The sequence below is a fragment of the Rosa chinensis genome, chromosome 4 (genome assembly GCF_002994745.2).
Source record: "Rosa chinensis cultivar Old Blush chromosome 4, RchiOBHm-V2, whole genome shotgun sequence".
NCBI lineage: Eukaryota > Viridiplantae > Streptophyta > Magnoliopsida > Rosales > Rosaceae > Rosa > Rosa chinensis.
The window spans coordinates 41,316,444-41,388,532 of NC_037091.1; the positions used below are offsets into that span (position 1 = coordinate 41,316,444).

The 72,089-nt window shown below is 38.7% G+C and overlaps 4 protein-coding genes, 1 long non-coding RNA gene and 1 pseudogene across 5 annotated transcripts in view; 1 reads left to right on the top strand and 5 right to left on the bottom strand.

The window, feature by feature from the left end:
- Positions 1-301, bottom strand: part of LOC112199320 — a 2,869-nt gene extending 2,568 nt beyond the window's left edge. Inside the window, exon 1 of the mRNA XM_040518755.1 lies at positions 1-301. This exon is cut by the window's left edge and continues 67 nt beyond it. Within this exon, the coding sequence (XP_040374689.1) occupies positions 1-242 (242 nt within the window). The 5' untranslated portion in view covers positions 243-301.
- Positions 302-7,628: 7,327 nt separating this feature from the next.
- On the bottom strand, positions 7,629-10,862 carry LOC112195880 (heat shock 70 kDa protein 8). The gene is made up of 2 exons (XM_024336107.2): positions 10,706-10,862; positions 7,629-9,512 (listed from the first exon to the last, which is right to left on the bottom strand). The coding sequence occupies exon 2, from the start codon at positions 9,508-9,510 to the stop codon at positions 7,795-7,797; it is 1,716 nt and encodes a 571-aa protein (XP_024191875.1). The 5' UTR covers positions 9,511-9,512; positions 10,706-10,862; the 3' UTR covers positions 7,629-7,794.
- A 9,415-nt stretch (positions 10,863-20,277) lies between these two features.
- Positions 20,278-25,071, top strand: LOC112200056 (primary amine oxidase 1). Its single transcript, XM_024341058.2, has 4 exons — positions 20,278-21,709; positions 21,809-21,922; positions 22,653-23,191; positions 24,688-25,071. Exons 1-4 carry the CDS (start codon positions 20,570-20,572, stop codon positions 24,842-24,844), a joined length of 1,950 nt encoding a protein of 649 aa, XP_024196826.1. The 5' UTR covers positions 20,278-20,569; the 3' UTR covers positions 24,845-25,071.
- Positions 25,072-25,479: 408 nt separating this feature from the next.
- Positions 25,480-32,319, bottom strand: LOC112199321 (annotated as a pseudogene).
- Positions 32,320-37,524: 5,205 nt separating this feature from the next.
- On the bottom strand, positions 37,525-38,419 carry LOC121052581. Its single transcript, XR_005809523.1, has 3 exons — positions 38,228-38,419; positions 38,059-38,134; positions 37,525-37,860 (listed from the first exon to the last, which is right to left on the bottom strand). It is a non-coding gene; the product is annotated as an uncharacterized LOC121052581 (long non-coding RNA).
- Positions 38,420-43,298: 4,879 nt separating this feature from the next.
- LOC112200094 (primary amine oxidase) lies at positions 43,299-46,221 on the bottom strand. The gene is made up of 5 exons (XM_024341111.2): positions 45,392-46,221; positions 44,821-45,205; positions 44,619-44,732; positions 43,888-44,426; positions 43,299-43,718 (listed from the first exon to the last, which is right to left on the bottom strand). Exons 1-5 carry the CDS (start codon positions 46,186-46,188, stop codon positions 43,511-43,513), a joined length of 2,043 nt encoding a protein of 680 aa, XP_024196879.2. The 5' UTR covers positions 46,189-46,221; the 3' UTR covers positions 43,299-43,510.
- Positions 46,222-72,089: the final 25,868 nt, after the last annotated feature.

Genomic DNA, 72,089 nt, shown 5'->3' on the forward strand with positions numbered 1-72,089 from the left:
GGGGACAACACTGCTGCAAGATGTACTACGCTATTGTTCTTATCATCTGCAGCATTTGCAATCACTTTTTTGTGATCCGCTGTTAACCCATATATAAGGCTGTAAACTTTTTCCTGACGACATTCAACAGCAACCTGGAATATAGTCTTTTTATTTGAATTCACTCTCCACAACAGCTCTGGATTTGCTTTCCACAGCCTCGGAAAGAGCTCGGAGTTCCCTCTTTCAGCAGCATCAAACATTAATTCATAAATACCGCTTCTGAATAAGTCTATACTGTTTATATTCTTTATCACCTCACACATACGATCTAGAGATTCGACTGAGCGAACATGGAACAATTTCATTTTGAATATGTAATTGATTCCTGGATAATATTAATTAAGAAACTTGTTATATATGCGGCTTCATTCGAAGAAACATAAAGAACATACAATTAAAACAAAAGCAGAAAAAGAAAGTCAAGTTAGAGATTGTCAAATGAAGTATAAAACAAGGAGCACATCGTATACAACAGTAATACACAATAACAGAAAACAGAAGGCAGGCAGCATACCCAAAAGTCGGAGGGGTCCTTGCAAAAGACCTACCACTGCAATCAAATATCAAAATCTTTAATCCTGGCATAAGCTCATTCTATAAATGTAATGTAATGAAATGATCACTGTCCATAAATTTTATTTATTTTTCTATTATTTCATCAGGTGATTGTTTATCATGTTTTTTTTTATTATAACATTTTTTTAATTTATAAAATGAGTGCACATAAACAGCGGTTTTTTTTTTTGATAGTGAAATAACTTCATCGAGGGACAAGCCCAAAGGCCCAGCAAAGCTTAACAGGCCAAGAACATACATTCTACCTTTTCAAGACCAACTCTCAAATTCGCTAATTTTTATTTTTTATTTTATTGAGATCTTGAAATCTCCCCACTTGCCTCTCATAATCTTTGCCCACTATTTACTCACTAAGCCCATCTTAAATTCTAAATTAACCTCGTCCGGTTTGAGAGTCGGGGGCGGTCTCCTCTGTTCTGGCTTTGTCCCAGTTCCTTGTTTTGTCTCTTGTTTTCACTTAATCCATGTCCTTCAATTGACTCTCAAACCATGATACAAAAATTCTTGCTATCTTTCTTCCATAACCCTTTGGTTGTCTTCCCCTTACCTAGTCTCTTGGCTGGATCGTCACTCTTGAAAAAGGGCTGCAAGTTTCACTTTCTTCTCAATTAGCGCAGTTCTCCCCCGTTTTCGAACAGGAAGATTACTTCGTTGCTATCTCAATTTGGATTTCCTTCGTGGAGTCCCCGAACGGGAACCTGGACGAGGAGGACTCACTTTGAATTCGACATCTTGCTGGGAGATCCCCTGTTCGACATTTTGCTAGAACACTCGATTACGCTGTGGCGGGCATTGAGATGGTGTTATGGATCTAGTTGCCGAAAATCTATGAAGTTTCAGTTTTGACTTTTGACTCATCAATGCGGAATTTTGGGTGCTGTTCTTCACTATTGCGTTTGGTGGCTATTGGGTCTCACTACGGATTCGTGCATGGGGTAAGGCTCGATTCTGGGCCTGGGTTTGCTTTGGAGAATGTTGGGGCACGTCGATGATAGCAATAGTCTTTCAGTTTAATGCCACTTTTCTCTTTTTCGAAGGGGTTTCTCTTTTCATCATAGAGTGATATTCAAACTACAGTCCGTTCCCCTGGTCAATATTCGAAATTAGTTTTAGAACCATTGAGTGTCAATATTTATCAATATTTCGGTCTACGCACAAAATTTTATAAATTTAAAGTACAAATTCTTTTTATTGAAATCGAAATTGCGAACCAAATCTACAATATTATAGCTTCGAATAAAAACACCCTAAGCACCTAAGACCCGGCCAGTTTTAACATATCACAACTCAACCACACATCAACGAGAAAAAATTGAGAGAGAGAGAGAGAGAGAGGAAGATCTTGTTATCAGTGAGAAAAGGTCGCAATGCTCTCTAGTAGCCAATGATTAAACACACTTTCTCCCTAAAAGTACCATGATTGATCAGATATCTGCAACCTTGCCACCTCCCTGGCGATCTCTATAAACTGTGTGATGGTTTTGATTTCGTTGGTGATGCCGCAGTTGCTCCCAATTCTCAATTTTTACGACAAGAAGAAAATCGATCCATAAAGCTTTTATGGTGACGATCTCCTCCATTAATTTGGGTTTATCGGGATCACCTTTCAATCTGCTGATTACTATTTTTTTTTTTTTTTATTTATCAGGGGTGAATTAGCAAGCCACTTTGATTACGTTAGCGAGTTGGTAACACACTTGCCTAGTCATTATTTAGACTGAGGTCCACGAGTACTAATCCCCCGTCATAGGTGCACAAACCTGAAAGCCTCCCAAACCTACTGGCCACAAACTGGTGAGAGTTGTGGCTCCCATGCTAAGCTGCTCAACCAATTTTATCACACCAGGTGATTGGTGTTTACTATTTTTACATCATCATCATTATTAGTTTATTACTACTACTATTACTACTCCGCCCACCCCTCTCCATCCTTGATGGCTGACTCAAATATATCGTTTTGTGTAATCTTACTGAACGATTTTTTCAAATACTATTAATTACATTTACTAATGAGAAAAATCTTTTAAACATGCGGTTCATTGCAAAATTTAGTTCCTAAACGAAAGAGTAAATCACAAAGAACACCATGGCGTGTTCATAGTTCTGGGTTCTAAGGTTCAAGTTATCTCTTCTGCAAATAAACATCTCCAAAAGTTTCAAGACTTTCGAAGTCTCAAAATTCTCCCCCTATTATTATCAGTTACCTAAACTATAAGGAAAGAAAAAGTTATACCCAATAAAACATGGTTTTTTTTTGTTGTTGCAGTTTTTAACGATCGTAATATTGTATGATCGTATGAATCAGGTAAAAACGAAAGCTAGTGACAAGGCCCCAAGGGTTGACATTGAGAAAAGCAGGGCATGGTCCGCAGTGGCAGTCTGTTATGTTATACTTGTATATGTATATGGAATATGATTGAAAGTACTAATAAGAGCAACTCTAACAGCTCCCCTATAATTTATGTATAATAGGGAAGTAAAAGTCAAAACTTTAGCATCTTTTTCTTCACCAACTCCAACAGATTCTCTATTTTACAGCAATCTCTAAAATCTCCATATTCTTCCTTAAATTTTAGAGATTGCTGTAAATATAAGGAATTTGGTTTTCTCTTTCCTCACTTTCCCTAAAATATGGATAGTTATAGGGAATCTGTTAGAGCAAAAGATGTTTATTTTTCCCTAAAGTAGAGAAAAATCAAAATATGGGGAAGCTGTTGGAGTTACTCTAAGGAATTCAGAAGAGTTAAAGAGTTCGAGACATTGATTTCTGATGCATGATGGAACATACCTTTTTTTTTTTTTTTTTTTTGACTTTGTCAAGGGGAACCCAAAGGCTTCCTAGGCCCAAGATAAACCCTTTTGGCGCATGTGAAATGCTCCAACTGTGCATTGCAGCACAGTGCCTGGCCACTTTGATAGCTTCAGGATTCGAACCTAGGTTGGGGGGCACACCCAACTTTCACACGAATATCATTAATTGCAGGAGTAGGTTTTATGTGTATACCTATCAAGAAAACATAGAGGCAAGTTGGTCAGGAATTAATTTCTAAGAGTAAGCTTAACCTGGTATTTTAAGTTTTAAAGTAAACTATATATTTCTTGGAATCAAGAAAACTGTATATATTAGACATATATTATTATTTTCAGAGCAATTCTCTTGATATAATAAAACTTTGATAAATGTTCCTCATATAGATAATAAAAGTTTTCGCCCCCTAAAAATAATTTGACAAGTGTTAATATCCACACTCAAACACATTTTAATTAGGAAGCTACTATTTGTACTCAGTAAAATTTCTAATATACTTTATCAGCGAAATTGGGTATACAAAAGTGTATGCTGAGTACAAAGAGTAGCATTGTTTAATTATAGAGGGAGGTTAGAAATAGGGCTGTCACTCGGTCGGTTCGAATCAGTTATAGGTATTACCAACTTCAAAACCAAAGCTTTCGGTTTCAAAACTGAGTTACCAATTACCAACCAAAATTTTCGGTTGTTAATTATATCTACCAAATTCGGTATTTCGGTTTTCGGTATTACCAACTTTAGAACAACTAATTCTTTATAATATAAATTAGAATGAACAAAACTAGGTTTTTGAATTTTATAGTCGTAAACTTTGTATTCATCTACTAATTATAGCTTTCTTTTGTATATATGACATCAAATTTTAGCAATTTTCAATAAAACTAGGTTATTTAATCATCGTTGACTAGGTTACTTAAAATACATATACTATTAATGTAGTATATGTAGTAATGTTCATACTATTATAAAAGTTTTTATGTTTATTTATTTATTGTTCTGGGCCGCAGAGGCCTGCTTTTTTTTTTTTTTGAATTGGGCCGGATCTTTACTTTGGCCCAGGTCACCTTCTTTTTTCTTGATTTTTTCTTTCTGATTCTCTCTCTCTCTCTCTCTCTCTCTCTCTCTCCACATCTTCTTCTTCGCGTTTTCTGGTTCTCTGCTCTGTTCTTCTTCTGGGTTGTCGAAGCAAGATTGGTCCTGGACTTGTGCAGCAAATCTGATCGTCGGAGGTCTGGATTGAAACTGCATGCTGGTCGGAGTGTGAGGAGCAAGTGCAGGTCTGGTCGCTGAAGTCTGGTGCTGCAGGGATCGGTGATGGGTTTGCCGGCTGGGTTGCTGCAGCAACGATGGGTGGAGGACGCACACATATCTGGGTTGGGCGAGAGAGCAGCGCCGTTGCAGGTGGGTTGGTGAGGTGAGGCAGGTGACTGCAAACACAGGACGTGCAAGGTGGAGGCGAAGGTGGGGTTGGTGAGGTGAGGCCGGTCTAACCGGTGAGGTGAGGCCGGTCTAACCGGTGAGGTGAGGCCGGTGAGGTTTTGTGGCAGCGACTGCAGGGCAGGGCTGGGCAGCGATCAGGGCTGGGCTGCGCAGGTGAGGCCCGTGTAGGCTGGGGTATTGCAGGCAGGGAGGGCCGGAGAGGAGGAGGCCGATCTGGAGTTTTTTTCTTCTGGGGTTTTTTTTTTTTGACGGGAGAAAGAAACAAATTTGGAAATTAGGTTTTTTTTCTTGGCTATTTGCTCTGAGCGTGCTGATAACGTGTTAAAGTAAAATGATAATTAGAATTGGTCTACTCATTTAATTTCATAGCACCTTTATATAGGGAGAGAATTACAATGGAAATATCAATTACAATGACGACATTAATTACTGATTGGTCCTTGATCTATGCTGATTGATGGTGATTGCTAATTACTTAATTCCCTCTCCGTCAATCACTTTGACGAAGACACATAATGTGTTTTTCCTTTAACATTAATTACATTAATATGTTTGACACAAAAATAATTTTGGACAGGGAGTACCCTCTTGAAACGGCAATGGATTGGATTTTAATCGGCTATAGAAAAAGAACATGATTTCTTTCGGCCCATTCATTTTTGGGCGCGCTCCATTAGCGTCAGGGTTTAAACTTTCGAAACTAATGTTCAAACTGAGGTAATCCCATTCACATAGGAATCCAACTATAAAAAGGGTCATAAACTGCAAACCAGAACGAACAAAGGTTAATGTCGAAGATCGAGGACCAAAATCCACCAAAGTGAACATAGCAAGGCGATATTCAGAATCAAACCTTGGAGCAGGATTTGAGGATAGGATCAGCCAATTACCACATGACCTTCTTTGTCACATACTCTCGTTCCTTCGAACAATACATTCTGTGCGGACTATCGTTTTGTCTACAAGATGGAAAAACTTAGACTTCGTAAACACCTTTGAAATGTACTACGAAAGAGATTTTGGGCATCTAAATGCGGAAACTTCTATTATCCACATGGGGCTCTTTACCGTTGATCTGTGGTTGAGCATATCTGGAGCAAATATGGCCGTCTCTTTTATGTTAGTGTGAGTTTGTGAACAAAAAATTGGGATCAAGGTTGAGAGGTAGAAATCTCGGCCGGGGGGGGGGGGGGAGCTCATGAAATTCCTTGTTCCTAACAGTCGCCTATGATCGAGGTCCCCTAGATTTGAACTAGTTAACAGAGTTGGGAATTATAGAAGATGGGAAATCCAATGTGAACGATTGAGGGCTGATCGATGGGGGCGAGGTTAGGTAGCTGTAGAGATCAGCACAATCGATGGAAGATTGGAAGGTGGTGGTTCGGTTGAGGATGGTGGGACGACGACGGGAGAATTCTTGCTATTGGTAAGGGCGTCCCTTACAGAGACCTCAAGCCTCTTACTCACCCAAAAAAAAAAAAACGCATTGGTACATGGCCCTAGGCGTTCGCTTTGGAGCCACGCTTGGTTCGCTTATCAGGAAATGAAACTTGTTCCTTTCTTGCGTTTAGGATACAAAAGGAAAGAAAATACTTTCCTGAAGGAAGGGAAAATAAAAGGGAAAGTGGTTCATTCCAAACACCAAATGAATCACTTTTTCCCTTTCTTTCCTTATATTTATTACTCACAACACATTATTTTATTCCATTAATTACAAATTTTTTTACAATTTTCCTAAGGTTACCAAACATCGGAATTGAAAGTTCTTGGGAAATTTCATTTCACTTTCCATGGGAAAGACAAATAATTACTTTCATTTCCATGAACCAAACGAGACCTGGGAGTTTGGGGCTTGGGAATTGGGATTATGCTAATTTGAATTTCATTTATTTTGTTTGTTACTTTAGTTTTTTTTTTTTTAAAGGACTTTAGTTAGTTTAATACAATGTGATTTTTTTTTTGTTTTTTTTTTTTAGAATATGGATTTTTGTTAAGTTACATATGTTTGAGAATTTTTAAAAAAAAGTAACCAATTTTGAGCCTTTAAATTGTTAAAGGAAAAACACATTATGTGCCTTCGTCAGTCGTCAAAGTAACTGACGAAGAGAGAATCAAGGAATTGCAATCACATCAGAATCAGTATTTACTATCATTATTGTAATTGAAGTTAATTGATGTTTCCATTGTAATTTTATCCCTATATAAATGGATTTCTAGCGGTGAAACCAACGGCAACCGACTCAGATCTTCCTCCTCTTCTTCCCTCATCCATTGGCTTGCACCCAGATCCATCGTACATGGCAGATCGAACGGTGGCAGAATGAGGCGGCGCCGACCCGGAGCGATCTCCCTCCTCCGGCCACGGCGGTGCATGAAACCGGTCATGTGTGACACTCCTCCTCCTGATCACAAGCATACAAGTATTGGAGATCGATTTGAAGTGTGGAGTGAGAAATCACGGTTTGAAGTTCAACGCTTTGGATTTTTTAGGATTGATCTAGCTTGATCTAGACTGAATCAATCCAATTACATTAGCAGGTCAGTAAACAACTGGTTATACAAAAATCACTGACCTGCTATTGTTATTCTGGTCCTGAAAGCACAACCCGAATGGTCAAGAGGGCCGGAACCCAGTAGCCCATACACATGGAGATCGATCGGCGGACTAATACAATCGTCTCCTTCACATTTCCGGCGACCGAGACAAATTGGACTGATTCATATTTAAGATTCATTCAAATTGGAGTAAAACTGAGTTTGCTGAGCTCGACGTCTACAATTCTTCCTCATCAGAATTGTAACTTCCAACTTAAAAAGCACAAACACAATTTATTACACCAAAGCCACAAGAAAGTATGCAAACAGAGAACTATCACCCTTTTACAAAACAACCAATTATTCCTACTAATTACTACAATTTGATTCAACTAGATCCTCTTCACTGATACCAAGTCTTGAGTAGCACCATAAGCTCTGTGCAACGCTTCCGCGCACCAGCCATGACCATCGTCAACCGTTGGCATCCTCACGTCCAGGACAGGATTTATGGGAACATGAGAACCTGGCATTAACACAGCAGCCAAAACTCTCAGCACGTTTGAAGCATCAATGTCCATCATTACTCGTACTTGTGGAACTCCTTTGGGTGCTGGAGGAAGTCCCTCAATTTTGAAGTATCCCAGCAAATGATTTTCTTCCAGCTTCTCGCCATCACCTTCATAAACAATTACAAGTGCTTCGGCTTGATTATCATGGGATGTTGTGAAAAGCATCTCTCTTTGGGCTGGTATTGTGGTGTTTCGAGGTATGATAGGCACAAAGTTGTTTCCGTCAGCTCGAATTCCAACTGAGAGAGGTGTGACCTGAATAGATAGCACATCCACGGATTCAAAAGGATCATGAACACCAGAAGCTACGTATCCTTGTAGTGCTGCTCCAGAGACAGCAGCTTCCAATGGGTTCATCCCTTCGTAAAGCTCCTCTTTCTTGCATACGTTCATGACAAGATTTTTTATCTTTGGAATGTATGAACATCCACCTACAAGTACTACATCGTTCAAATCCTCAGGTTTGACCTTTGCATCATGCAAACACTGGATTATGAGGCTAGCACACTCATCAAATACGGCCCGATTAACTTCCTCAAATTCTTCTCGGTCCACAACCTTGCAGATTTTCATCCCATTTCCCAAGTCAACATCAATTTGAACAGAATTTTGGGAGGAGAGGCTGTGGATTGCATTCTGGGTCGCAACTCGAAGCAACCCCTTTGATTTGATTTCATCAACTCCATGACTTGTCAAAAGATTCTCTGCATTTGGCAACAGATGACGCATCATATTCTGAAGCAAGTCTTCTCCTCCAATGGCACTTCCTGTTAAGGCAATTATTTCAGAAATTCCTCGAGGTGCCTCTTCAGCTGTAACACTTACGGCGACATCACAGTATCCAGCACCCATATTGAAGATTAGAACATTCCTATCTGTTGACTGAAATCCACTTTGTTTTGCATATAAGGTATATAACAATGCCACTGCAGTTGGCTCTGGCATCAGTTTCAGGATATGAAGGCCAGCCATGGCACATGCTCTCTCAATCCGAGTCAGCTGGAATCGGCTGAATGAAACTGGCAGAGTCAGAACAACATTTTTTATGGGCCGCTTTAACTGTATTTCTGCCATTTCCCTAAGTTCCACCAAAAATATTGCCAGAACTTCTTCAGGAGTGGTGGATCTCCAGAAATTTCCAACCAAGGCTGCAATAAATGGGCGGACACCAATGTCCAATGTTTGTACTAGAAATGGAAGGCTTTTGCTAGAGTGGACAACTGGATCCGTGTCAACTCGGCCAATTAAGCGTTTCATGTTGAAGATTGCTGCTCCGGATAACATATCATGATCTGCAGAGAGTTGATTGCTTAGTTCCCCAGAAGGAGTTCCATCCTTGAATGTAACATATGAACTCATCATCTTCTGGTTCCTACTGTTTTTAAGGATCTCAACCTGGGAGCCATTCCAGATCGCAACCCTGCATTGTGAAGTGCCAATGTCAATTCCAATTGTTGTTTCAGGAAAGGTGCATGAGGATTTCTCCTCCCGACTGGTTTCACTATCAGATGCCACTGTGTATGCTGCCTCAGCCATTCCTGCATTTTGAAAAGTGGCAGATGATGAAAGATGTATTATGAATTTAAATCCATCCGAACATCAAAAGCAGCTGATACAGCACAAGCTGAATCAGGTTCAGTCTCTATGAAAGCAGAAGTACAAAAGAAGTTGCATTACGCCTGCTCAAGGAGGCCAGACCAAGATAAAAATGAAATTAAATCCAACCCCAAATGAAACTACAACCAAACTAAAATCCCAAAAATGAAGGAACCCCAACAAAATACCTAAAGTAACAGAAAACCTAATCTATAGGCATATACCTATGCACAGAGTGGATTCATCAATCACTATACAATATATTGTACACAGAAAAATAATACCCGAAGATGACACTCAAAGGTAGCTTCTTTTTATGTACTATGTACCAATCAAAAAATATGAGTGAGTTTGGAGCATTCAGTATTCTTCAATCTCTACAGTCAACCACTCTCCAGTGCCCTCAAATATTGCAGTTTCAATAACTAGGATTTCAAAAATTCGATACAAACAAGTGCTATGTTTTTTTTTTTCCTTCCTTTTTTCTTTTTCCAGCTTGATCTGCCAAATCATCCCAAGAGATACAAACAACTTCCATGGTTGATTATTCAAACTCTAAACTATGACAAAACAGAGAAACCGACACCACTATGCACTAGCAGGTTGATTATTCAAACTCCTTACAACAAGTAGTGCCTGATCATCAAAGCCATAATCACACCACACCCACAAACCCAAAACCACTAAAACCTCATCTATGCCGGAAGCATTGGAATATTAGAGTTCAAACAGGCCTTCCCACAAACACCTATAAGGTGTGTTTTAGCAGTAGCATCATTGTTGGTACGAGTGTAGAAGCAAGAAGCCCACATAATCAAGTGTCAAAATTTAATTCCAACAAAGAAAATTCTGCAGCAAAATATAAGCTTTACCACAAACCACGATGAACTTAGTTCCCAGGTGATACAAACTGTGAAAACTCAACAAAATTTCCTGATAACAAAACGAGTAATCTGAACAATAACTCTAAAAAAAAAAGACACAACCCACTACTCTTTTCCACAAATCATAACCAGTTATTGGGTGCTAAAGATTAATTACAGATACCCCAGAATTGATTCAAGCGCTATATATACATAGCCATTAGCGGAAAGAGCAAACTGGTATTAAGGAAATGAGCGAATGTAGAACTTACAGTTGACCGTTGAGTGATATAGCAAGGCTTGAAATGAGTTTAGATCACAGAAGCGAGCAGTGAAGAAAAGGATCGCTTCGGGTTTGGAAGAGTGAGATTACAGAGTACGGGGAGAATTTGGAGTGATGAAATACAAAGGCGCTAAAGTTCTAGAGCTTCCTAGAGGAACAAGGTGCCACTAGACACTCGTAAAGCTTACTAGAATTTTCGATAACTATATGCACACGTGGAATGTGGCGAAATTTCAAATTTGTTAAAGAAAATTAAATGCTAATTTCTTTTGAAATAAAGATTAGGGATGGCAATGGGGAGGGTAGGATAAGATGATTAAATTACCATCTCCACATCTGACTTCATTCTTCATCTCCGTCTCCTCCTCAATTCCCGTAATAAGATACTGAGGATTCCCCGTCTCCGTTCCCATTGGGGATTAGGTCTCCGTACCCGCCCAAATACCCGTTAACAATATTACTAATTTATTATATAAAAATTTATACAAATAATTATGGATGGTAAAATATGAGTTAAAATCAAACATCAAAATAAAATGAATTTCTTATTTCAATCAAGGAAAATTAACATGTTGATAAAGATCTTTATTAAAAGAATATTCCTTTTTTTTAACATATTTATTAATAGAATTTAAATATTGATAAAAAGATGAAGTTTACATAAATATTTATTTATAAATAATATCAAAAATATAAATAATAAATAATATATATATTGTTTTAGAGAAACTGAATTTGAGAGGAATTTGCTGTGTATTCTCATTGATAATAGGGGCCTCTATATATAGAGGATTACAATACATAGAATCTCAATCGTACAAGGAAAGTAATCGTACATTGAATAGGAATCTAGATCCTTCTAATTTAACCCTATTACCACTAGGTCAAGTAACCTAGAGTTTGGGCCAAACACAAATAGAGATATCCTTAAACACTCCCCCTTGTGTTGTCCAAACGTGGTGCTTCTCTCGTTGCCTCATTAAAAACCTTGCCGAGTAACAAAAACCCAGTGGGACAAAAATAACCTCGGTCGAAGGGGAAAAAGAGCACAACACATCCTTCACGTTTCGAGCTGAACATGTAGACATCTCCCCCTGATGTCTGCGCCTCCCCCTGATGACTACGATCATGGGAGTTCAGATAATTTCCGCAAGCCAATTCTTGCCACATGTTTCTCGAACGTGGATTTGGGCAATGACTTAGTAAACAAGTCTGCCTCATTGTCCTCAGATCGAACCTGGTTCACTTTGATCTTGAGGAGCTTCTGTTGTTGTTGATTGTAGAAGAATTTAGGCGATATATGCTTGGTGTTGTCGCCTTTGATGTAGCCTTGCTTCATTTGTTCAATGCAAGCAGCATTATCCTCATAAATGCTCGTTGGCTCATCTGTGGTAGACTTCAAACCACAATTACTTCGAATATGCGTAACTATGGATCGAAGCCATATACATTCACGAACTGCTTCGTGAAGAGCAATAATCTCTGCATGATTCGAAGAGGTGGCGACTAAGGTCTGCTTTGTAGACCTCCAAGATATCACGGTTTTTCCCATGGTGAAAACATAACCAGTTTGGGAGCGACCTTTGTGTGGGTCAGAGAGGTACCCAGCATCAGCAAAACCTTCCAAGACACTTATATCGTTTTGGGATGGGGAGAGGGAACGCAGTCCACCATGTGTGGCGTCCCTGGCACTTGATGGGTCTGAATCCATCTTCTCTCTGAAGGGATAGAACAAGCCCATATCGATCGTACCACTTAGGTATCGAAAGATATCTTTAACACCAGTCCAATGGCGTCGTGTAGGCGCAGAGCTATATCTAGCTAGCAAGTTCACAGCGAATGAGATATCCGGTCTTGTGCATTGTACTAAGTACAATAATGCGCCTATTGCACTTAGGTAGGGCACTTCTGCCTCTAGCACTTCTTCATCGTCATCTTTTGGAAGAAATTGATCTTTCTTTGGATCAAGACTACGGACGACCATTGGGGTGCTTGAAGGCTTAATCTTATCAGTGTTGAAACGCCTAAGCATCTTTTGGGTATAAGCTGATTGATGAATCAGGATACCATCTCTACGGTGCTCAAGTTCTAAATCGAGGCAAAACCGTGTTTTCCCAAGATCTTTCATCTCAAACTCGGATTTCAGAGTGTTCAGCGGTTTCCCTTAACTCTTTAAGGGTGCCAATTATGTTCATGTCATCGACATAAACCGCTACTATTGCAAATCCGGAACTTGTCCCTTTTATGAACACACATAGGCATAGTTCATTGTTGACATATCCCTTTCCAATCAAGTAGTCACTTAGACGGTTATACCACATCCGTCCGGATTGTTTCAATCCATATAGTGAGTGTTTCAATCTAATTGCAAACGCGCTCCGTGGTTTAGAGCCACTTGATTTGGGTAACTGAATTCCGTCTGGAATCTTCATGTATATCTCTGTATCTAGATCCCCATATAGATACACAGTAACCACATCCATAAGCTGCATGTTCAGTTTTTCAGAAACTACCAAACTGACAAGGTAGCGGAACGTTATGACGTCCATTACGGGAGAATAGGACTCCTCGTAGTAGATTCCAGGGCGTTGTGAGAAACCTTGCGCCACAAGGCGAGCTTTGTACCTTACAATCTCGTTTTTCTCATTACGCTTTCTAATGAATACCCATTTGTGACCAACTGGTTTGGTGTTGGGCGGTATTGGCATAACTGGTCCGAATACCTTTCTTTTCGCTAGAGAATCAAGTTCTGCCTAGATCGCATCTTTCCACTTTGGCCAATCGGCTCTACGTTGGCATTCATCAACGGAGCGTGGTTCGATGTCATCGGTCTCAATAATCTCACGCGCCACTGAATACGCGAATACATCATCAATGATGATGGAGTTTCTTTCCCACGTCCCATGTACACTAGTGTAATTAACAGAGATCTCTACGTTCTCAGGGATAGGTTCTGACAATGAGGCGTCCCCCAAAGATGTCTCTTGGACATAACCATAATACTGAACATTGTCATGGGACAGATTTTGAGTATCGATGATCAAAGGATTTGTTTGTGCCTCGTTCGCTCTCTTTCTAGGGCGAGTATCCTTCGAACCAATCGGTCTACCGCATTTTCTTGCGGGACCTGCGGCCATAGATGCCACATCATTTCCATGTTGGGCAATGGCGCCATCTCCTGGTGTCACAGGAGAGGCGTGATGTCCAGTATTTGGGACATCGATCCTTGCAGGCACGTTTGCAGCAGGTATGTGTGATCTCGTCACTTTGGCAACATCAGAAAACGCATCAGGCAGAGTGTCTGCTACGTTCTGGAGCTCGATTATTCTTCGTACTTCAAGTTCGGACTGTGCGGTACGGGGATCGAGATGAGACATAGTGGGGACAGACCACGACAATTCCTGTCGTTCCTGTTGAACATATGTGTTCTTATCTCCCCCTAACGAGGGGAAGACTGTCTCATCAAAGTGACAATCCGCAAATCTAGCGGTAAAGAGATCGCCTGTCAAGGGTTCAAGGTAGCGGACTATCGCTGGAGATTCATATCCAACATAAATGCCCATTCGTCGTTGTGGACCCATCTTAGTACGCTGTGGCGGCGTAATAGGCACATAAATGGCACACCCAAAGATGCGTAAGTGCGAGATATCAGGCTCGTATCCAGTCACTAGCTGTAACGCATAGTAAGATTGGGTGGCAGTGGGTCGTAGACGAATTAGCGTCGTTGCATGCAATATTGCATATCCCCAAGCAGAAACAGGGAGATTGGTGCGCATAACCAATGTCTGTGCTATTATCTGTAGTCGTTTGATAGCGGCTTCTGCGAGACCATTTTGGGTATGAACATGGGGAACTGGATGCTCTACATCAATCCCCAGTGACATGCAATAGTCATCGAATGTTTTCGATGTAAACTCCCCAGCATTATCAAGTCGAATTGACTTAATAGGATGGTCAGGGTAGTGAGCCCGTAGACGGATAATCTGGGCGAGGAGTTTAGCATAAGCAGCATTTCGAGTGGACAGTAGCGCGACATGTGACCAGCGTGTCGATGCATCAACCAATACCATAAAGTATTTGAAAGGTCCGCATGGTGGTTGAATTGGTCCACAGATATCCCCTTGGATCCTCTGTAAGAACGAAATGAGTATTTTGGGATCCTTTGCGTAGGACGGTCTCGGTCCTAATTTCCCGAAGGAACAGGCTTTGCAGAAAGAGCGAGGGCCTTAGAAGCAACCAATGAGGATTTTGGTTGGGCCTGAGCGTCTGTAGCGCTATTAGAAGCAAAGTGTGTGACTACATCTCCCATTATGGCGTTAGAGCCATGGAAATTGGTGTGTGTGGTGTCATGGCCATTAGGAGGAACAACCATGGCATTATGCTCATGGTTGGTGCCATTAATGGCGTCACCACATGGGACTTGGGCGGCCCTATGGCGCCCCAAGACGGCTGCAGCTCCAGATGCTGCAATTGTTGTGGTCTTGCTAAGTCCTGGAATCAATTTTCGATTCTTGCTTCTTCTCACTCTAAAGAATGGATGTTCGTGTGACTTGGGCGACCCTATGGCGCCCCAATAGGGCCATAGGGACTTGGGCGGCCCTATGGCGCCCCAAGACGGCTGCAGCTCCAGATGCTGCAATTGTTGCGGTCTTGCTAAGTCCTGGAATCAATTTTCGATTCTTGCTTCTTCTCACTCTAAAGAATGGATGTCCGTGTGAAGTCTTTAGTATACGGAGCATCATATCACGACCAGGATGTCCTAGTCGGTCATGCCAAAGCCAATATGTGTCTGAATCCAAGAGATCTTCTCTTATGACATTATTGGATTCAATAGGTCGAATTGTAGTGACATAAAGTCCACTAGATTGACACACAAGCTTCTCTAAGATGCGCTTTCTTCCGCAATCATTAGAGGTAATGCAAAGGAATTCTATTCCGTTCTCACTATGCGTTTCCGCATGGAATCCGTTGGCTCTAATATCTTTAAAGCTCAATAAGGTTCGATTCGCCTTAGGAGCGTAGAGAGCTTCAGTGACTTTAATCAAGGTGCCATTGGGCAAAAGGAATTGGGCCATTCCATGTCCTTGAACTAAACTTGATGGCCCAGCCATCGTAGTCACAGATGAATATGTAGGCAACATCTCTAAGAATAATTGCCTATGACGTAGAATTGTGTGCGTAGTCGCACTATCCGCAAGACATTGAAGTTCATCCATTCCTAAAAGAAAAGCTCGTAATTAAAAGGAGTCATAAAGAAAAGAACTCAACTTTTATTAATAAGCCAAACGGAATTACATCATCGTTTCTTTAACCAAAGGAAATCTAATCCAATAAACTAGTTAATGCAAAACAATGGTAGTCGTCTAACTCCTTTCGGTAATTCCAATGTAAATGTGACCAGGTGAGTAGAGAGATGTCGGTGGAGCGAGGCTCACTTAAGTACCACTGATCTCAAAACTTTCCTAGACATCACACTCACATTGCATACGCCTACTTTGAAGAAAGACTAATAGCATTGGCATCTACTACAAAAATAATATGGCAATTGCCTACATCTCTCGAAAATAGAAAGACTTAATCAAAATCGCCAGTTTCTGGGTCTTGATCCTTGTAGTCTTCCACCCTTAGATCGAGATCTCCATCTTGACCTTCTTGTTCCATGTAATGTGCCTCCCTTGCTTCACGATACATCTTGTATGCGTTTGCAACATTCTGGGATGCAGTACACTTCTTTGCCCAATGTCCACTTAATCCACATCTGAGACAAGCATCATTATGGTCAGATTCCCTTGATCGAGGCGCTCTGGGGGCGTTTTGTAGACGGTTATTGCCTTTGGTGGCGTTACCACCATAACCGGAGGCTTGGCCTCTCTCTCTCTTTACACGTTTACCTCCACGGTTCCGTGTACGCCTATGTTGACGATTTCCTTCCTCTTTAGGGCGAGAATATGGACCAGAACGTCCAGAATTATCCCTACTCTTAGGGTTTCGCTCCTTGCGTCCTCCCTTGGGGGCGCGACTATAATTAGACTCCGGAATTGACTTGGTTCCCACGGGTCTAGAGTTATAGTTCTTCACAAGTATGTTGTCGTGCTTTTCAGCTACGTTCATGGCGCCAATTAGCTCATGAAATCTTGTGATGCGTTTAGCATTGACATCAATTCGATAGTTTTTGGCTATCATCAATGCAGAGACGGGGAAGGTGGAGAGAGTATTCTCGATCAACATCGTATCAGTGATGTTCTGCCCACAGAATTCCATCATAGACTTGATACGAAGTGCTTCTGAATTGTAGTCAAGTACAGACTTGAAATCACAGAAGCGGAGGCTATGCCATCTCACTTCTAAGTCTGGAAGCAGGGAATCACGGACGTTGCCAAAACGCTGCTCGAGTTCCACCCATAGTTTTCTTGGGTCTTCCTCATTGAGGTACTCATTTTGGAGCGCGTCATTCATGTGCCTTGTCATGAGAATGATGGCTTTAGCTTCATTCGCCTCTCTCGTAGCTCTATTTGCTTCAAAAGCAGCAGCTTGTTGAGGAGTACGTACGTCCTGACTTGGCTCTTGGATCGTACTTAGGATCCAATTAGCCTTAAGATGCTGGCGCACATCACGGACCCACTTGTGGTATCCTGCGCCTGTTGTCTCTAGTGGAGCGAAGCTCAACTTGTTCAGGTTATTCATCTTGAAAAACAACAAGAAAATAGGGTTAATTTCGGAGCGAAGAAGGCTACCACGAAAAACTATATAATTTCTGAGCGTAGTCGCTTCCAAAAAATTAGGGATTTTTCTGAGCGTAGTCGCTTCCAAGAAAATCCGATTCCAGGAGGGGTTTTGGATTAGATCGAAACGACAATGTATGTGGTCGATCGTTTTCTTCTCAACAAACTCTAAGTTTGGAGGACTCTACAAGCTCCAAGCTTGGAGTGAGCACGAACCCCCACAGTTCGGCTATTGGTCTCCCCTATGAAGAAGAAAGGGGGGTAGAAGAAGGGATGTTGGAAGTCCCCGAGAAAAAGAAGAAGAAATTGAAAAAAAACTTCAAAACGGGAACTTTTATAAAAATTACCTTAAAAGATGGCCGGAAAAGTTGTCGCCGGAAATTTACTGTAGCTGACCGGAAAAGTAGCCGGAAGTCGGCAGGAAAAGTTGCCGGCGGTGGTTGACCGGAGGGTTGACTGGCGTTGACTTGGCACCGATGCTGACGTGGCTTGCTTACTGGAGCTGACGTGGCTTGCTGACGTGGGTGCGGATGACGCAAGGATGACGTCAGCAGGGTCTGGTTTATTGGGCTTCAGGCTGCTGGGCCTCAGGCAACGGCTTGGGCTGCAGCTTGGGCTCGGCTTGGGCTGCGACTCTGCTTCTCCTTTTTTTTTTTTTTTCTTTTCTTTCTGCCGGTTCGGTATCAATCTTTTCTGGTGGCCGGTTCGGATGATTCTAGGCCGGTTCCGGTGGAGGATTTTCCGGTTCCGGGTTTCTGGGGTGGAGGTTCTGCAGGGAGACCAGTATGGCTGCAGGAGGTGGTGAGGAAAGCTTTGAACCAGGCAAGGGAACTTTTGCTTCTTCCGGTGGCCGGTTCGGTGGTTGGCCGGCCGGTTTTGGGGATGGGGCCGCCGGTTTCGGACTCCTGGAGTTGAGATCTTCGAGTTGGGCGGATGAGGTTTCTGGGATTTGAAGGCTACGAATTTAGGATTTCAGGGTTAGGGCTCGTGCTGATAACGTGTTTTAGAGAAACTGAATTTGAGAGGAATTTGCTGTGTATTCTCATTGATAATAGGGGCCTCTATATATAGAGGATTACAATACATAGAATCTCAATCGTACAAGGAAAGTAATCGTACATTGAATAGGAATCTAGATCCTTCTAATTTAACCCTATTACCACTAGGTCAAGTAACCTAGAGTTTGGGCCAAACACAAATAAAGATATCCTTAAACATATATATATATATATATATATATATATATATATCAGATAATTCTTATTGGGTGGGTATGGGGATGGGGATCAAAATATCATCCCCACTCCGTACCCGATTTCAGAATTCGAATATCGGGAATCCCCATCCCCGTTATCCGAATTTCTCCCCGTTAGGGTCGAATACCCTATTGGTACCCTATCCGATTGGGATTTTTGTCATCCCTAGTAGAGATAAGGAATCGTTTTTTTTTTTTTTTTTTTTGAAGAGAGGGTATAAAATTATATTCAAGACATCCAATAGAAACTGCGGCAAATCCACCGGGGGAATTGTTGCCATGGTACCACCTCACGTCACAAAGAAATTCAATTTCTAGCTTCCACTGGATTTTTGTTGTTTGGTTGAGGTCAGGGGAACAGAATACACTCACAAAGACCAAATAGGGGAGGAAGTCTATGGTGCACAAGTAGCAGAAACTAGGTTGGCTGCACATCATAATCACTTTCTTACCTTTCACATTGATCTTGACATTGATGGTGAATCAAAGTATCTAAATTCTTCATCAATTCCAAATGTAACCAACCAGAGTGACTGACCCCAATTCACCTAGGAAGAGTTACCTGTACTGGAAGGTCCCAGTGAGACGGGTGAAACTCTCTGAAGAGAATCCGATGCAAAAATCAAACTTGGCTTCACTGCAGCTAATCATCTTGTTAGGAATGGAATCAGTGGACGGTGCATTATTATTGGCGATGACTATACACAAATCCGAGGGGCCTTCAGTCGGTACAACGTGTGGATCACAGCATAAAACAAGTCAGAAAAATGGGCAGGAGGACTATATTCTGATCAAAGCAGAGGGGATGGCACTTTGGCTAGCTAGCTACATGGAGCAGCAGCTAGGTACAAATTAATTAGCTTAATGCACCACATTAGCAAGCTAGGTACGTAAATTAATTGGTTTAACATACTAGCATTTACCATGATTCATTATTAATTAATAAGTCATTTATGCAGGAATAGGGAGATAGAGAATAAGGACACTGTGTTATGGTACACAATGGGTTTTCATCTTGTTGCTTACCAAGAGGATTTCCCAATCATGCCAACTCTGAAGTCTTACCGGCCGTTTTGAGCTCCAGCCATAATCCTGTATCGAAAAATAAACCAACCGAATATGTCAAGTCGCCGAACTGCTCATCCACCTTGAAGATCGTCTAAGGTAGTGATTCTGCTTGAAGAAAAGAAGAGAGATCAACATTCCTGTTTTCTACTTTTCACTCATTTTCAAACTCCTTGCACCAATTCCTAATTGAGGCCTCAAATGAGCAACATTGATTACATAATCAGCCAAACAATTTTACATGAAGTAGTAGAAAATACTTCGATATATACCCTATAAGTACTTTTAGTTATTTCTGCCGGATGTTCTAGGATTCAAATTCGCAGGGAATGGTGGTTAGGAACTTGGGATATTTCTTTCATTTATTCTTCAACCAGTTGACTTTTTCTTATGCTGCATATGCAACCCTTAACCTTGATTCTCCCTTATTATATAAAACTTGCAATATGTGACTTGTTATAAGAGGAAGTACAGTTGCAAAGAGGAAGTGCAGTTGCAAAGGCACGTGTGCTTAATGATGGTGCCCATCACATTATTTCACTGTCGAAGGCTCAAAGCAAAGCAAAGTCAAATAAATATGTCTTGCTCTCAGCGCAAGGCATGGACTATTGAGATGCAAGAAGCCTTCAGAATTAAAGTCTAAGACAATGTGAGTTGGCCGGCCATTAAAGGCAGGCCACCCCTTGCTATATTATGCAGATGCCAAATGCAGAAACATCAGAGAATAGATTCCAGGCACTGTTGCTTCTTGTGTGTTGTCAAAAAGCACCTAGTCACAAATCTTATTTAGGACTTTGGCAAATCAAAATCCATGCCTGTTTTGTTTATAGCTCTAGTTTTGATCCTGCAATGCTGCTTCACAACTAGTATATACCATCCCCTAGACCCTCTCAGCCCGACTGAGATCAACAAAGTAAGGCTCATCGTTCTGAAGTCTCACCTTGCAACTCTTCCCAACCTCACCTTTCATTATGTCGATATCGAAGAGCCGGAGAAGGAAGATGTCCTTAAGTGGCTATCTTCAAGCTCAAGCAATCCAAAGAGGCACATTTCCGCCCCTCCCCGCCGGGCACACGTGGTGGTTCGAGGTGTTGGTGATGTCCACGAACTCGTGGTGGACTTAGGCACCAACATCATCATATCCAACCACGTCTACACCGGTAACGGTTATCCTCCTTTCACCTTTAATGAGTTGTTCAAAGCTAGTAAGCTTCCTTTGACTTACCCCAAATTCAAGAAATCAATTTCAACTAGGGGATTGAATTTGTCTGAAGTTTCTTGCATTCCCTTTACAATTGGTTGGTATGGGGAACATATCACAAGGAGGGCTTTAAAAGTGGAATGCTACTATAGAGGAGGGTCAGTAAATGTTTTCACAAGGCCAATTGAGGGAATCACCATTCTTGTGGATGTTGATTTGATGAAGATCACAATGTACACTGATAGGTTCGTAGCCCCTTTGCCTAAAGCTAAAGGCACTGATTTCCAAGTCCCCAGAGGGAAGTCAAATTCTGATCATTGCAACAAAACTAGTAGTGGGTTTTCCATTGAAGGCCACAAGGTGAAGTGGGCAAACTGGGTTTTTCATGTTGGGTTCAATGCAAGAGCAGGAATGGTGATTTCAACAGCTTCAGTATTTGATGCCACAAAGAAGAAGTACAGGAGTGTGTTATACAGAGGGCATGTGTCTGAGACCTTTGTGCCTTACATGGATCCTACAAATGAATGGTATTTCAGGACTTTTATGGATATAGGTGAATTTGGGTTTGGGAGATCAGCTGACGCTCTTCAGCCATCAATTGATTGTCCTGGAAATGCTGAATATGTAGATGGGTTTATGGCTGGAGCTGATGGGGAGTTGCAGAAGGTACCAAGGGCTATTTGCATTTTTGAAAGGTACACAGGTGATGCTGCAATGAGACATACTGAAATTAATATCCCTGGCAAATTGGTAAGGTAGTGTATGATTAATTGAGCTTGTGATTAAACATTGAGCTTTGTACTAGAAAAGGAAAGGTGTGATGTTGATGTAAATTGGGTGGTTTTGCAGATAAAAAGTGGGCAGCCGGAGAAGACTCTGGTGGTTAGGATGGTGGCTACTGTGGGTAACTATGATTATGTTCTTGATTGGGAATTCAAGCAAAGTGGCACCATTAAAGTTGGGGTAAGTTTATTTTTCTTTTGGTCCTCTCTGATTTCATTTTGCTGATGATTGAAATTTACTTTTGTTCTTTTTGAAGAGTAACTATAGCACTATATCAAAACCAATTCACTAATACTTGCTGGAACTGTCTACATTTCTCTCCAAGCAGTACTAGATTTAGAACTTCTGATTACTCCAGAGGTTATGAAGAAAATCACCGGTCTTGAATATTACTATTGCAACTTTGCAAGCCATAACTTTCTACTTATTACAAAGTTATCACTTTAAAACATTTTATCATACACCTTCATTTTCATTGCAAAAGAAAAATTCAATAAACAAAGTTTCAATACTGGCCTAATAATTCATTACCTAGATTTGCTCCATCTGTCTCTAAAACCAAAAGAGTAAAGAATGAAATCAATGAATACTATGTGAGAAGTCCAAATTGCATTCCCCAATTTAATTTGAGAGATATTACACTTTAATTCGTATTTATTCATGAGTTTGAGAAAATCTTGTGTTAGGCGGTCGGATCACTAAATTTGTCATATGAAGAGTCACACGATAAATTATTTAAAACACATACTCCAATATCTCATTTCACCCAAAGTATCAAAAAATCTTTACCTTTATTACGTAACTTATGTGTTCTTCTCTTATTAGTCGGTCAGACTAATCCAGTGACCCTAGTACCCGACCACTAATACCAAATGTTCTTCTCTAATAAGTTTGTCCACTTTTTTTCCAGGTAGGCTTGACTGGCGTCTTGGAGGTGAAGGCCACATCATACACCAGCGCTGACCAGATGACGGATAACGTGCACGGAACGTTAGTCTCAGAAAACACCGTCGCCGTTAACCACGACCACTTCCTCACGTACTATCTAGACCTCGACGTTGACGGTAACGACAACTCCTTTGTCAAAGCCAAGATGAAAACAGCAAGAGCCAACGGCGCCGCGTCACCAAGAAAGAGTTATTGGAAGGTAGTTAGAGAAACGGCCAAAACTGAAGCCGAGGCTAGGCTACGGCTCGGCTTAGAGGCGGCTGATTTGTTAGTAGTGAATCCTAATAGGAAGACTAGGCTTGGAAATCACGTAGGTTACCGGCTGGTCACTGGACAACCGGTTACATCTCTTCTGGCCAATGATGATTACCCCCAAATTAGGGCTTCTTATACCAAGTATCAGGTTTGGGTGACTGCCTATAATAAGTCAGAGAGGTGGGCTGGAGGGTTCTATGCTGATAGGAGCCATGGAGATGATGGCTTAGCTGTTTGGAGCAAGAGGTAATTTTCTTCTTCTTTCTTTCTTGAGTTTCTTCTGATTTTTTTTTCTCCGCTTCAAAAGTTCAAATGACTCATAATCAAAATAACGTTTCATCCCATGATGGAGTCAGAAACTTAGGGTTATTAGGGCACAAAAATAAAATAATAATATTATAACATAAAAAATCTTTAAAAAAAACAAGAAATTTGTGATTGAGTTGAGAGTCGATACATGTTGGAACTATGCTTTTTTATTTTAAAGAGTTTTCCAAATCACCAAAGAGTAACAATGAGTGACGGAGGTAGAACTTCATTCTAGTTGAGAACCTTTAGAAATTAAAAGGAAAAAATTTAGAACTCAAATTATATATCAAAATTTTAATGAAATCCGAGAAAAAAAATTTGATAGAAATATTATAATCTAGAAATAAAATTAATTTAAGATAAGAATATTATTAAAATAAAGTCAAGTTTATAATAGCAAGCAACATGAAAAAATAGTAATACTAATAATAATTAGTTCTGCAAAAATACTGAAAATTACGAATCGAACCTTCTATATATGTAGGAAAAAGTGCCAGACTATACCAGTTGTTTGTGATGCATGGTAACTCTAATTACTTATATGGTGAAAAGTTCACTGGGTCACGGGACCCAGTGCGCCCCTATGTGGTTTTGCCACTGGTTTCACCCTAATTTTGGTATGATCATATACTTAAATTTAAATTGACTATAACATCCATCTATCGGTCTTTTCACTCTCTCTCTCTTTCTTCTCTCTAATTGAGTTAGTGACCCTGGAACTGGCACATTAATACCAAATTGTGAATATATGGTCCTTGAGCCTTGAGCACCTTGGATACGACTACCGCCTAATCATAGAATTTGCATTTATATTAGATCAGCATCTAGCACCCTAACAATTCCACTTATTATATCCTTTTTGTTATTTTATTTGTAATTTTAGTCATTGCATTTTATTTTATTTATTATTGGTTAATTAGGATATCATATTACAATTTTCGGTAACAATTTCTATCTCATTGTAATTATTCACCACTAGGCTCGTAACTTTGATTAGGCTTTGATGAGAACCACAGCCAAGCATTGCTAAGGCTTGGTGTTCTAGAGTAACATTTTTATTTGTTTTATTATCCTTTATTTGTTTAGTGACTTTAGTTCTGACTACCCAATGATTGTGGGTTAGCCACTAATTCCCGGGGTACGATAATTTGGACATAATACTTCTCTATCTTGACAATGATATGTGCTTGCATAAATGTGTCTAATATTTAATATGTTTCCAACATATGAGAGCACATTTCTCATGATGATGTCTGTACTTAGCTTTCGGCCAATTTGACAGAATGGCCTATTTCCAAAACTTAAAGATGCAAATTCGCTAAAAAAAAGGAACTTGGGTTATAACCAAATCTGACACTAGGATGAAGTGATGAACCTCGAGGCGTATTTTAACTATTAAGCTTATACTATATGGTTTCATGCCTGTCCTGCAGGAATAGAGCAATTGAAAACAAAGACATAGTATTATGGTATACAGTGGGATTCCATCACATCCCATACCAAGAAGATTTCCCAGCCATGCCCACACTCCATGGTGGATTCGAGCTCAGCCCTGCAAACTTTTTTGAGTCTAACCCATTACTCAAATAAAGTTGCTTTAAGCCCCAGAACATGTTAGAATTGCATCAGAACGGTACACAAATATTCATTCCCATAAACTTTCTTTAACAATGTTCTAATTCCAAAGTGTAATTCCTCCTGTATATTTAATAGTTAAGAATATGATTGTTTAAGATACAGGGTGTTGTATATAAATTGGATTGATTGGGAATGCGGGACAAGATGATACATGACATCAATATTCAATGAAAGTTTGATTTAATATATGGTCTAAGTCTATATTAATTTTTTTAATTTTTTTATTGAAATGTGACAAACTTTATTCAATCCAAGCAATCTGTGCGGGAATGAGTCTCTTTACATCAGTTATGGTTGTTCCAACACAACATGTTGAATAAACATGAGATACGTAATTGGCTTCACAAAAAACATGAGAAAAATGAAAAGTTGGAAGTTTGAAAAGACAAGAAGTACCGTTTTATCCATTATGTATCTTTTATCCTTAAAAAAAAAAAATTTGATGTTTATAATTAGTTTTTCCTTTCTTTTTAAAGGAAAATATGCAAATATTAATTAAAAGGAAAAAGAAACATACATATCTTATTCAGCTCTGTGGCTTATTACTTGCAAATGATAAAAACAAAGTCCAACTATAGGCTAACTAGCTAGGTTTGCTTGGTGCAATTAGGAGATGGTACATGCTTAGGAGGAGGTGTTGTTCTAACTTTAAGAACTGGACTGCTCTCAAAGAAATTAGCTGGCCGGAGCTCAAATCCACCGCTCAATGTTGGCATCATCGGAAAGTCCTCTTGGCAAGGATTGTGGTGAAACCCAACGGTGTACCACAACACTATGTCCTTATTCTCAATCTTCCTATTCCTGCATAGACAAAAGAATGAACACAAATGTTAAACAAGACAATGCTAGCTTTTCTGGTGTTTTTTGATATGTCATAATTATTTGTGCAAATTTTATAATAATCGTACAATAACTTTTGCTCCAGACTGTTAAGGTATCATCTCCTCGGCTTTGATCAACATAGGGTCCTCCCGCCCATTTTCCAGACTTGTTGTACGGTGTAACCAAACATTATAGTTGGTGAAAGCACCACGAATTTGTGGGTAGTCATCCTCCACCAGAAGGGGATTTACAAATGACCCTGGAATCAAACGGTAACCAATAGGGTTCCCGGGTTTGGTCTTCTTATTAGGATTTACCACAACCAGGTCGGCTGGCTTCAAGCCTAGGTGAATCCGTGCATCCGCTTCCGTCCTAGCGGTTTCGCTTACAACATTCCAGTAACTCTTCCTTGGTATGTTTGGGTCTGTAACTCGTTTTGTCACGAAATTGTTCTTCACAAAGGAGTTGGCTTCACCATCCACATCAAGGTCAATATGGTAGGTCAAGAAGTGATCATGGTTTACTGCAATGGAGTTATCTGCCACCAACGTACCATAAACTTCCTCCTTTATTTGGTTTATGTGGGTAATATTTAGCCGCTGCAATTTCCAGCACCCCTGTTAATCCAACCTGTATGTTAAAGCATCATTGTCAATTTTATTTTGTTTGTGTTTTAAATATTTAAAGGTACTTTTGCCAATTGCCCTATAAAATCACTAAGTAATTGGGTTTAGGTAAATGTCGGACTTCTGATTTGGACTACAATATAAAGTTAGCAAACATATGTATTTGGGTTAACCTAATGTAATATTGTACACAATACTGAAATGATTGACTTGAGACTCTGTGTGTGTGTAAATGTATATGTGAGAATTAGCTAGGAATCTAGGATGATGGAAACTAAAGTAAGGTTTAGATTTGTTGGTCCATATATAGATTGTAAAATTAAGTTAGTATAGATTAGAATGTTGTAAAAAAGTTAGAAATACAAAAAGTTAAATTTTTTATTCTATTTTTATTGGAATAATTTTATTTCGTGCTGAGAATGTTTAAAAAAAAAAAAGGTTAGAAATAGGATCCATATAATTTTGCAAAAAACATATACCTCTATTTTAATGGAACCACTTGGTTTGAATTCCCAATCAATAATATAGTCATAGTTGCCTATGGTGGAAACACTACAAAAAAGAATTCATTTGGCTTCACCAATTAGCGTCGACGTTAGAATGCCGTCGCCATTGATCAAAAATTCGCTACGGCAAATACGGCGTCTCAAAGAGAAAAATTATTTGCGACTGCAATGCCATGCCGTCGCATAAATATGCCTTCAATTGCTACGGCAATATCTTTCCGTCGCCAGAATTTACTTCTTTTTCGATAAGATAAAAACTCGGGCCAAACCCAGATCTCTCCAGACTCTCCATCTTATCTCGTTTTCTCTTCTTCTCTTCATCCTCGCTCGACGCCATCCCATTGATGTAAAGGCCAAAGCCAATAATTCGGTCATTAGGTGAGTGAATATGTCTCTCCCAAATTCAATTGGGGTTTCTCTCTCTTCTCCAAATCCCTCTCTCCTGCTCTGGGCGGCCTTTCGAGGCTTCCACCGCCAGATGTGTATGCATCCATTGCCTCTCTCTCCATCTTCTCTCAGGTACTTCGGCCGCTCTTTCTTTGTCTCTCTTTCTCTGTATCTATCGCTGTTTGTATTTAGCTGATCTAATTTTTCAATCAAAAGCTTCAAACTTGGGTAGTTTTTAGAGATTTCGAGGTTTTATCTCATCGCTCCTTCCCTATCTTTATGATATGACTACTTAAGATCAAGCTTGCCGTCTAAGATTTAGCAACTTCAGTTCGCCAAAGGTGCTCTCGGGCTGTCTATCAAACTCGACTCCAAGCCGATGAGTTCCTTCCCTTTCGCTTTCGGTTTGGTATGATTTTTACATGGTGGAGTTGTATTGTGTATAACTTGTGAGCATTTTCTACTATTTTTTGTTTAAGTGTTTTAGAGATTAGGATTTCATAGGTTAGGGTTTCTGAATGGTCCATCTGTTTAGTTCTTTGGAGGTAGTCAAGCGTTTGGGGTCCTTAAGATATGTGATTGTACATCTGATTGATTTGTTACCATATTTTTGTGGCAGGATTATCACATAGATGCTGATTATCAAGTGGGTGATGGCTTCTCTTTCAGTGGAGGTGCCTATTCTCTTTTCCACTACCTCTTTTATTTCCTAAATGGCCTTTCTAAGTTTTTCAGTAGTAGTAACTAAGGAAGTGGGTACGTTTTTGATATTGAAGGTGGAATGGGACCTTTTAGTGGAAAACACCTTTCTCTGTATTCCATTAGTAACTAAGAAAATTCGAACTATTGCTTTCTGTATGTTTGCAGGTGCAATGGGAAGAGAACATCGATCATGATAACATGACATATGAGGTATGTTATAGATATCTTGTCCTTTTGTGGCTTGTCTCTTTTAGATAGTAGAGCTAAACCACCTTTTGTTTTTCATGGGAGGGACATTAAGCAATAACACAAACCTGAGTGGTTGCACATTCATGACCACATGAAACTTTGTTCGGCTGCTTGTTTGAATTTATCAATGCATGATGGTCTTTTGATGAATCTATAGGTTTCAAAATAAATTGAACAATGATTTTCAATTTGATAATCAAATTGCAAATGTGTTGCATTAACAAGATTAGAGTTTGCTTTGGAGTATACAAAAAGCTTAAGATGAATATGTAAAAGCCAAGGAGTGAATGAATTGTGATCTCTTATGTCCAGGGACCAAGACTGGTGGCCATTATAATATAATAGAGACTTATTTGCCAGGTCATAGGTGGGTGTGTGTGTCATATTCATAGTACAGTTACCTATTTCTTCTATGCAGAAGCTTAATAGGATTTGCAGTGTTGTCAATGTCATCCTTTTATGACACTCTGGTTTAAGCATATATTGTATGAAACATAGACGGACTTTGAAAGATTATCACATGACTTTGAAAGATTATTATAAATTTGACTTTGAAAGATTATCACATTTCTTTCTAAAGTGTTTTGGATATGTTTAGTTTACTAGATGAGGCCTAACTACCATCCAGAGGGCTCATTTTAAGAAAACAAAGTAGCTGGAAAGAGTCAATAACCTAATGAGTTCAACTTCTCTTAGCTTTGGATATTAGGAGGATCTTTTGGTGAAGATCTGAACAACATTGAAGCTGGTTGGCAAGTATTATTTTTTATTCACTTTAATCCTTAAGGCCAGAAATGATTGAATCCTTATTTTTTCTTTTTGAAGGTTGAATTATAAATCTTGATACTTGTTGGTGCATAACAATAGGTTAGCCCAGACCTCTATAGTGACAGCAACACGACTGTTTTTATCAATCTCAAAGGTCTCTGTTTTCCCCTCTTTTAAGTTTTTCACTTAAAGTTGATTCTTTTTTTAGCAATGTTAGTAAACTTATCTTCAATGTCTATGGGGGATTCCTTCTTGTTATAGGAATTGGTGATCAATTTCATATTAGTACTTGTGAAGTTATGTTGCGAATTTCCCTTCATTGATACTTGAAGCTTGATGATACATTTGTGATTTGCATAGCTTAGTAGTTGACTAGGATTTGTATAGCTCAGTAGTTTGGATGATTTTTATATCAAGGAAGGTTATCTAAACTAGTAGCTTTTTATGTATCAAGGATGTTCTCTTGTTAAGATGACTTGCATGTTAATGTGAATACCGGTACCGCATTGAATGTTGATTCTGTGTTGCAGGTAATCACAAAAGGTTGTAAAGCAACTCAAATAAGAAGCTCAGACACAAGAAGATGGTTCATATAAGTCTGTCTTGGCTCTATCTTGTGCCCCATTTGGATGGTAAGATGGGGAGAGTTTCTAATTCTGTGTCCTCTGAAAAAAAAAATGAAAAAAACAGGCACTGCCTAATTGAGTTTTGTGGTCAGCTCAGTTTACAATTTTTTTTTTAATTTGATTGCAGAATGATTTGTTGGTCCTGTGTTTTGGTATATGCATGAATTTGCCTGTATTTCTAGGATTGGATCCTTCAGAATTGATATTTTTGTTGTCAGGGTTATTTGAGTGATTTTAAGTATTGCTAATAGGACTAGTACTGCATTTAGACTTGAATCGTATATATTTGTTAATCATTTGCATGGTTCTGTATTATATTGAAATAAGTGATAGCCACATATTTCAGGTTTGTAATCTTTCTCCAGTCTTCAAACTAGAACGAAGTTGCTAATATCTGTTCAGTTTCTGTTTTGCTATACGTTTTTAAAAGTTTTTATACGGTTGTAAATATGATCATATGCAAAGACTAATACAACTGAAATCAGATTGCTTTATTTAGTTCTTTGTCAGGTATTGAAAATGAGATTCAATGGTTGTTTTGGTTTTTCGTTTCTCATTATCAAATGAGCTTCGGATCTTTTGGCCTTCAAAATGTAAACTACTTACACAATGGTTCACATCTTCTTTAGATTGGATCATGCAATAGTATTGCCAGTAAGACAAAGTAGCTAGTGTACTCAAACATGAGTTATTAATTTCTTTGTAGTTTTTGGTTTGTAAATTACTAATTATTTTCTTTTTGAAAACCAGTGAGGTAGACAATGGGATTAAGAAACCAGAATTTTCAAGGAATCCTTGATATCATGACATCCTTATGGATGAAGTATATCTTGCAAAAGAATCTTGGTCTAGAATGCTATTTGGAAAGGAAAATGTCAAGGTACATATTCTTACGTACGTTATCTTGGTCTATAGGACCAACAATGTGTTAATTTCCACACTTCACATTAGTTCTTTGTCCTTTGTACCTTTGTATGAAGAATCATTGTATGAGTTACAAGTGTTCTAAAATTGTATGAGTTACAAGTGTTCTAAAATTTAAACATGGACATAGAAGACCAGCAGTGTCTATTTTAAAGTTTAAGGATAAGGATGTCACTGGGAAGAGGATTCAAGGGGTATGCTGTGTTTCATAGTTTCATGGATTGTCTCAATTTCATATCCATGCATGGTTTTTCTGTTCAATTTCACATCAAACCTACTTGCTTAGGACTGTGCCACCTTGCGACCGTTGCATGCTCTTCTGATCTGCTACTTACCTTTTTTATTGTGTAGTGAATGTTCAAGTTTATGGTTTGGAATGAAAAGACCTGAAACCATGATTCCTTTTTTTGTTACTATTGTATGCAGTTCCAATCAAAATAAACGACCACATTCTCACAGAGCCTGTTTTTTTATTTGCTAATTGGGTTTGATGTGATACTTAGTCTGCATTGTTTGTTTGGCTGGTGTTAGCAACTGAAACAATTAGAAAACATCATTTGATTACTATTAGGCAGCTAAGGCTGCTGTGATCATTTGCTTCACATCTGGTATGAACTCTCCACTTTTTCTATCTGTTTGCGAGTGAATGTGTGATCTTGCTTTATCTAGAAAGTTGTTATTGTAGCTCAGCTGAGTTCTAATTTACAATTAATATTTCCTTTCTGATGCTGGTTCAGAGGCTAAAGAGTTTTCTATAATATGGTTGAATTCGTTATCTGATTTACATTTTTCAACTTTCTCAGGGAAAGGATATCTTGGAAATCCACTATCCCAAACGTCCTTTCGGCACAAAGACCAGAGTGATATGAAATTTTAGTAAATTTAGATTCTGTATAAAATTTACGAAAATCAAACAGAAACTGGCAACATCGCATGGGTGAGCTACCTAGTTTTAGCTAAGGTTTAAATATTAGTGCATTTTTGTATCTATATATTCATACCTCAAATAGTATCTATCCAAGGATTCCAAGCTTTGTATTTCAAATTTGTTGGCTCTGAACTTATAGATTATCTTGTTTGCATAATTAAGTAATTGAACAGAATGTCAATTGTATGCGTTTTGTTAAAAAAGAAAAGATTTTTTTTTTTTTAATTAACAATTCATATTTTGCGACGGCATTGTTTCCGTCGCAAAAATTCCGTTTCGGTAGGTGGCGTCGCTATTGACCTTTGCTATGCCGTAGTTGCCGTAGTCAAACTGCAAGCTACGGCGTAATTGCCGTAGCAAATAGCAATGGCGACGCCCTCAACGACAACGGCAAAATTGCCGTCGCCATTGGTCTTTTGCGACGGCAATTTGACTTTCCGCGACGGCGTTGCGCCGTGGCCAAGTGAATTCTTTTTTGTAGTGAATTACCATCCTCACAACCAGAGTCACATCGGCCCTGGCCTCCGTTATCTGCAGATATTCCATTGAATACTCTTTTATCAGTACCCCAACTACCTCATATTAAATCCATACAACAATTTAAACCCTACAAAAATATTTAAGAAATTAAAGTTGAATAATTACCACTTCATCTGGGATAGTAACTTCTGTGTGACGCCACAAGATGTTGCCTGCATGTCGTTCAAAGATGCAAATGGCATTCGATATCTGCACTGGCGTGCCATCTCCGGCAGCATAGTAACCATCTATGAACTTGGCATTGCTTGGGAAATCGGTCAGTGGCTCGAGTGAGACTGTTGAGAGGCCGAACCCGAATTCTCCACAATCGAAGAAGGAATTTGTAGTACCAGTCCTCGGTTGGCTCCATGAATGGTACAAGGAGCTCTGACACAAAACCTCTGAACAAAACCCTTCTGTATTTGTGCTTGTCAAGGTCGTAGATTGATGCTAGGGATATAACCACACCAGTTCGAACACCAAATCCCAGATGGAAGACCCAGTTGGCCCATCTGATCATAATGAATTAGTATAGAAAATTGTTAGAAATGATACAAAACAAGAAACAAATTAAGAAAGAGGAGAAGGGACTTACAGCACTGCAAGGGTGACCCGATTAGACTAGGTCAATGATGAGTTTAATTAATTATATTCAAGCAATAAAAAGCATTTTACTGTTCAACCATACTTTTAAAATTAACATAGTAAACTAGAAGCACTCTAGATAACCATTGCTTCCGATCGATCCCAGACATGGACACTGTATGTACAATCCAAATAGTGTTTATATACTCATTTTAATGATATTGGTAAAAGATCAGCAAATCTATAATCGGTTTTTTTTTTTTTGAATGCAAGCACTTGCAAACTGCTCTATACGAAATTAACCAAATGATCAACTACTAGTTAACAACGTTTTGGGGAAGTCGAAAAGGTGTAAGAGAATTGGACTTCAGCACTCCACCAATTTCACTGCATCTATATTTCATCCTTTTTTTTTTTTTTTTTAGAAGTTGATTGATATTCAATAACCAACAACCAATAGGCCATAACTTACAAAGCTTACATATGAGTTCCAGCAAGAAAAACCGGAAAAACCTATCCAAGCTAAAGCAAACTAATTAAAATCATTGGGAAGCTCACAATTAAGCAAGCCTATCCAAGAATGACAAAGTTTCGCCTCCTACGGAAAGAAATCATTCAACTAGCCCTCCCTTACCAATCACGTAATTGTGGTACAAAAGAGAAACTAGAAACGTCATAGAAGACTCATAGAAACTTACTCACCCTCGCACAGGCTTAAACCCCGAAACAGAACAACTAAGCAATAATCAGCTCCTTCCCATTCGAGTTGGAGCTTAAATCCACACCTGCAGTTTTACCGTCCACTTTCGTAACCCGACGACCAGATGGATGACCCCTCTTCTTTGGAGCTGGCTCCATTGAAATTGGAACCTCCACCAATTCCCCAAGTTGGAATTCCGGCGGTATAAATGCCAACCTAGGCTTGTAGATCTTCTTTCTCACACCCAAATCCACCATTGGGCCTCTTTTATCCCCAAGCCCAGAAGAAGACCCAGCAGAGCCCACACCCACACTAGAGATGTCGCCCGGCCCAACACTGTGCAGCCCAGTCAAACCTGCGGTCAACCCTAATTCAAAATTAGGGTTTCCTGTCGGTTTTTCCGGAGCGGTCACAGCAACAGCTACTGCAGCATCCGGCGCTGGTCTATCCACCGCCACCCTACCTCCAGCCACCTCCGGCATCAAGCTTGACAATGTTCCCGTCCAGCTTGAACCCTTCTCCGCCGGACTACAGTACTGTCGCACCATTTAGCCGCGGACCAAACGGGGGTTGGCATTGGAACCACAAAATTATCACTATATTTAACTATCTTCACCTCCTCAAGATCAACCACCACTGTAATTCCCTCCACTGGCGTCACATACAAGTTCACTGTCCCATCTGTATAAAAACAATTCAGCTTCGACAGTCTACTCTTGTTCTCTCCAAACCAACCAACCGAAAAAGTGGTACAAACAACTTGCGATATGTTAAGCCCTCTATTTTTCATGGATTTGAGAAAGGGTTTGTATGTAAACGGCAATTCGCTAACGGCTGTTCGCTCTGTTTGGCTCCAAAACCAGCTGGTGTGCAAACAGTCTCTTTTGGGCGAGTGGTTGCGCAGGCGTGCCAGCACCGCGGGGTGCAGTCGTTGGGGTAGTCCCGTGACCTGACTTCTTCTTCAAGCGCTGTGGACGAGGAGAGCACCAACTCGTCACAGGGTTCTTTTCTTGCCTTTAGGAAAAGGACTTCTTGCCTTACGCGGGTAAGGGCTTTGGTTGTGGTCTCTTTGTGTTCACCGAATCGATACTCAACGTTGAGAGGCTGAGCAGAGCAATCACTGGGAAATTTGAGAGGAACACGGGTTTGCTAAAGCGTGACTTTAGCTTCGCTGGGTTGCGAGGGCGTTACCCTTGCTTCGCTGGAAGTGACAGTGGCGGTTGTGCTCACAGTCGGCTCCTAGGGAGACTGGGACTGGAAGTACGGTCGCCGGGTTGATCTGGTGAGGCTGACAGTCGGCTCGCGAGGAGACTGGGACTGGCGGGCGGTCACCGGGTTTCAACGAGGTTGAGGGTTTGCTCCGGGGAGGCTTTGTAATCGCTGGGATTGATTGATTAGAGAGAGGTCCTTTCTGTATCGTCTTTAGCCTCTATATATAGGTTACTGCAGATTCATTTTCCAAATAGGAATGGAATACTATATTTTAGGCCACAGTCATTGGCCTTAAATCAAATCAAAACTCATAGTAGTTTTGATATTATCGTAGGCAATAATTAATGTTATCCGCCTCTGTCGTCGCTAGAATATAGGCAAAGATTAATTGCCTCTTAGAGTCCTGGATGTAATCTTCCTCTTAGCAACGTAATTGCCTCAAGGACTGACTCTTGGATATTGCCTTCGCGAACACTACGTAGCTCGCGACATGCAATTATATATACATATATAATAAGATCATGTATAGGGGATATGTTTATTCAAGGATAATTATATCCTTCCTTCCATATGTTCCACGTCCACCTTAATTGCATGGAAGACATGTCCTTAATTGCACCATGCATGAGCCACTGCATATATTTCATGAATACCTTGTTGACCACAATCAAGTTTCCTATCTCTCCCACGTCCAACCATCCCAATTGCATGAGAAAGCTTAGCTGGGCCCACCTTGATACTTCCTTAATTGAACAACCAAAGACCTTAATTGCATGGACCATATATATGGCCAACTTGATATTCATGAGTCAACCAACTCGTCCGCGTTCTCGTCCTTGATCGCAATATCTGGGGAATCTTGATAATTACCTTACATGGCTCGCGTAATCTCGGCCATATGTACAGCCTGTATATTTTATCCTCCCGTTTTACACAGTCTTGACAATCAAGCAAATCACCATTAATCATCAAATCTCTTGATAATTACTAGTAAATCAAGAAATATCCAGATTTGCTTCAAAATTGCTTGATCTCCAAGCAGGCTTTGATTAGCCTCAAAACAATATATTCCGAGCTTGTCGTAAATAAATAGCTTGGGCCACCGATATTGGCCCGGTCTTCTTCAAGTCCCCCATGTCAGAAAAAATGTTATTTTGGGTTCAAACACGCTCTTAATTGTTTAGCGAAGGGTAGCCATGTTTGTCGTCTATTTTAACGTCAGAGACCACAGAACTGGTTGACAAATCGACTATGGACTTGTGAGTCTGTCTGTTAATGCGTGTAACGACCAAGGCACGGCGAGAAGGTAGGGATTTGGTGTTGGATTTCGAATTCCATAAGAGGACGGTGGATTTTTTGGGTTCGTCTAGGCCAACGTATTGGAAGCTTATGTTGTGTGCTGGGTATGTTTTTGCAAGTATGGTTTTGATCTGGGTGAACTCGGATGGGGTTAGAGAGTCTAGGGGATGTTGCTTCAAGCATAAGGATGGTGAGAAGACGATGATGAAGGCGGAGAAGAGTAGTAAGAGACTTGGTGCCATTTCTTACTCTCTGCGGGAAATGAAGGCATTGGTTGTCCCCTTAAATAAGGAATTGGATGCAGTACAACTGCTAGCTAGCTAACTGCAAGTAAGTATTCAATTTAGGTTAGAAAGTAAATTTGCTCGGCCACTAGCTTGCTCAAACTTTAACCTCTACGGTGGGACTACAACTACAAATTATGTCTTCCCAATTATACGATTATACTAAGAATCTAAGATGACACAAAACACGTGGTCGAAATATATATATATATATACACACACACACACGGAGCCGTTCCAAAGAGGACGTCCGCACTTTCGCTAAAGTGCGGACGGCGACGTTGCAGCTCGGCTCGGGGCCCGACGGAGCTGCGGGGGCTGCCGGAAGGATACCAGGGGTCGCGCAGAGAGGTCTGCAGTCGGGGAAGTCGCTGGTGACGTCGTTGCAGCGCCGCCCAGAAAACCTGCAGTTGCAGGTCAGGTTGCTGCCCAGAACCTGCAACCCTGACCTCCTCTGACCTTGAACGCTGCCCAGAACCGTCCGAGATGCCTCCGGCCTCCCTCCTGCAAGCCGCGCGCCGCCGTCGCCGCCTAGATAGCCTCCGCTGCGTCGCTGTCCGCACTTTAGCGAAGTGCGGACGTCCGCTTTAGAACGGGCCTCTATATATATATGTATATGTACACTTTCTTTCTTGGACATGGAAATTCAAAGTGAGGATTTTGTAGTGTTTTTTCTTTTGGGTAGGGTTTCTTTATCATACTAATTTTGGATTTGTGTTGCTTGGATTGCACAAGCGCGGTTTATTAATTTTTCACAGGAAATGGATCGTCAAAATTTTCAATATATATGTTGGAGACTTGGAGCGTTGTATGGCCTTAGCTTCTAGGCCGGCCAATGAATTGTGTGCTGAACAATATATAAACCTTTAATCGTTGATCTTGACTGGGTGAAAAATGACAACCTTTCCAGTAATATATGCAAGAAAGAAAGGTACATTTTGTATTAACACCAACAATAGTAAAAAATATTTAATTTAATTGAATTGCAACAGGATTAATTTTGAGAATGTGCAACCCGTGACATCGCACTAGGCCTTTCAAATTTGAGGACTCATTTCCAATAAAAAGGGTTAGCAAAACCAACTCAGCTAGCTGGTCAAGCTGCCAAGTTTGAGAATAATTAAGGTGGGATCCTTAATGTAGCGACCAGCGAATCATTGATCAAAGGGCGATAGCCATCAAGCACTACTAGTGCCATCACCTGAAATCATAGTATTCTACACGGAAATTCATGTAAATACGTTAATACACGCGATACAGCGACAGATTATATATGTATACGTATTATTGGCGTTGCAAATACTACTTACACACAGAATTGTTTGTCCGTGTGAATGTATCAGGTGGGTCCCACTTCAATCCCAACTATACTATTTATGTCCAATCACGGAAAAATCTGTGTGGACTGTGGACACATAATTATATTTATTGAATTTTATTAAATTATTTAAATATTTACATTAGTTATTTTTTAGTTTTTTGGTTCCTCAATTATTGTCCTTTAATTCCCAATACCACCCATTTAGCTTTCCAAATCTGCTCTGTTTTGGAGATAGATTGAGGTAGATGGAGTCTTCCGTGCCATGTTGAAAGATTAAACCTTTGATGGAAGAAACGACGTCATCCAAAGCTCCAGCATTTAGATCTCCCCGAGCTCTTATTTGACTTGCCTAGTAATCTAGAATCACAAATCTGCTCTGTTCTGAGGACTTTGGCCATGGTATGAGGAGATTAGGCTTGATCTCAATTCCTCGAACAGTTGCTGGTGACCAATCTCACCGGGTGGTTTTTGATTTTTCACATGGCCACATCGTTCTTCTATGGAAAATACCTATTATGACAAACCATTCATAGAAATTAATCACAGTACGTTTATAACAATCTAACTATAGAGAAATTTGACAAAAAAACCAAATTTTGTCTACATATGTGAAAAATGAATGGTAAGTTTTGATTTTTTTATCATTTGGGATCTAAGAAAAATAACCCTTCAGTGAGTTTGATTTGCTTTAAGAGAAGAGAGACTTACAGTGAGTTTGAATCGTTTGAGTTGTTGACAAAGATCGAAAGTTTTTGGCTCAATTTCTTGCTTGGTTTATATAAGCCTTCCATGATGATAAAAGATCTTATTAGAACCAGCATGATTAGGCATATCTACAAGAAATAGTAAAGAGAGAAAATTGAAACTCATGCCTTACCTGGGAATTTGGCATCTTAAATTTCATATATGAGGTTGTGAGAAAGAGGGAAATCAAAACGAATCAGACCTGACCGCTATCAGACTGAGGAGTAGATTTCTTTCATCGATCACCCATTCCCGACAAATTCATACCGCAGATTATGATTAGTTAACAGGCACCTAATTCCTTCATAAGCAAAGAAAAAGAGGATTTAGAGCACCTCCAACAGCTTCCCTATAATTTATGTATTATAGGAAAGCAAATGTCAAACCTTTAGCCTCTTTTTTTTTCTCCAACTCCAATATATTCCCTATTTTACAGCAATCCTCAAAATCTCCATAGTTCTTCTTTAAAATTTTAGAGATTACTGTAAATTTAGAGAATTCAGTTTTCTCTTTCCTCACTATCCATAAAATGGGGATAGTTATAGGGAATCTATTGAAGAAAAAGATGCTCATTTTTTCCAAAAATAGAGAAAAATTAAAATATGGGGAATCTGTTAGAGTTGCTCTTAATGTTTTGATTTTGATGTGTTTGTGAGGATTGTGAATGTTGCTGCAATTTTGATTAAATGGGTTCCAACGAATGGAGGTGAGCAGGCTTGCAGGCAGAATAAGGAACAAAAAAGTCAATGGGTTTGATTTGTGGATGTGTGAGAGAGAGAAAAGTACTAATAATGAAGAGAATATTGGAATTTGTAGAAAGTTATTGAAAAATATTCACATGCTTATTTGTGTGAAACCAAATATTTTTTGGAAATAATATGCCAAATATAAATATACTTATAAAATTTTATGTAATTAATATATTTTTCTATATTTTGAAATAAAATTCATACAGATTTTTGTGTGTCAATACTGACAACTTTAGTTCATACGGACATCCGTGTGAATTTCTGACACATGTATGAGATTCTCTGTACCGGAATTAAATTTATGCACGAAGACCTATGTATCACCTTAATTCATAGGAAAATCCGTATGAGTTTCATATGGAAATCCGTATGAATTTTTGCGGCCTCACTTTTAGAATATGTTTCACATGGTATACTGTGTGAATATAGTTTTCACACAAATATCTGTGTGTATTGCAATATTTTTCACACAGATATCTATCCGTGTGAATATATGTGTGGACCTCATCGATCTATGTACAGTGGGAGTTTTTTTCTAGTAGTGAAGTTCAATGATTTGGTGAGATCCACAGATGCATTGGTTAGTAGGGGTGGACTCGGTTCAATATGTTTAATTTTTCAATACTAACCGAAACTGCATCAAAAATTCAATTAACCAATCGTACTAGTTAATTGGTATATTGATTTAGTTCAGTTTGGCTCGATTTCAATTAATTTCAACCGTGTTGACTTTAACGATGTATTTAATCCTAATTTTTTAATAAAAATTTTAACTTTTCGAATTGTAATTTTATATAATTAGTAATTAACATATATCAAAAGACGAACAAGACAATAAAATTGAATATATATTATACCTTATTCTATAATTAAACCTATAAGATAAATGAAAACAAATAGGTAGATACAATTAAAATTAAGTTACAACTCAAAGAAAGTAAAAATAGAACAAAAAAATTAAACACATATAGAAATTAAAGTCTAGCTAGAGTAACAATGATTACTACTTGAGAGCCTAAAATAGAAATTATTTTTTGATAGGAATTAATCTCCTATAATAAAAATTTTAACAAATTATTTATCATCAGTTCGGTTCGATTCATGTTGGTTTATCATAAGTACTAACTGAAAACCGCACTGCAAGCCTTGGTTCGGTTAGGTTTCGATTAATTTTTATCGGTTCGGTTTAATTCGGTATGGTTTTTCTGTTTTCAGTTCCAAAAAGGCCGCCCCTAGTGATTGTTGAACCGTTTCTTCTTATTCAATGAAGATTCAGACAAACACACGTTTGGATGGAACTGAACAAAATTTGCCAAATAAATGCAAAGGTAAATGGCTTTATTCTTCATTAAATTAAAATAGATTTAGTAGTAACCACTTCTTATTCGACAAAGTGGTGTTAACTCAGTGGTTAGAGCACCCACTACCTAAGATCTAGGTCCTGGGTTCGAGTCACCATGGGGGTAGCAGTGAAATCCTTTGATCCTCTTTAAATTTAATAAATAAATAAAAAGAGATTTAGTAGTAACCACGTGGGGGAACTTCCCCTAAAAAAAAGGTATATCAAATGGTCAATTCACCATTAATTGAGAGCATTAACCTCAAAACGCCGATATTTCAAGGATCACTGAAAAATGTTGTGGATAGATAATAGATATATTTTTAATTATCTATCTTGACAACTATAAAGAGAAGCTAAAATTTAGTGTCTAATGTTTCACCATATTTTGAAATACCACAATACCCTTTAGAATAAAATAAAATCTCATAATGAAATGATCTAAAACAGATATTATGGCACAATAAAAAAATGAGGAGAAAAAGTGGTATATAGGATAGCACCACTCATTAAGACATTCAATGCTCACTTATTGAAAGCGAGCCTACAAACTATGTAAACATGGCATAGTAAACAGGCAAAGTCTAAAAAAGAAAAAAAAAACTTAAATTTTCTCCTTACACTTCAAGATAGGGCTAGGAGGCTTGGTGTAGGCAAGGCATAGTTCTTGTGCTTCAGTAACTTTCTTCGATTTGGGAGGATTTTTATTTTTGGATCTAAGAGGTCGTCCCCTCTTTTTTAGATGTTCAGGCTTCTCCTCATGCAAGTACTCTTTTGGCACCAAAATGCTACCTAGGGTTTCAACCATACCAAGCGATTTTGTAGTAAATTTGGTTGTGAATTCTGACAGCTTCATCTTCTTGGTTGTAACTCTCTCCCTCCCTCCCTCCCTCCCTCCCCCCACCCATCCTTGTTCATGACGAAGCCGGCGATGCCGGAGCTCATATGGCATTCTAGGTGTGAATTGCGATGTGATATTTGGAAAGTTTGTAGAGAATTGAAAAACGAGCAAACCCTAGTCGGTCTCCCCTCTCAATATGGCAGTAGTTGGCCGGAATTTGAAAAAGATGCCAGAAAAAGGCCGAAGTTTCTTTTCTTTGATTCGTTGTATATGGTGAATAACATGGTGCAAGACATATATGGTTAGAAAGAGGGTTCGAAGATGAATAGAATGAGACAAATTTCATGGCTGGAGGTGACCGGACTAGATGAAGGCGACGCCATAAAGTTCCAGCGTCGAAAAATAAATTTTCTCAGTTTGGAGTCGATTTTTCTGAGTTGTCAAAATTACAAAAAATGTCACTAAATTAAATCTTTTATAATTTCTTCGTTACAACTCCTATTTTAGCTATCACATATCCACGGACTCAGATTAACGTCCTCTACAACTTCCGTGAAGAAAATTTTTTCAAAAAGTGAAAAAAAAAATCAACTTTTATTTTATTGTCCCCCAATAAATTTTTATTTTCCCCCAATAAAAGTTTGCAATTGATGTAATCTCCTCATATTCTTCCTCAATCAAAGTTTTATTTATCTAATTTTAGGGAGAGTAGTCCCCTTTCCCACAAATAAACTTTTATTGCTCCCAATAAAATGTATTGAACTGATATAATCTCCCCATATTCATCCTCAATCAAAGTTTTATTTGTCAAGTTTAAAGAGATAAGTCTACCTTACTTCAATAAACTTTCATTGCTCCCCCAATAAAACCCAATAAACTTTTATTACCCCCCATTGAAGGGTTTTCAATTGATGTAATCTCCTCATCTCTTTCCTCAATCAAAGTTTTATTTGTCTAATGTTAGAGAGATTAATCTCCTTTAATTCCTCCAATAAACTTTTATTGCCCCTTAATAAAAGTTTATTGGGGTCAATAAAAGTCTCCGGCGACCTCTCCAACGACCTCTTTGGAGACATTCGGAGAAGTCTGGCAGCCAGTGACCGGATTCCGACAATTAATGACAAGAGTCCGGTGAAGTCTCTAATGACTTCCATCTCTTTTTAACTCTCACTATCTCTCTGACAAAGAGAGAGGGCAAAATATTCTCAAAAATAAACAAAACAATAAACTTAATTGGGTATTAGGGGAAAAATGAGTAATCTTATGGGTAAGAAAGTAAGCTTATAATTTGTTTGGGTAAGTGAGGTTAGTGCAGCTCAAATTTGAGTAAATAGATATTTAAAACAAAATGTGAAAGAAAATGATTTTTCTTGTGAGAGATTATTCAGAGCACCACCGTGCACTTGCACCAACATAAATGAATGGTTAGATTGCATTAAATACACTTTTGGTTTATTAAAAATAAAGTTGATAATAAATATCAAGGGTTGAGATTATTTTATAAGTGTTGGGTCACTTACACCGTCGGTGCATAGAATAATTTCCATTTTCTTGTATGTCCAAACTATTCATTTTGAATTATTTTTTTTACTGCATTAATTACTATGAACCACATGAGAATTATAACCTCACATGCTCGTGAGAAAGAACAAGAAATTGATTTCATTTATTTTCCTTCACTAGAATGTGAAATAATAATTTTCTTTAATTATATACATAAATCAACTAAGTACATTAATTCATATGCATGTTTTAATTTTAGTTCGAGGAAGGACAGAACATATGTTTGGAATGCAAGTCGTGAATATCAAGTTCAGGTCATTAAAGTTGTTTTATTATCATCGATCAATCTGCCTTGCAGTACTACTGTCTACCCAAAATCAATTTATCCACTAGCTAGCTTATGGATGGTTTTCAAAAACGCCCGGTACATGAGTCTGACCATTTGTTGTCGTGGTGTCGCTTCATTATAAACATCCTCAAGAGTGATATCATTTGTTAATCCAAACTATCATGTGTATTGGCTATTTAAGATGCTGAGTTCATTCGAAAAGTCGAGCATATGTAAATCTTTTAATGGATTTAGAGTCTCCGCATAAGTCTATGACCTTCTTTTTAGTCTGAAAGTTTATCAGAGATGTAATAGCTCATTAATTATTATTTTTTAAGACTTAAGATGATTTGTTCAAACTGGATAATTTGAAATTTTTTACAAGTATGCTTATTTGTGACTTTGTTTGTATGGTTCATATTACTTGTCACGATTTCTTTCATATTAATAAAACTTATTTGATAAAATAAAATAAATGTACTCTGATACATTGTACGTACATATTGATTGTAAAGAAGAAAGTCAATCAAATCATCCAATCGATTAAATAAAACGACCAAGAGAAAAAACAGAAGAAAGAGAGAAGACATATCTCACTGCGCTCTCCGGCTTATTTCTGACATATTATTAGAGTCCAATAAGATATAGAGGTAGATTTACTTGGTGCAATTAGGGGAGTCCGCATGCTTAGGAGGTGGTGTTATTCTAACTTTCAGCACCGGACTGCGCTCAAAGAAATTGGTTGGCCGGAGCTCAAATCCACCACTTAATGTTGGCATCATTGGAAAGTCTTCCTGGCAAGGAGCATGGTGAAAGCCAATTGTGTACCACAGCACTATGTCTTTGTTCTCAATTTCCCTATCCCTGCACACACAAAAAATTGATCAAGACAATCAACAAAAATTAATCACAACTTCACAAGAACCACAGTTTTATCATTATTTGATAGATTGTCGGTTATCTATGAAGTCCCACTGTTACGTAGTCCGAAAATATGATTTATAACATTACTTTTTAATTAATTAGACGATACCTGAGACTCCAAACTGCTAAGGTATCACCTCCTCGGCTTTGGTCAACATATTTCCCTCCTGCCCATTTTTCAGATTTGTTATACGGTGTAACCCACACATTGTACTTAGTAAAAGCACCCCGAATTTGAGGGTAATCATCCTCTAACAGAAGGGGTGCTGCAACTGATCCTGGAATCAAGCGATAACCGACAGAATTCCCAGGTTTGGTCCTTTTATTAGGGTTCACCACGACTAGTTCAGACTGCTTCAAACCCAAATGAATTTTTGCATCTGATTCCGTCTTAGCAGTCTCGCTTACCACTGTCCAATAACTCTTTCTTGGGATACTCCGGTCTGTCACACGTTTGGTCACCAAATTGTTCTTAACAAAAGAGTTGGCTTCACCGTCCACATCAAGGTCAAGATAGTAAGTCAAGAAGTGGTCATGGTTCACAGCAATTGTGTTATCTGTAACTAGTGTACCATAAACTTCCTCTTTTATTTGGTCTTTGTGGGTGTATGTGACCCCTTCAGTTTCTAGCACACCAGTGAGCCCAACCTGCATGTGAAAGGAATCAAAAGGCAGGAAGCATAAACTCTCATGAGATTTGTGTGGTACCAAGTATCCAGCCGTTTCATTTCCACAAAAGAAAAAGAAAAAGAAAAAAAGTATCTAGCCGTTTTAAAATTTCGTAAACAAAAACCTGTGTAGGATCACTTGGTATTGAAACTCAAAATTATTATATCAGACCTCAAGTTTTATGGATCCACTTGGTTTGAATTCCCAATCGATTATGTAGTCATAGTTGCCCACAACTGCAATCATCCTCACCACTAGGGTCACCTCCGACCTCACCTCCGTTATCTGCAATTTATTCTCATTCATGAAAATCCATCAAATGATCGAACAAATAGTTATTGTAGAAATGGGAATAGTAAACTTAACAAATTACCACTTCATCTGGGATGGTAACTTCTGTGTGACGCCACAAGATGTTTCCTGCATGCCGTTCAAAGATACATATAGCATTCGATATCTTCACAGGTGTGCCTTCTTGTGAAGCATAGTAGGCATCTATGAGCTTTGCATTGTTAGGACAATCAGTCAATGGTTCAAGTGAGACAGTAGTTTGGCCGAACCCAAACTCTCCATTGTCAAAGAAGGTTTTGTAGTACCAGTCAGCAGTTGGGTTCATGTAAGGCACAAACAGCTCTGAGACAAACCCTCTATACAAAACTCTCCTGTATTTCTTCTTGTCCAGATCGTAAATTGATGCTTGAGATATAATCGTTCCCGTTCGAACATCAAATCCGAGATGAAAAACCCAGTTGGCCCATCTGATGATCATAAAGAATACTAATTAGAAAATTATTGCATGGTACAAAGAAACAAAAATCAGAAAATCATTTTACCGAAGTTTGTGATATATATATATATATATATATATATATATATATATATGTCCATAAACATCATTTGGTGACCCTATTGTTATTGCTTAGTGCAGTGTTAACTGAACTAACCTGATAATGTTCCCGTCAAGGACGAACCCTTCTCCCCCAGACAAAACTGAAGCACCATTTAGTCGTGGACCAAAAGGCCGCTTCTGCTTTGAGGCCCGGTACTCGGTTCCCTCTCCCTTTGGCACCGGAACTACAGCCCTGTCACTGTATTGAACTATCTTCATTATATCAAGATCAACAACCAACGTTATTCCCTCCACTGGCCTCACAAACAAGTTCACTGTCCCATTTGTGTAAAAGGAATTAATCTTTATTATTCTTCTAGTCTTTCCCTCTCCGAACCAACCAACTGTAAAACCGCTACACACAACTTGGGATATATTAAGCCCTCTCCTTTTAATGGATTGAATGAATGGTTGATAATTAAAAGGCAACTCATTTGCAAGTGTTTGTTCGTCTACGGTTAGCAGAGGGTAGCCATTTCCCTTGTGAACTTTACTAGAGAGAATGGAATGGGTTGACAAATCGACTATAATCTCGTGGGTTTGTTTGTTTAGTCTTGTAACAACTGAGGCTCGGCGAGGAGGGTAGGATTTGGCTGTGGATTTGGAATTCCATAAGAGGACAGTGGACTTTTCTGGTTCGTCTAACCCGACATATTGGAACGTGAGGTTTTGAGAAGGGTATGAGCTTTGAATTATGGATTTGATCTGATTGAACTCCGACTGGGTTAGAGGGTCTAGGGGATGGTACTGGTTCAGGCACAAGGTTGGTGAGAAGGTGACGATGAAAATGGAGAAGAATAATGAGAAAGTTGATGCCATTCTTGAAGCTATGGAGTATGGACATCCAGACATCTCTCCCTCCCCTTAAATAGAACTTCAGCAAACATAAGGAAGAGTTTTAAACGGATATCAGATTACTAATGATTCAAATCGACCGTCTTTTCTAGTTCAGTACGTGTTATATGCTTCTGCTTTGCTAATTAATTAACTTTGTTTTTCTGCTTTTGATAAACTTTCTTAATATAGATCCAAAATTCTTAATTCTAAATAAGACTATAGTCCATAGTCTATTTACAAGATTTGATTCAATCTGTATGTAGCTATCTCAATATTTTCTCAAATATATATATATATATATATATATATATATTTTTTTTTTAATTTACTATTCCCATTTCTCACAACTGTTCTACCAAAAAACATTACTATAGAGTACCACTGAACATTACTAGAGAATACCAAAAAATATTTCTCACAACTGTCCCATTTCCCAATCATAGCTATCTCATAGTATGCACCGTGCACACTGAAATTTTCTTTTACCTTCCATTTAAGAGTTCGATTCCCCCTATTGCATGTTTCTTGCTTTTTTGCAATCTGTTTGGTTATTAATAGAATTTTCATCTTCTAAAAAAAAAAAAAAAAAAAAAACTGTTCTACCAAAAAACATTATCACAATCTTCTCAAAAAAATAAAATAAATAAATAACATTATCACAATGAATCAACTATTCGACGTGTCCACCATATAAATTATATAGTTAGATTAATTAGAGCATCTCTAATAGATCCTCTAAATATTACTTTTACAAAAAAAAGGAGTTTTCTCAAATATCAACTCCAACTAGGGGTGGGATCGGTTTGGCTCGGCTCGGGAATGAGCCTATACCGAGACCGATACCGGAATTTTCGCAGGCATACCGATTGGTCCCGAAACCGATCGATTCGGTACAGTTCGGCTTCAATCGGTTTCAACAGTTGCAGATGGAGATGAAGAGCTGTTTTTCGCTTTGCTTCTGGAGTTGGATCTGACCACGCGCAGGACACCACCACCCCGCCGTCTCCGTTAACCCATACCCATGGCTCACCACGAATCCCAGCAACTCAATCCGAGACAGAACCTCCACAGGAACCGCCGTCATGATCTGGTTTCAGCTCGGTTCCGTCAATTTGGTATGCTTTTCATCCATACCGGTGCCGACCCGTTTGCAGAAGTTTCGGTACGGTTCGGATCGGGATTCCGGCGAAACGACTCATCATACCGACCCGATCGGTTTCGGCTCGGATCGGACGGGATCGGTTTCGGGATCTCGGTTTGGAATTCCCAGCCCTAACTCCAACAATTCCCCTATACATGTCATTTCCTATCTTAGATAATCCCTAAATTTCATGTTTTCATCTCCTATCCTATACAAAAAGACAAAGAGGTTTTTGAATATAAGTCCAATTTCATTCCTTCATAATGGATGCAGTTCATAGGTAATTTTCTTATCAATCTAGGTCCATTGATTTTTGTCATTTTATTTTCATGCCCATTTTGCCTCTTGAGTTAAATATGGAAACAAATTAATTAATTTTTTTTACAATTTGAATCTTGAACTCCTGATGAACCTGCAAATAATTCAAAATATAATTAGTATGATAAAATTAGTAAATAAAGATGGGAAATCAACCTAACTGAAAGGTACAAAAAAAAGTTCATCAAAACATTCTAGCTAAAAGATACAATATAACCTAAGTAAGAGATATAAATTTAAGAATTTCTTCTAGTGTAGGTATACCATAAGTAAGAAATATGTACCTAAATAAGAGATATACGATTACGGATTAATGTACGTTATTTGATTCCTATAATAGAGATATGTACCTAAGTAAGAGATACAAATTTACGGATTAGATTTCTTTTATTGTAGGTATATCATAAGTAAGACATACGTACCTAAGTAAGAGATATATGTTTATAGATTAATGTTCTTCAATTACTATAATTGAGATATCTACCTAAGTAAGAGATATAAATTTACGAATTAGTTTTCTTCTATTGTAGGTATAAATATTAATCGAGATACATATGGTGAGAAAAACTACCTATATATGAGGTATACTGAAATGCTGAATTTTTGAGGTCTTAATACATCTACCACAAAAATTGCGTAATGTTTACCTTAGAACAAGGTTACAATAGTGGCTTGTCAACCTACAGTACATATATGTGTGTGTGTGTGTGTGTGTGTGTGTGTGTGTGTGTGTTTTCATTTCTTAGTTAAAGGTAAGTTAAGAATGAAATGTAAAAAGAAAAAAATGAAGAAGAAGATCAAAATGAATAAGAGCTACCATATATGGATGGAAGGAAAAAAAAAATTGAACACCAAAATGATCACAATCGTATAGGGCCGACAAGAAAATACCTAAACCATAGAAAGCTTAATGTTAAAGAAGGAGAACCATGTTCATAAAAAACATGACATTACATACAAGAGCCACAACAACCATAACCATAGAAGCTTTGGTGTTGAAGAAGAAAAGCATTATCAAAAAATTGCTTTACAAAGATTCCTAACTTATAGAAAACATATTTTAAATTATAATAATTTTAGGAATGATTTACATTGAACATAGTATTCAATGTCATATCAATTCCATAATTTTATGCTAGATCAATAAGAATAATTTAAGAAAGATATATCAAATATGATATTAAATTACTAATCAGATTACTAATTTTAATCCTATTAATTCTTGCCTTTTATGTGCAAAGACATTCAATAAGGGCATATTAGTCATGTAAAAAAAAATGATGAGGGTTGAATCAGCAAGATGGAAAAGGAAATAAATCTGATGTGGTAGCTGAGTCATTGGACCGCAATTAACAAAAAAAATTGGTACGGACTACAATCAATATAGGGTCTAGCTTTTGGACTTTAATCAAATTAACTCAAATTATGTATACACCCCCTAATTACTTAATGCATATCCCTTACATTTTTTTTGTGTCATTTTTCATTAAACCTTCATTTATGCCCCTCTTCATTAAATAAATAAATTAGAAAAAAAAAAAAATTTGTTTACTACATTCTTTCAATAAATAATGTGGAATTAATAGCTAATTAACTTTAGCACCTCAATATGATAATTACTAATTACCTTTCTTCTTTCTCACATCAAGGAGCAGGTTGTGACACCGCTTGAAGATTGAATAGCTTACCTCCATTACCTTTGTTGTTCTTCAAGTTGGAGAACTTGATGCTTGTAAAATTGTCAAAGGTTCAATATATATCATCACCTTCATGATCCATATAAACATAGTCATTATGATAATTAATCGGTAAAGAATGAGTTTGGGTGGTTTTTGCAAACCATGCCAAGTGATCGATGATGATATATCTAAGATGTATTTGATGACTTGATAACCTCTTTTAATATGTTCATCATGAGCAAGTCATGATAAAATGAATTCATAAAGTGTCAATAGAAAGTTGACAAGAAATTTCAACCAATTTGGTTGTCTGCTAATTTTTCATGTGAACTTCAATTATTTTATATATCATTGACATTCACTTGTGATCTTAAAGAGACGTAGAGTATATTATAGAGATGAGGAGAAAATTTAAGGATTAATTACTGTTTAGTCCTTGAACTTTTACCCAAAAAACACTTCAGTCCTTGTCCTTCTGATTTCACATGTTTAGTCTTTGTACTCTCAATTTTGAACCAATAGGTCCACTACAAAAAATAATTGCAACCGCTACCCCAGTTGGCGTCGGCATCCTTTTGCCGTCGCTAAAAATTGACTTTTCTCTTCGGCAAAGTTACGCCGTCGCAAAACTTGTGATTGAATTACTACGCCGTGGCAATGGGGTAGCCAAAAGTAGCCTATTTTTCTTCGGCGAACGTTTGCAATCGCAAACTTTCCATACTTGGCGACTGCGTCTACAATGCCGTCGCATGAGAGAACAGCTACGAGCCTAATTCTCTTATTAAATCTATTTTCTAATAAAAAAGCCCTAGCCTATTTCCCTCAACCGTTCTGGATCTAACCCAACAAATAACATCGCAGAACTTGGTGGCCACTGTGTTGGTCTAAATCCAGGGATTATTCTTTTTGGGTATTTCAATTTGGCTTTCTCTTCAGTCGTTCCTCTTCCTCTCTCTTTGAATCCGATTCAACTCAGATGTGTCCAATTTAATGGCTAAGTCATTTGTGTGAGATTCATTATGTCCGAGGGGAATTCATGAGGAATTTCGATTGAACTCGGATGCGTTCTCTTCTCTGTTCTCAGAAAGTTCGCATCTTGGTCAGTTCTCAATCTCTTTTGGCTTGGTTTCTGTTTTGGGCTTCTTGTTATTACTGGTGTTCAATTTTATGTTTGAGGTTTTCAGTTATGATCTACTAGAAATTATCTGTAATTTAAGTCATTGTGAACAGAAAGCTTTAGTCATTGCTTGTGTGAGATTTTCTTTCTTGCATTTTTCTGTTAATGCAAAGTGAATTTGTTAATGCAAATTATCTGTGATTCTGTACGGCTTGCCTTTTTGTTTTTGATGAAAGATGGTGTTTGTGAAGAGCTTGATCAGTGATATAGAGAGGATAAACTCATTTGGTGAAATGCGCAAGAAAATCAACAATAAGGGTTCTGTGTGAAGCGGTCAAGCTCATGGTTTGAGCCCTGTAATCTAGGGTTTGAACCCCTTAAGATCTCTACTTTTGTAAAGCTTCCTGCTTTCTATAGATTTTAGGGTTTGGCAGAGGTTCCAGTTTTGAACCTGGGTTTACAAAGCGATTGGGGGATTTTTGGGAATGGACTGTTGTGCCAGGCTGAAAAAAGTATAATTGCGTTAAATGGCCCTAATTCCTTAGCGATTCCCAGTATCTGATTTCAGCCACTTGCTATGCCATCCAATCAATATATTGGCTCTTGTGCTGTCTAAGAAGTCTAAATTGCTCTCAACCTGTTGCTTATCTCTTAAGTGGGTACCCTTTTCCATTCTTTCTACTTTATAGATCTAATGAGCTGTTAGTTTTGAGTGATTCTTCCTAATTACAATTTATAAATAGGATCTGTGTGGTAAAGAACATTTTTACAAAATGTAAATGCATTTATAAGGTAAAATGAATTTCATTTTAGAATTGATGGCTGACTGGAAGGAAAAAGCCTCAAGCTGTGAAATGGCAAAGACATAGTTTCTTTGTTCTGATTTTAGTACATCAATATTACCTAATAATCCTGAAAGATGTAGGGACAAGGGACTGGTGTTAGCACATTGGTGTAGGGATATGGGACTGGTGTTCTTATTCATGCAATCCTGCATGCTCAGTAGTTCTTATTCTCTAGTGTGTGATGTAAGGTTTCATTGGTATTGCTGCAATTGTTAGTACACTAGATAATGTAGTTGCATGTTTACCAGACAAGAGAAGGAGATATAGTTAGATAATGGTTTAAGAGTTTTTCTTTGGGAGGCGTGAGTTCCATGCTATGTGATAGAGTCCTTTCTTATTACAAACTTTTAAGTTTTAACATTACGATGCTCAGGTTGATGCTGAAATGAACAAAGAAGGACTAAATACTGTTTAGTCCTTGAGCTTTTAACCATAAAACACTTCAGTTCCTGACCTTCTAATTTCACACGTTTAGTCCTTGTACTTCAAAATTTCAGACCAATAGGTCCTTGCCGTCTAAAAGTCGAGGCAAAATGTCTATTATGCCCTCAGTTCTTTTTTTTTAATTAATTAATTAATTATTTATTTTTTTTGGAAGATGAATTTTTTTTCCCTTTCTTTCTTTCTGTTTTTTTTTTCCTGTTTTTTTCCCTTTCTTTCTTTCTGTTTGAAAAAAAAGAATAAATAAAATAAAGAAAAAAGAATAAATAAAAAAAAGAGAAAGGAATAAATTTATTAAAAAAAAGAAAGAATTAAGGACATAATAGACATTTCGCTGCGACTTTTAGACTGCAAGGACCTATTGGTCGGAAATTTTGAAGTACAGGGACTAAACGTGTGAAATTAGAAGGTCAGGGACTGAAGTGTTTTATGGTCAAAAGCTCAAGGACTAAGCAGTATTTAGTCCAACAAAGAATTTGGAACAGTGGAATGAAATGCTAAACAGCGATGCAGTCAAACTTTGCCAAGAAAACAATTTTAATGCTGGGTTCTTTGAGGGTAGTGACAATAATGGTATAGTTGACGCTTATGAATTGAAGGTAATTTTGTTTTTGTACAGTTAAAAATGTATTAGACTGCTCAGGGTGGATGTTGCTGAGAAGATGTTGTCCCTTCGAATCACAAGTAGCCTGTTTATTGGTGGAGCGCTTGCTGCACGATCTATATACACACTGCAACGCTTAGGAATCATTCATATATTATGTTTTTGTTCCAATGAAATTGGACAGTCAGATTCTCAGTTTCCTGATCTATTTGAGTACAAAAACTTCTCTGTAAGTGGTTTCTTATTTGTTTTCCAATTATTGGTTCATCTTCATTTAGGGTATTTTTTTTTAAAAATTCCTTTACATATCTCTTCAGCCCATGTGAAGGTTATGTCATGACATATTAGCTCCAAGAAGCCATTTGCATATTCTTAAATCTCTTAACAAAATAGAATGAAAGAAAAAGCAAGTCACTTCTTCCTTAAACCTTCTTATCAATTCAATAGGTCACACCTAGCATAGCCCTTATTGGAGTACATCTAGAATTCAAGTTTGCTTCATTAGACATATTCTCTGATAGTGGTCTAGTGAATTCATGATCAAGGGGACAACCCCTACAAATGAGTGTGTTTCATTATGTGACTCTATTTATATCCAATATTTGGTCTACTTAGTCATATTTTGGTGAGTGTTGTCTTTCTTGGGATCCTCATCAACTCGTTATATTTTTTGTTTTCATCATATTTTTTTACATGAACTGTCCTCATTAGACTACCCACCTCTTTGAACATATATGTGACAGTGAAGATTTCAACATCACCAACATCTTTGATGAAGCTATTGAGTTTATTGATCATGTTGAAGAAATAGGAGGGAAGGCTCTAGTCCATTGCTTTGAGGGAAAAAGTAGCAGTGCTACGCTAGTGCTTGCATACCTCCTCATTTTTTTGGTATGTTGCAACAAGACTACCTTGCAAAATGATATGCTATATAAGTAATCTTTCTGTGGTGCAGGAATTCCACTCTATTAGAAGCATGGAATTTTCTGCTTGAAGCTGAACTTCAAAACTGGCGTGCTTGCTTTGCATCATACTTTTCGTCCCAGAAGGCGTACATTGAAGCTCTTCATGGTTGGCTGTTAAAGTTTGTTGCCCCTGAAACTGAATTCTACTTGAAGGGCATGTCTCCACTTCCATCATGTACACTCAACGAGCCACCATTACTTGCAATTTGTAATAACTGGTGAACTTTTGTGGAAAAACTGCCAGACAGGGCAGCAATCACTACTACAAAAATCGAAACACACAACACTCATCACACAACAGAACTTAAATTTGCTGTTGTGTATTAACTCAAACTCTATCATACAATGGTACAAATATGTTTCTGTTGTGTGAATGTAAGAAAATTGAAAACTTTTTTTTTAGGAAGATATTACACAACTGAGTTAAGTAGTTTCCATTGTGTGAATGTGAGGCCTAGATGGAGGGAAATGAGCACATAATTCCCTCCTAGAAGAAGCTCAATTCGAACTATCCACACAATAGTTTTTTTGATATCTGTTGTATAAGAAATGTTGTATGAACTTTGAGAAATCCTCTAGGTACACCTAGTGCAAGATGCACAAATTTGTACAACAGATTATCATATTTTTGTTGTCTGAGCATGGAAGCAACTCAGCAAGTTGCATAGTGCGACAAAATTTCAATTTGATGAAACCTATATAGGCACATGCGGCAAATTTTCCCTCCTAACCTGCTTTTTCATCATACTCTCACCCAACGGTCATATTCATCTGTTTTCCCACCAAACAATTTAATTGAAGCCTGACAACCACTCTTATTCCTTTACTTTCCCCCAATTACTCCCACCAAGCCTGACAATCCCTAGACCTAGCCACATCTCGACCTAATTGTAGAGAAAAGAAAACAAAAGCTCTCGACCCATTCGACCTTCTCCCTCTCATTCCTCTCTCAGTTCTTGAACACTCTAGGTCCCCTCTCTCTCTCTCTCAAACCTCGGCGCCGATGGAGGTCATGGCGTTCATGCTGAGCTGGTAGGACGACTTCACCGAGTCAACTCAGTGGCAAGACGGCATCTTCTACGCTCTCTGCACAGCCGACGCCCCTCGGTTCCTCCGTTGCTTTGGTCTCTCTCTCTCTGTCCTCTATGTATGATAAGATTTCATGCTTGATTTTCTATGGATTTGAGTAGAGGTTTGGGATCGGCGAAATTGATGAATAGAAGTTATATCATTGTGTAGTGCAAATTTGATTACCCAAATCTCTGCTCCGATTTACTCTTATCTTTGAAATCCTAATTCACCGGTTGTTCTTACTCTCCAGCGAGAAATTAGGGTTCGAATTGGGGCTCGATCTTCACTTCTCCAAACCCGCCTCCATGTCCGTCTACCCAATTGATAATCGATAATCAAAGCTCCACTTTGAGTTACCCTCACGTTATTCTTCATCAATTCTCATCATTACTCTCTCTCTATCTCTCTCGGCTCTGTCTACTCCAGAATCTTCCATACTGCTTCTGTGGAAAATGAATACGGTGTGTTTTGTTTGAGCTCTTTAGTGGATTCAACGTGTTTTGGAGAATGGTGTGGAATTGTTGCTGGGTTTTTGGTTTTATGTGGAACTGTATCTGGGTTTTCATTTTCTTGAAGGGTTATGGTGATCCTGTTGTTTGGGATCAGATAGTGTCTGATATGAGTTTAGTTATTGTGTTTGTTCTTCTTTCTGGGTTTTCTAAAGAGTTAGTGATCCATTGTGTTGAACTAATGGAGAATTTGCATTAATAAGAAGATAAAAACTTTGCAGTTGGAAAACTAGAAAATTGGATCTTTAGGTGTAATTACTGGGGTGCTTTGTGTGTGTGTGTTGTAGACAAATTTATGAAGAGTGAGAATCTTAATTGTGGGCTTTTGGTTTGGTAGGCATTGTTTTGAAGAAAGCAAGGATGACTAAAAAGGGAAAATCTGATGCGAATGTAGCAAATGGGGAGTTGATAAATACTCTTGTGATTCTTTCTGGTGACCTTGTCCAGGTTGTTACAAAGGTATGCAATCCATGGCATTCCTTTAATATGCTTCTCACATTGATTTGAACAATAGTGTGTGATGTAAATGTTGCTCTTTATAAATCATTCAAGGAGTTTTACTTCCAGCTGATGGTGTGGCTGGAAATATGTCTGGTGACAGAACTGAAGCTGTTACGAGTACTGTTTCTTCTGATGAGTGTTCAAAGAATGGTGCGAAGAAGTCAAGTGAGTCTGCCATAAATAAGAAGGGTGGAAGGTATTTTCTCAAATTTGGACTTGTATGTACCTATATCTGCATTGAATAGTTTACACTGTGTTGAGTGTAAAACAAGGTCTTTAGATTGCTGATTGGACTGAGCATGTCGTTTCCTCAGTTTTTGCTCAGTATGGCAACTGATTATACTGGCAGATAGTTTCTGCCACTGCTTGTCTTACGTAGAAGAATGGGTTCCTTGTTTAAATCTGTTTTTCAAAATTATTCTTGATTCAGAGTTATGCATTCATATTTTACTCATTTAAGCAGGGTGCTAATGCAAAATGGGAATAGCTTTCATGGTGTTACACCCTCAAGGGCTGGCAAGGAACATGGAGGGAGGAATATGCCACTGAATCATATTGAGAATGCCTCAGAACTTGAAAATAAGAGAAGTGATGAGGTAAACTTATCAGAGGTAATCTTTTTTTTTTTTTTAGGCATCATTTTGTTTCTTAAAACTTGATGAACTTGGTTCTACCTAAAGTCAAGTGGTTTACCACATCTCTGGCCAATTTTCTTAAGTAGCTCAAGCGTAAAGAATCCTAAATTACTGGCATAATTTGTCCACCTTGAGGAATGTAAAAGGATCGATCGTTGAAGTAGGAGTTTGACAATAGGTGATATGAAAGCAAATGATCTACCTTTCCCTATCTGCAGTACACATCTTTGCACTATCTGATGATAGAATCCTCTAGTGCCAGCATGAACAAGAGGTATGAATTCTATTCTTCTTTTTATTTATATCATTTTATAGTTGAGAGTGACACTTTGGGCACCACCCTTGAGCTTTGGCCCCAGCCCTTTGTGCCTTAACTATGGCATTAGAAGTGTTCACATGTTAATATACCTCCACCAGTGTTCTGTGATGGACTTTTGGCATGTATCTCTTGAGTGAAAATGCCTCTTCGACTTCTCTTGGACATAGGCACTTTATAGGAAAGAAAGTGTATGTTAAGAAACTCTTCCAATAGTGCTCTACCACTTTGTGATACATGCTGCACTCATTTGTGCCAATCGTTTGTATAGGCTGACAAAGTTCACGATACAAAGATGACATCCAAGCTATTTCCTTTCGGAGAATCTTGTGATCTCTCCGCTGTAATTGTTCAACGAGACATTCAGTGCTGTGAGAGGACAACTTCATAATACACTTCCTCTAATGTTGTTTCTTCAGTTCCTCAACTTTGTTGAATCCGGTTGCTAATGTCTCAAGTCGTAATTCAGAAACAACATCAACTAAAATGATCCCTCATGGTTCAAAGTTAAATAAAAATGGCAAGGTAGAACTTATTATTGAAATACCCATGCTTGAGTCAACTTGAGTTATTCAGTGATTTCACTGATCATCATATTGTCTTCTTAAACGAGAATCAATTAGTTATCTGTCTTTACCAGCTAATTTATGCACCTGGGCACTAATACTAATATAAGAATACCTATGTTAAAATCTTCTGTAATTGCATTATAAGAGACTATAGATTTAGTCACCTAATACTAAGGAAACCTTACTGCTTGGTGATTCCAATTATTCTAGTATCAATTATCGTATAAATAACTTTTAGAAGTTGATGTTTTGTTTCCTAACTTACATAATCAAGTTGATATATTTTCTTCGGTTTTGGTGTTCTTTTAGGAATTTAAGCTCAACCCAGGAGCAAAAGTATTCTCGCCATCTTTTACAAAGCCCATAGCAGTCACTTCTCCGGCAGTGCCACCAGTGGCAAGCATGGGTTTTATACCAACCAACTGCCCCGTGGTACCTGGTCCTGCCGTCCAGCTAGTAGTTGGATCGAATCCAACTATGTACTGTGCCATTCTGGCCTGTGTACATTACTATGACCTGGTGATATTGATGAGCGCGAGATTGTTACCCTTGATGTCATGACCAAGTATTTCCTAGGTAAATCAAAACCAGTTCAGTTCAATAGTATGTTTACCAATGCTTAGTACCCATTTTGTGCTATTCAAGTGACTAGTCTTGTTTTATTATTACTTTTATTATTTTGTTACCTTAAGAGATAAGGTGGGCTGATGGTTGCCGACAAAAAAAGAGGAGGGATGAAAGGTTAAGAAAGAAAAAGAAAAAGAAAAAGAAGGGGAGTACTGGAGAAAGAAGAGGCGGAGGGATCAGATCAAAAAAACAAAAACAAAAAAGAAGAGGGAGAGAGAAAGAGGAAGGAATGAAGACAGAAGAAAAGAAGGGGGAAGAAGGGGGGTTTCTTTTCAAGTTGCTTAGCATCTTTTATTGTTTTACTACTGTGAGTGACTTTGTTATACTTCTCCGTTTTCATTTTTTCTTGTTGGTTTTACTTTGGCTTATTTATAATCTGTTAAAGCTTTTGAAGTGTTAACTAATTGGTTAAGTTTGGTGTCTGATGACATGAGTTTTGGAGTTATTTGACATTGCCACAAAGAAAGTCTCTTCCTAATATGCGCTGTGACATTTCCAAGCTTCTTGAGACTGGCCAGGAAGCTACAGCTCGGATTCGGGTAATTTCTCTTTTTTCATTGGGGTTAATTTACTTGCACAGTATCGAGAACAAGTTCTTAGTTTTTGGTTAGTAATTATTTGGTATATGTACTTCAGGTAGAGCATGTTATTAGAGAAGAGAATATGATGGCAGCTTAGGAGATCATCAGGTTATTTGCTGAGCTTATTTCTATTCGCAAATTGAGGTCTGCTGTTCTTCTACTGATTACTTCTTCTAAATATATTGCAAAGAAATTGGGGCCTTGTGTGCAATGAAGGAAGTTGATCTCCTTCCCGATGATCCTAGATCTGCAAAAAGTATAAAGTTATTGGAGCAGGTCCTTCCAGGTTTTATTGAAGCTAAAGGCAGCTGAAGGCTAAGAGCCATCGAGAATATGAATGATCTTGATTCATGTATTAACTAGCTAGGAATGCTCTTGCTTGGTACATTATCTAGTTACTTGAATGTATAGATGTTTGAATAATGATACTTGAATTATATGGATTATCGTTTATATTGTAATATATCGAGCATTATTTCTGTGAATATACTTCTTGTTGTCTAAGTTTCAGTCATACAACACAATACAAAACAATGTGTTGTATGACTGCAAAAGAGTTCAAAATTAAGGCTTCTCCTACAACAGTTACTAGATGTTAGGCAATTTGATTACAATATTCACACCACAGTTAACCAAATATAGTTTGTTTTGTGAACTAACAACCAACATTAGAAAATAATAAAATTCTGTTGTGTGAGATTCATAACACACAACAGAAATATAACTATCCCTGTTGTCTGAATGAATCAACAGACAACAGATATCATTTCATTGTGGTTGTGTGTTACTTATCTCAGACAACAAATAAAGAATTATAGTTGTTGTGTCTTATACATCTCAGACAACAACAAAATTTATAACTGTTGTGTGTTATGAATCTCAGACAACAGCTAATTTCTTCTTTTGTTGTCTGAATGGCCATGTCAATGCCGAGGCATCTCCGCGCATGCCATGTCAGGCACATGCCTGCGCAGAATTCGCACAACAGAAATAATTATCTGTTGAGGAAATGGATATTGCACCATGGTGGAATCACCGTTGTGTGATTTTAATCACACAACACTCGTTTAGACCACAGTGAGGCTGGTCATCACACAACTCCAAATCTCCGTCGTGTGATTAAATTATTGTAGTAGTGAATAAATTTTTGTATTGGTAACATTCATGAGAAAAATTAAAATGTAACTTTGGCTTTTGTATAAGCTTTATTTTCTTTTGTACATTTTTTATCCAAAAATAAATAAATAAATAAATACTCCTGCAACAGCATTTTACCGACCCAAAAGCCTTTTGCCACGGCAAAAAAATATCAGTCACGATTGGTGGCGTCGCCATTGGTAGTTGCGACGGTAAATTGTCGTAGCAAGAATCTTGCGACGGCAAATGGTTTGCCGTTGTTAATGCTCTTGCGATGGCGCAAATGCCGTTGCCATAAGTATTGGTGACGCCATCAACGGCATCAGAAACATTGCCATCGCAGAGCCGTCGCCAATGGTCTTTTGCGACGGCAAATGAAGCTTTTGTGACGGGAATGCGCCGTGGCCAATGCAATTTTTTTTTTGTAGTGGTCCATTCTGTTACTCTCCATCCAAAAACTCTGTTAAGCTGCTGATGTGGCAATCTTTTGGCTTCAAATAGTCTATTATGCCCTCACTTCTTTTTTTTTTTTATAATTTATTTTCATTTTTAATTTTAATTTAATTTTATTTTTTCTGTTTATCTCTTCTTCTTCTTCAGATTTGGGTCTTATGTATCCTCCTTGGATCCACCCACATATATATCTTCCCTTCACAAACAACCTCGGCAGCCATGAGCTCCTAAGAGTTGATGACTTCCAGGTCGAACCGAAAGGGCTTCGGGTCTTTTAGATTACTGGCCTTCGCCATTACTGCCTCAGTTGTCATCTTCTTCTTCTCCATCACTTTCATCGAATGTTGTACTGATTGACCCATTAGCAAGCTTAGCTTCTGTTAAAGAGTTTCTATGGCCTCAAGTTCAACGAAGTGCTTCAACCCAATCGACAGTGCGTGGAAGAGGCCCTCCGCCACACCGAATCCAACTCCCTTACTATTCTCGTCTCCGACTACTTTCGCCACAGCGAGAACGCCACCCATCTATGTCTGCTCCTCTACTACAACGTCTATCAAGCAAGTCATGACAGCCACTATAGTCCTTTCCCTTCCCCGACTCCCACAACATCGATGACACGCGCTGCATCTTCAACGACCCCAAGCAGCAGCTCGATCACTGCCTCCGCACCTCCTCCTCCAAAATTCGAAAAGCCCATGTTGCATCCGCTATATGCCTCATTCGAACTGTTGTTGGAGTAGTCGCTTCTGCGGCTAAGACTGAAGGAAAAGCAATAGGCATTGACCTCGACACCTCTTTCTCTGACAGGACCCACCCCGGATTTCACCCTGAAATCCGAAGTGGCCCTGCGGGGCCCACCTTAGAAGAAATTCTACCAAAAATTTGGCGGAACTTTCCCTAAAATGGACTACTCAAAACATGTAGAAAGCATTTACACTTCTAAATCAAATCATCCTTATACTTCTGGAGCCACCCTGCTCCCCAACTCAACATCAATCTTCAATTCACAGAACACAAACCTCAACTTGAAAAACATAAATCCCATAGGTAATCAGAGCAATTCTAATAGAAAGGTAAATAAGGACAACCTAACTCAAAGGCAACCGCGGAAGCCATGCTGTTGACTATGCCTCAACTCCGTGTACGCCCGACCTCAACCAATTCGCCTGCAAACTGGGCATTTGAAACCGAAGGGCCCAGGGGAAAGTATTGAAAACACGTTAGTGTGAGTGGACAAAAATAAGCAATTTTAAACAAAAGAGATTTTATACTTCCCCACATTTAATTATTAAAAAATCTCCCGATGCATGCACTGATTTAGGAAACGAAACAAATGGAGTTCCGCTCAAGAAAACCGACTAGCCCCGCTAGTCCCAAACAACTGAAAGGAAGGATGGAACTCCGATACTCAACAGAATAAGACCAGCCCCGCTGGTTAAACGGAAATCAGACTAGGCCCCGCTAGTCAAGTAATGATAGGATATGGGGAAGAAATATCACCATACGGGTAATGGAGCCTCCCAGGCTCTACCTACCCTCGACTGCCACTCACACATAGATTGTGCGAGGAGGAGAACTAATAACCTCGACTTCCACTCACACATAGATTGTGTGAGGAGGAGAACATTACCTCGACTGCCACCCACGTGAGGAGGAGAATAAATCACCTCGACTGCCACTCACATACACACAATAAGTGAGGAGGAGAATAAGCTACCTCAACTGCCACTCACCAACACAAAGTCGGTGAGGAGGAGACCTAATCACATGACCCGCGTATGGTGAGGAGAAACCATCGAAAACCAGTAAATCCGTAAATCCATAAGGCTTCTCCAAAATCTCTCAAGATAAAATCCATGTATTCAACGACGTGACCCTGCACGCCAAAATAGTCTCGAAATCATAAACAAATGGGCGAGAATTAGTAAATCATTATAATTTCTTTAAGAAATCCCATTTCCGATAATATTCCAGAAAAATCTCGAAATCATCATTAAGGCATTCCCAATGCCAAAACCGAAAGTCGATAAATATATAAGAAAATCCAACTCCATCGAAACTCATCTCGAGAATCTTCCAGGAACTTAAATCGGCAATTAGAGAATACTTAATTCCGGAAAATTACCTCGGAAATAGGCAATTTGTCAAATAATATTATAAATCATAATCAACCTTTGAAACTCGTTTCCGAAAATCAAATCATTTGCTCAATAAGTAATATGATTAAAACTAGAGCATTATTTAATAAAATAAATGCATGCATCAATATTTAAAAATAAAAGTCCACTCACAGTACTATTCCGACAATCACGCATTCGTGTTCCGTCATCGAGCAATAGCTCGGTACGTCGTCCTGTACACAATTTATATTCCGTGAATAATTCTTCAATAATTTAATACGATTCCTAAAATCAATTCCTCATAATTACATCTCCACTTCTTCTTGGATGCAACCCAAATTATACTACTAATACCAATTCGTTAATTTAAAGGTTCCAAGGCAGAGCCGAGAGATATCCGACGGCCGGATTCTCGTAATTCGATAATCGAAACCCTAAACTTCAAAAATTCATAATTAATTCCAAGCTTATCCAAAATTCACCAAATTTCATATACAAGCTCTACAATATTTACAGGATTTAATGGGATAAAAACTGGAATTAAAACACAGCCCAACACGCCTCCACGTGCCACCCACAGTGGCGGCGCGTGGGACCCACGTGTCGGCGGCCACCACCTCCGATGGCCACCAAAACTTGACAGTAGCTGCAAAACAACAAATCCAACAAATTTCTCAACTGCAACAAGTCCCAATTTTACCTTTAAGAGCTCGGATTAAGCCGATGAAGAAAACCCAGAAATCAAGCTTCGGACCCTAGGATGTTCTTCGTCGATTCGACCTCCACGATGCAAATCGGAGCAAGAGGCCTTAGGGGAAACGTTCGCCGGCTCAAGGCGCTCCTACGGTCCCAATTTGGTGGTCGGAAACGGCCGGAAATGGAAGAATTTGCCGGAAATCCAAATCTGCTACAGTTTTCTTCAAGCCGTCGATTCTCACCTTTCCTGCCAAATCGCCGTGACTAAAGGGTACTAGCGTGTAGAGGAGAAGGAGGTGCGCCGGCGATGGCCTGCAACTCGTCCCCAGGTGGCCGGACGGCGGCAAAAATGAAGGAGAAGGAGAGAGGCCGATGCAGGGGAGAAGAGAGAGGAAGAGAGAGAAATCGGGGTAGGAGGGTAGGTTTCCCGAAAATGGAAACTTACCCCGGTAACTTTCTATATATATAGAAAGTTACCGTGAACAGTAATTTTAGTATTTAGGCTATAACTTCCACATACAAGCTCCGATTTTTACGTACCACATATCCACACGCTCGGTTTAATGTCCTCTACAATTTTCAAGAAGGAAGTTTTCTCAAATTTTGGCCCGATCAAAAAGTCAACTTTTAGGGCCACTAAAAGTATTTAAACGACAGTAAAAGTGAAAATAACGGTCGTTTACCGTCCAACTAACTTGTAAATTGGTAATTTAAGATACGGGACGTTGCATTCTCCTTCTTCACCAACTCAATCTTCCTCACTTTTGTTTATATTTGACTTTGGCGATCCTTTCAGAAATTTTAGCCAAACTTCTTGTGTTTGTGGTTCTAATTTTGGTTAGGTTGTTCTCTATTTTCTGAATTGGATTTTGGGTGTTTTTTGTTTTGGGGGTTAAAGCTGCAGGGAAGAAAGTCAGATTTGTTGTTTGGTGATTTGTTGTTGGTTTTTGAAGGTTAATTGTACCTGGGAATTTTGTGTTGGGGTGAACTAAGAAAAGGGCAGCTCTTCTGCTTGATTTGTTTCAATTTGCTTCCTTCAATACTTGCCTTTGGACCGTCTGGGTGATCTTCGAAGCTTTGGAATGGTTTTTCTTAGTGGGTATGTGGCCAAGTACATGTATTCGAGCTTCTGGCTTTTGAGCTTCCAGTTTGAATCTTTGAAGTTCTATGCTGTTGTTTTGAAGCTTCTGAATGGTTTGACTTTGTGGAGGCATTCACAGAAGGTAGATTGGTTGGTGGTGTGAGTTTGTTTGCGTTTTCTACAAATTGTATAACTCCACAATTAATAGGCATATTGATCATTTGGGGGTGAACAAGATGGGGAGAAATATAAGGAAGAGTCCTTTGCATCAACCCGATTTCGGTAATGGTGCTGCTACTGCTGGAAGAAGCAGAAGAGATAAAGAAAAAAAAGAAAAAAATTAAAAAAATAAATTAAGAAAAAGAAAAAATATTAACTGATGGCATGTTTACTTAATTGGAATGGAAAATAATCATGAATTGGAGACATGTGGAATGGGAGAATAAAGGAATCGGTATTGATTCCAGATGATTAATTCCTAAACCCATCTCCTACCTTCGTAATCAAATTCCTGAGTATTTAGAAATCGATTCCTGATAAGGACGTGGAACCTACATCCATTCCGATTCCTTCATGTGTTAGTAAATGCATGAATTCTTTTACCTGGAATCATTCCGATTCCTTTATGTATTAGTAAACACATGAATGTTTTTACCTCGTAATCATTCCCTCCCATTCCAAGTAAGTAAACATGCCCTGAGAGTATAATAGACTTTTTGATGCAGAATGATTGCCACGTCAGTAATTTAACAGATTTTTTGGATGAAGAGTAACAGAATGGACCTATTGGTCCAAAATTGAGAGTACAAGGACTAAACATGTGAAATTAGAAAGACAGTGACTGAAGTATTTTTTGGGTAAAAATTCAAAAACTAAACAGTATTTAATCCAAAATTTAACTCTAATTTGAACATCTATAGCTAATATTTTAATATGTAAATATTTATTTCTTATATTTATTTTTGTGGGTTCATCTTTATTTTATTTATTTAGTAATGAGGAGGGGCATAGATATAAGTTTGATGAAAAAAAATGAGACAAAGGAATGTAGAGAGTCTGCGTTAAGAAATAAGGGGGTGTACACAAATTTCTCATATCAAAAAGAGATAATATATTGAAACACAGATAACATTACATCAATTTTTATATATATTGGAAACACAGGTTTTTTTTTTTTTTTTTGAAAGGAAAAGTTCATTGAATTAGCAATTGAAATCGCTCATGAGGGCATCCCAATGGGGAGCATACATAAGCTAGAACGAGCCTGACCCTAGAGCTAAGATAGAACAAATAAGAGGGTGTACTACACCAACTAGTTGTTCTTGTACAATAAGATATTGCTCAGAAATTTTCCTAGGGAAACTAGCAAAAACTATAGGTAGAGCCTCAGCCCCTTCAAGATAATTACCAACAATAAAATTGTCACGACCTTGAGATTTATAGACTAAACCATCAAAATTTGCAATCTGGATATGCAAAAAATCGGCAAACCAATCAAAACTAAATTCGTCCCAGCCTAAAGCACGATGCTTGCCAAGGCACGCAATTGTGGTACTCACAGCGTGTTTACACTGAGAATTCTTATAGAATGTAGAATTGAGTCATCTACCAGTCGGTAAAAGCAGCACATCCGATCGAATGTAAATAGCATAATTGAACACAACATCATGCACTCCTGGATCCCAAATCCAAGCCCATAGAGAAATCTGGCCCAACAGAAGGGCGAGGTGTTCCCTATAGCAGCCCAAACTCTTGGAGACCGGATTTGATTTGGACACCCAACGTTGGGCTCCCGGATCCAACCATCGTTCATCACCTGCCTCCGGCGTCGTCTTCCCCAACACATCGACCAAAAAAAGCAGCCTCCTTGGATTATTGACTCCGGCGCCGACTGCATCCAGACCACCATCGCTGGCCACTTTAACGACGACGCTGCTAGTAACAATCCCAACCACCAGATCAAAATCCAGCCGCCGCTCTGCACCAGCGCAGCCAACAGTCCAGTTCCCCCATCGAAAATCTGCCAATCCCTGTAGGAAGGAAGGAGCTGCCCGAGCCCAAACCCGGATCTCCTCCCCTGACCACGGAAACGTCCCTGATGTGGTCGCAGCCTGAGGTTGAGCCAACCAATAAGTGCTGCCAAGCAACGTGTAGCCTGCGATCCTTCGAAGCGAGGAGTGAAATGATCAGCCGTTTGGCATGATCGTCGAGATGAGAATGGTGGAGGTGATGGGGACCTCCCTGAAAGCCACCCAAAGGAGGCGGTGCTAGGGTTTTGAGAGAAAAAGCTCTCAACTTTCATCTTTAATCATACTTATCACTAGGCTATATTGGAAACACAGTTAATAACTAAAGACATGTAATAATTTCTTTTTGATTAACCAATTAAAAATAAAGATTTACTCAAATATACCTCAATCTTAAGTAATATTGTTGGAGCAAATTTTCACAAATGGTTAGTTAAAATAATTTTGAGGAATATTTTTGAACAAAAAAAATTTAGGTAATGTTGTTGGAGCTACACAAGACCACTAAATTAAATTAAATAATAAAAATATTAAAACTAGTGTATATTTCAAACATGTAATATTTCTTCTGTACGTCAATTAACGATAAAAACGAGAGCAAAAATTCTGTTTATATTTATCATTTGGTCCGAGATCTTTTTGACAAGTAAAAATGGTCCCCAAATGTTCGGATGTTTATATATATTATTTGGTCCAACATCTTTTTGACGAGTAAAAATGGTCCCCAAATGTCCAAAATAGTGTGTATCTCTATTTTCTAGCTAGGTTCATGGAGGTGCCATTGTAAATTGGTTATCCAAGGACAATGAAATAAGGATCATGTGGGTAGGAACCAATTAAACAAGGTTTTGTGGCTCTGATATGTTTGAATAGAGATGCCTACCAATTAAATCTTTATCAGATTGGGACCAACCGATAGTGAAGTGACCCACGAGTATGGACCATTAATTTGCAGATTTGCTACACCGGAAAATGATGAACCTTTGGGCAGACTGAAGAACCACATGCAGATAGACTCAAAAGACTGTAAAAAAAATTCCTTTTTCGGTTTTTTTTTTTTTCTTGAGAAACGTTACACAGGATTGGTATTAAGGTAAAAAAAGCCAATTGGCAGCTATGCAAAGAAAAGGAACGAAAAGCCAAGGAACTCTGATGCATCGAACAGCTGCAATAAAAACGATGGATCGAAAAAGCAAACAAATTAGGATGAGTTTCGAAGATATTAATGTCCTGCTTGCATGCGTGAATCATGAATGTAAGAGACGTACAGAATCTAACTGGTGACCACTGACAAGCAAGGATTGATGCAATTCCAATTCATTTTACGATAGAAAAGGCTGCAAATTAATTAAAGAAAAAAGTAATCCCGGTACCCAAAATTCCTCTTTTTAAATCGCTTCTTAGTCGTTAGTCGTTTTTAATTTCCATGCTACAACATATATTACATTCTCATCTAATAACTTATAGCTTTGTGTATGGATGACTATAGCTGCCGAAGGTTGAAGATGAGGGTTTTAATTTTCTTTGAAACAAAGTGAGAGAGAGAGAGAGAGAGAGCAAGCAATAGTTGTTCGATCAAACTTAATGAGAGAAACTTCTCAAATTATGTGGAATAATTTCGTAATCTTATTTATCTCTCAAGGAAGTTTTTATACTATACATCAATGTACAAATTGAGTAAGTAATTATACAAAATAAGTCAACTTTCCTAATTGATACAGAAAATAAATGTAAATAAAGGTAAATTGATACATTGAACCTACACTAATAACATGTTTTTTTCTGTCATGTTGAACATGATTATGTGCTATGTCTATGGTTGCCTTGTTGTCAGAAATAGGTTCATAGCCTGTTTAGGCTTAAACCCTAACTCCTTCAATAAGTTAAGTAGCCATAGCATTTCACATACACCTTGGCTCATTCCTCTATACTCTATCTTTGCGGTAGATCTGGCAACTACTTTTTGTTTCTTGCTCCTCCATGTAACAAGGTTACATCCCACAAAATTGAAGTATTCTGAGGTTGATCTTCTATCGGTGATACATCCAGCCCAATCGATATCAATATATACAACAACTTTCAAATGATTATTTTTAGAAAACATGATCCCCTTGCTTGGAGCTGACTTCAAATAACTGAGAATACGATATACTGCATTCATGTGGTCTTCACTTGGAGCATGCATGAACTGGCTCACTACACTCACAGCATATGCAATGTCAGGATGAGTGTGGGAGAGATAAACGAGTCTGCCAACTAGTCTTTGATACCTCTCTCGGTTAGTAGGCACTTGATCAACATATTATGCTAACTTATGATTTTGCTCCATAGGTGTATCTGTAGGCTTGCAAGCTAGTTTACTTGTTTCAATAAGTAAATCTAAAACATATTTAGTCCACAGAAATATTTTTTTCATCTCAAATTCAGATGATAGGTAAGCTTCAAGTTTCTTTACTTCTATCTGATCATTTTTTGTCACGATCATATCATCTACATAGATAATCAAAGCAGTCACCTCATCCTTTTGGTGCTTCAAGAAGAGAGTGCGATCTGAGTTACTCTAATTGTATCCAAATTCCTTTATGGACTGTTTGAACCTTCCAAACCAAGGCAGTCTCCTCATCCTTTTTCAAGATACACACCATTCCTTCCTAGGATGGAATCTATGTTACTTTCTCCTTCAGATGTCCATGTAAGAATGCATTCTTCATATCAAACTACTTCAGGGGCCAAGGTTGCAGCTAGAGACAATAGTACACGGATAGTGCAAATCTTGACTACCGGTGCAAATGTTTCTTGATAATCAATACCATATATATGCGTGTAACTCTTAGCAATTGACCTTGCGTTATACCTATCTAGTGTCCCATCAACAACATACTTCAAGGTATAGATCCACCTGCACCCCACTGTTTTCTTTCCTTGAGGCTTTGGTACTAGCTCCCATGTATCATTCTTATCCAAAGCTCCCATTTTAACTTTCATTGCCTCAGTCTATTTGGGATCTACTAAAGCTTCCTACACTTTATTTGGAATGAAAATAGTAGATAATTGAAGCACAAATGAAGCATATGACTTGGACAACCTATGAGTTGACACATAATTACTTATGGAGTATTTGGCTCATACTGGACTTTAGGTTTCCCTCTCGTTGTATGATTTGGCAATTGATATTTGGGGCACACACTTGTTTCAGTGTTGGGTTATGTTTTAGGATTAGCCTCTATGATATCATTAGACTCAAGATCAAGGACAAGTTCATCATTTATAATGATATTTGACTCAAGTTTAGGATTGAGATTTACCTCAGGAGCATCATCATGAGAAATAGGGAACGATGTGGTAGGAGTAGGGAGTCTTCATTTGAATCTGGCAAGACTAATTGAGCTTGATCATCAATTCTTGTTGTTGGTACTTCTAGTTGATCATCATTTCCTATTGTTGGTACCTCTCGATCCATTTGATTTCTTTCTTATACCACAATTATTTCTTCAACAACAACTTGTGGTACTTCCAATGCTGAAGAAGGCTGTTATTCTCTAGATGTCTTCTTCCTCTAAAGAGAAGTCTTCAAGATAAAGAAAAGTTATTGCTCACAGAAGGTTACTTCAATAGTTACATACAATTTCCTGGTAGAGGGATTGTAGCACTTATATCTGCGTAGAACCATATCCCACAAAAACACACTTCTCAGCATAAGCGTCCAACTTTGATATCTGATTACAAGGGATTTTGTGTGGAACGGTATGAAGTGGTGGTAGGGTAACAAACTGACGAAGAACTTCAAGTGGTGTCTTTGGATGAATGTGGCCATCCTCATTTGGTGCTTTAAGGGCTATTGTGGCATGTGATTTAGGAGATAAACAGTGGTAAGGATTGTATCACCCCATAAGTATTCAGGCATATGGGCTCCAAATAGCATGGAATAGGCAACTTGAAGGATATGTTGGTTTTTTTGTTCTGCCACACCATTTTGTTGAAGAGTTTAGGGACATGTGGTTTGGTGGATAATGTCATGGCTGTTTAGATATTGATGGAGGGCATGGTTCACACATTCACCGCCATTGTTTGAGTGGAAGACTTTGATAGAAGTTTAAAATTGGGTTTGGATCATGGTATGGAAGATATGAAACATAGAACAAACTGCACTTTTACGCTTTAACATGTAAACCGTTCAATGTTGTACAATCATCCATAAATAACAAAAAATATTTCATTCCAGAAGTAGCTGGACAAGACTCCTATACATATGAGTGAATGAAGTCAAAAATGGCATAACACTGCGAGAATTGCTGAGGGGATAACTAGCACGGTGGTTCTCTCCTTGGATGCATGTCTCACATTAAAAATTAAACTCCTTGCAAGTTTTGAACAAGGTGGGAAGTGGACTCCTTGAAAATTAGACTCCTTGGTAGCTAAATGATGGATGTCCTAATCTCCTAATCACCTGAGTCACAACCATATTTTTTCTTTCTCTTTTTCTGTTGAAGTACTCTTCTGAACATGGTATACTTCACTAGAGTGAAGGTCACCAACATGTGTCATTTTCATGTAGTATAACCCCCTTCTCAATATCACGACCATAATTTCTCCTGTGAGGATGTCTTGAAAAGCACAACACTAAGGATAAATGATTACACAACAATATAATTGTTTAGTAATTTGACACATAGACAATAAGTTATTTGACAAGGATGGGACAACTAAAACTGTATCCAGGGTTATAGAGGGTGTCAAACAGTGGCGGAAGGACATGGTAGGCTGTATGGGCTCAAGCCTAGACAACATTTTGGGCTAAAAACCCTTGAGTATACATATATCTCTACCTCCAGCCCAAAGAAAAAAAAATTATATTGAGAAGTCTCGTGTATTCGTCTGCTCCCAGCTCCCACAGTAGCTCACAGAGTCACAGTCACAGCCTCACAGCCTCAGTCTACTCTAGTGTTTCGATGGGGGTTATGGACTTATCGATTGAAACAAGGTATGAATCTCAAGCTCTATCGATCTCCTCTGTTCTTCACTTCTTCTTCCTACTCTGTTTTCCCAATGGAGTTTCCTCAAAGAAATCCCAGATCTCCTTTTGCCTAATTAATGTCGATTTTGTTTGCTACCACTGGTTGTGAGTTGGGCTTTTGTGTATGCGTTGATGTTTGGGGGAGAGAGAGAGAGGGATTCCATGTTAGATTGTTAGCTGAGGTCGGAGGTCCTGAGGATCTTGATTCTTGATCATGAATTCATGGTCGGTGACGGTGAGGATCTTGTTAGCTGAGGTCCTGAGGATCTTGATTCCATGTCCAGTCGGTGCCTCGGTGGATGGCTATCTCATCGTCATAGGCTAATCCGATAAATCGATAAAAAATTATTGTGCCCTCATAATTAGCCTAGACAGGAATTTGATCCTGGTTCCGCTATCGGTGTCAAAGCTACAGATCCAACACCAGTGATAGGGTATTTGTCACCATTAATTGACATTAGTGACAGCTGTCATACTGGCAGGGATAGTTTTTTTATGACACTTGAATCATGAGTCATATGATCAGTTACACTTAAGTTAATTATCGACATATCTTTCCATTTAAAGTATAAATTTTTCACAAGGTGGCCATGTGTACCTGAGTTAGCTAGAAAGACTAAAGCAAATGCAGAATCAGAGCAGAATTATTGATTTACCTTGTCTGTCATCGATGACATATTAGAGAGAGACATACTGTCGACACAAAATATAATCTTTTACAATCTTTTGACTGAGACAACCTTTCGGCTTTTCAACTCAATGGAGACTATCTCTAGTCAGTTTGGGTCAATGGCCCAACTGAAAATGGGGTCAACAGTCCAACTGAAAATGGATCCAAATCATGTCCAGTGGAGCGAACGGGTTGGGTTGCTTCAATCGAGTCGTACAGTTTTCCAGGGTCGTCACCATCAGCCTTGGCGACCTGGTCAAGCTCTGCTCCTCGATGACAATCTCGGTGGAGTGCAGCGACAAGCGGGCCTAGCTTATGGGTCGAAGCTTCTAAGTCGAGTGAGGTCTGGGTCGAATGCAGGAAGTTGGTGTGGACGTGAAGAGGCGTGCGGCAAGTCTAAGTTGAGTTGTCGGGCAAACACAACTTGAATTATAGTGGAACGTGCTAGAGTGAGTGATTGTGCTGGAGTGAATCAGATGAGGTCAGAATGTGGTCTAAAGCACGCAGCCTGATGTAGACGACTTAGAAGGTCGATGTCAGTGACGTTTCTCGTTTGGCTGGTCAGCAGCAAGGGCACTTGGGCGATGCGGGCTAGTTTTGGTCCAAGGCCGATGGTCTCAGAATGATTGGAGGTGTTGGCTGGGTTGGCAACGTCAAGTCTGGTGTTGCAAGTGGGTCGAGTCTAGTGCTGTAGGGGGTCGAGTCTACAGGCGGGTTTTTGATGGTTGTCGAGCTGATGGTTGCAGGACGTCGGAGTGGTTTGGAAACGAATGGAGGTCACTGTAAAGAAGTCGACGTC

What these genes read in the sequence shown, in the direction of transcription:
- LOC112195880 (XM_024336107.2), bottom strand. Translation starts at nt 9,510, where the DNA reads ATGGCTGAGGCAGCATACACAGTGGCATCTGATAGTGAAACCAGTCGG.
- LOC112200056 (XM_024341058.2), top strand. Translation starts at nt 20,570, where the DNA reads ATGCCTGTTTTGTTTATAGCTCTAGTTTTGATCCTGCAATGCTGCTTC. An exon ending in TTAATATCCCTGGCAAATTG is followed by an intron (nt 21,710 to 21,808) that starts GTAAGGTAGTGT and finishes GTGGTTTTGCAG; the next exon opens with ATAAAAAGTGGGCAGCCGGA. An exon ending in TTAGCTGTTTGGAGCAAGAG is followed by an intron (nt 23,192 to 24,687) that starts GTAATTTTCTTC and finishes CCTGTCCTGCAG; the next exon opens with GAATAGAGCAATTGAAAACA.
- LOC112200094 (XM_024341111.2), bottom strand. Translation starts at nt 46,188, where the DNA reads ATGTCTGGATGTCCATACTCCATAGCTTCAAGAATGGCATCAACTTTC. An exon ending in TTACCATCCCAGATGAAGTG is followed by an intron (nt 44,733 to 44,820) that starts GTAATTTGTTAA and finishes AATAAATTGCAG; the next exon opens with ATAACGGAGGTGAGGTCGGA. An exon ending in TTAGCAGTTTGGAGTCTCAG is followed by an intron (nt 43,719 to 43,887) that starts GTATCGTCTAAT and finishes TTGTGTGTGCAG; the next exon opens with GGATAGGGAAATTGAGAACA.